The 72,089-nt window shown below is 41.5% G+C and overlaps 4 protein-coding genes across 5 annotated transcripts in view; 1 reads left to right on the forward strand and 3 right to left on the reverse strand.

Annotated features, from left to right (window-relative positions):
* Positions 1–2,405: 2,405 nt before the first annotated feature.
* rcc1l (RCC1 like) lies at positions 2,406–32,137 on the reverse strand. 2 transcript variants are annotated; one of them, XM_048612306.1, is made up of 9 exons: positions 31,509–32,137; positions 28,759–28,888; positions 27,492–27,620; positions 22,450–22,516; positions 21,053–21,104; positions 15,906–15,990; positions 7,270–7,451; positions 3,067–3,154; positions 2,406–2,547 (listed from the first exon to the last, which is right to left on the reverse strand). In XM_048612306.1, the coding sequence occupies exons 1-9, from the start codon at positions 31,743–31,745 to the stop codon at positions 2,519–2,521; spliced, it is 999 nt and encodes a 332-aa protein (XP_048468263.1). In that variant the 5' UTR covers positions 31,746–32,137; the 3' UTR covers positions 2,406–2,518. The 2 variants fall into 2 exon arrangements, with proteins under 2 accessions (XP_048468263.1, XP_048468264.1); XM_048612307.1 differs by having other exon boundaries at positions 2,428–2,658.
* Positions 32,138–43,674: 11,537 nt separating this feature from the next.
* On the reverse strand, positions 43,675–59,602 carry derl2 (derlin 2). Its single transcript, XM_020516618.2, has 7 exons — positions 59,497–59,602; positions 53,916–53,981; positions 52,932–53,005; positions 52,602–52,695; positions 51,310–51,505; positions 47,489–47,579; positions 43,675–45,756 (listed from the first exon to the last, which is right to left on the reverse strand). The coding sequence occupies exons 1-7, from the start codon at positions 59,587–59,589 to the stop codon at positions 45,651–45,653; spliced, it is 720 nt and encodes a 239-aa protein (XP_020372207.1). The 5' UTR covers positions 59,590–59,602; the 3' UTR covers positions 43,675–45,650.
* A 44-nt stretch (positions 59,603–59,646) lies between these two features.
* mis12 (MIS12 kinetochore complex component) lies at positions 59,647–63,351 on the forward strand. Its single transcript, XM_020516619.2, has 2 exons — positions 59,647–59,754; positions 62,218–63,351. The coding sequence occupies exon 2, from the start codon at positions 62,226–62,228 to the stop codon at positions 62,910–62,912; it is 687 nt and encodes a 228-aa protein (XP_020372208.1). The 5' UTR covers positions 59,647–59,754; positions 62,218–62,225; the 3' UTR covers positions 62,913–63,351.
* A 3,204-nt stretch (positions 63,352–66,555) lies between these two features.
* The window catches only part of ift22 (intraflagellar transport 22 homolog (Chlamydomonas)), a 34,539-nt gene continuing 29,005 nt past the window's right edge, over positions 66,556–72,089 (reverse strand). The window contains exon 5 of the mRNA XM_020516620.2: positions 66,556–67,540. Coding sequence (XP_020372209.1) covers positions 67,392–67,540 — 149 coding nt within the window. The 3' untranslated portion in view covers positions 66,556–67,391. The remainder of the gene's footprint in view (positions 67,541–72,089) is intronic.

The following is a 72,089-nucleotide window of genomic DNA, read 5'->3' on the forward strand; positions in this document are numbered from 1 at the left end:
TGCGCGGCCAGGGGTGCTGTTGGAGGAAGATATGATAGGGGTGTTTCAGGGGCTTTTAGATAACCACATGATTATACAAGGAATGCAAAGATATGGACAAAGGACAGGCAGAAGGCATCAGTTTAATCTGGCATCATATTCGGCAAAACACTGTGGGCTGAAGGGCCTGTTCTTGTGCTGTACTGTTCTATGTTCTTCTTCCTCCTCTCCTGTGTAGCAGATCCACCCATGGTGCAATGAAGTTGGCTGCCAGTGCTTTTCCCTTCAAAGTCATCTCCCCCAGCAGTGTCCAAAACAGTAATATCTGTAGAAAGGGAGATGACCACAGGGGCTCCTGCACTACCTGCCTTCCTCTACTCAGTGGTGGTCATCCATGCCCTGTCTGCTCTTCAATCTGCACGTGCAGTCTGGCCACCTAACTGAACTTGCTATCCACAACTTTCTCAGCATTCTGGATGCTCCACAGTGAATTAACCCACAGCTCCAACTCCAAAATACTGTTCACCAGTAACTGCAGCTGGACACACTTCCTCCACACATGTTCACCAGAGACAACTGATGATTCTATAATTTGCCACATAGCACAGAAGGAACATATCATGGGTGCGATTCTTTTGCAATGAATTATTTTAAGCCCGTTAGTAACCTTCTTTCCTAAAAACATTACACTCATGTAAGAACACTTATGTTCCTTACACTAACTGTATTTCCATTATCCTACTTTGCTTATTTATATTTCTTTATTATATTGGCCCTGACTTTCATTTACTCTTCTCATTCCTCAATTAATCTCTTTTGTCAAAAAAAACCACTTAAAGAAAAAACATAAACCAATCAACACACCATGTTCCTGTGATGTTCATGCTTTGATTTGTTTTCCCAATTAGCAGACCCCTGAACCTACAACTGTTAAACCAGGACTCCCTTTTCTCCACTCAGTTGAAGCCTTACAAACCATAAATCCTGAAAAAATGACCTTCCAACCTATGAATAAAACCAAAAAAAAAAACAAAAAGCACCTCTTACCGTGCAATGAACTTGCATGGTGGATTAAATTTCCAATAGCTCTCTCTCTGGGTGTGCCTTCTCTCAACTACACGTGTGAAATGTACTAACCGTGTGCATTTAACAGCCCCCTTCTTAAAATCACTCCTTAGCCTTCATTACTTTAGAAGAGATTGGGAGAGAGAAGGGCAGGAGATAGGGACCGTGGCAAGATTTTTGGGTGGGGGGGTGTGAGAGGGAAGCTCCTTCCATTGCAGTCCACACCCCCATTCAATCACCCCTTGTCTAGATTTCTCACAACCTTGCTCTGATCCCACCCATTATCCAAATGCCCCATGACCGATCCTGGATAAACACTGGCAACCACTACCTTCTAAAAATTTCCCATTCGTCCGACTGCCTCATCTTTGTAACATTTCTTTCAATTTTTTACCATATTTAATTAACTGAAGTGCGCTCCTCTCCACCATTTTTTTCAATGGAATATATCATTGAGAGTTATGACGGATCTCCTTAATGGCAGTGCTTCTCTCCCACTTTAGTTATTCACCTGTCTTCCAGCCCATTTTAATTGGCCCTGTTTCATATCTTTTTAACTTCCTTCATTCAAGTGTAAGGCATTAGATCTACAATGCTTACCCTCAAACTGAATGTAAAATTCTATCACATTATGCTCACACTTACCTAGAGGATCCTTTACTATGAGTCCATTAGTTAATTCCGTCTCATTACAAATCACACTGTCAAGATATTTTTCACAAGCAGGATAGGAACCTTGATTCTGAATACAAGGCTATCTAGGGGTTGTAACAGGAGGAACTGGGTTAGGGGCAGGTTCTGGCCAATGTGTATTTCGTTTCTCCTCACCACGTCCATGTATGTCTCTACCCCACTATATAATGAACGATCTGTAGCTCAGGCTGGAACCTCAAAATGGCCCACAGGGTTAATGGTCAAAAGTTTCCTGTAATGGTTACCAAATAGCACACATTATTAACTAGGTTTTCCCTTACCCTGTTGGCTGGACAGCTGGATTGCAATGCAGAGTGCCACCAAAAATGTGGGGTCAATTCCTGCACTGGCTGAGGTTACCGTGAAGGACTCTCCTTCTCATTCTCTCGTCCCGCCTGAGGTGTGCTGACCTTCAAACTAAACCACCACCAGTCAACCCTCTCTTATGAATGCAGCCCTGTGGTCCTTTGGGACTACAGCAACTTAACTGTTACCCAAAACTTAAACTATATCCCATTTAAATTCAAACACACACATTCATTGACAAATACAATACACAAGACAAATTTCTGTTGAAATATTATGGGTGGAAAAACACAGGCAAAAGGGAAGAATTCCTATGGGTCAAGAGTCCCAATAAAAAGGAATAGAATGAGGTGAGTTTCTCACATTTTTTTTGATCTTTGGTGATGATATCTCTGTGTTGTCAACCATGGTGATCCTCAATGCAGTAACTGGTTAGTTGGACCTAGATTTTTGGTTGAGTTAGAAATTCTTCTTTTCAGATGTTTTGGTGCTGGCATTCTTCCACTCACAGAGGGAGGGAGGGGAAAAGGGGAGAAAGAGAGAGAGAGACAGAGATTGGGCTTGCTTTCAGGTTTTTAGAAGTCTGAGTTCACTCAGGTCTGTGGAAAACTGTAACTTAAAGAAATTAAAGAGCTTTTGCTGAGCAGATTTCTTTCAACCCAAAAACACTTGGTACCAGTCAGTCTCTCAAAAAATACCAAATCCAACTGATCCAAAAAAGTTACGTACTGCCCAATATGTGATCACTACAGAGGTGTAATTTTGATTTCAGTTGTTAAAAAATACAATTGATCCAAACTACCATTTTGCATTTCTTATTTCCAAATTAAATTTATGTAGTCCTTACAATGTCTAATCATCTCCTAGGACAGTGAAATTAATAACCATCAGGATAAATGGTCACTATGTACTCAAAGATGGATAAACAATCATAATGATACCTAATACTGTCAGTTGGAATTAAGGAGGTCTGGAAAGTAAACATTCTGAACACAGCATTGTGTTAAAAGGATGAGGACTCACTGTTAAGGATTGCAGCATGGGTCCCACCACATGCTGCCTGCTTTATCTTTCCAACTCCTTTAAAAGGAAGGTGCTTTGGAACATTCACCTGCAAGAACATGCAATGAAAGAAAGTCACAATCACTTTGTTGGGAGATTTTGCACATTTCTCAGTTACCGCCTTATCAATTCCAATTCCTTCTACTGTCTGAATGTCCTCCTCTTTCACTGCGGCCAGGGTAGTAACAGATACAAAGTATTCTTTTAATACATCAGTTAAGTCCCCTGGCTGTGTGTGTAAATCCCTATTTTGATTCTTAACCTGCCCCACTCCTTTTACCACCTTTTAAAATATATATATATTGTTATACAAAAGTTTGAATTCCCTTCTATGTCAACTGTCTCATATTTTCTCTTTGTTTCTTGTATCTGCTATATCAATTCCCCCTTTGAACTTTCCATATTCAGCTTGGTTCTCCACTGTATTACATTCACCTCATAGCTGTAATATGATCATTTGTTCTTCTCTAACTCTACTAGCACCTAGGAAGCTCTGGATTTGTTTGTCTTTCTTTTCCCCTTCATGGGAATGTGACTTAACTGTACTTGAACTCTCTCTTCTTTAAAGGCATTCCATCAATCCCATTACACTTTTTGCCTGCTAATCTTTGATTTGGATTTACCTTGGTAAGATTCATTCTTACCCCATTGAAGATGGAATTGCCCCCCTGTTAATTATCCTTGCTCTGGATTGTTTCATCTCCTTTTCCATATTTAACCCACAAGCTTATGATACCATGATTACTGTTCCCTAAATATTCCTCTATTGACACTTCATCTGCTTGGCCCATCTCATTCCGTGAACCAGGTCCAGCCAGTGCCACCTTTCTCATTGTACTCCTGCAGAGATCCTACTCAGTACATTCTAGGATCTCTTGCCTCCCTCTGCCCTTTACTCTATTACTAAGTCTACTTTGCAATAATTCAAGTCGCCCATCATAACTTGTTGATAATTCTTGCACATTTCTGTTATTTCTATGTAAACATGTTCCTCTACAACTTTCCTAGTAGTTGGTGGCCTTTATAGACTGTAAATATAGTCTGCAATAATGGCATCTTCTTTGTTCCTTAGCTGTAGCCAAATAGATTCTGCCCTTGACCCCTTTGGAACATTCTCTTTCTAGCTCTGCAATTTCTACTTCGTCAATCTAGCCATTGTATCCCTTTCCCTTCCTTTCCTGTTTCTTGAACAGCTAATATCCAGAAAACCTTTTCTGATCCAGATTTTTGCATTCACAACATAATTTGCCATGTGGCTTTGTGAACCTGGAACTCATTATTCTATAATACCACAGACCATGCACTAACAAACGTATGCAGGGTAATCCTGATGCAGACTTCACTTTTTTCCTTCTTATATCGAATCCTCCCCAATAGTTTTCTATTTCTATTTAGGTAGTGGGGGGAAGTGAGCCGACAGGGTGAGGTGGTGAAAGGGGTGGTGAGAAAGGGGAGTGGAAAAAGCGAGTTGCTGCAAAGCTGAGAGGGAGGCTTGCTGCCAAGGATAGCCTGTCAACAAAGTAATAAGGGAGCCAGGAATTCCTGAATTCACAGGTAATGAGCTCTTTGAAAATTAAAGTGTTTCTCAAAGTGCACGTCAGATATTGAACAAAACATTTTGTTGCTAACTTATGGCAGTGACCTTAAGCCAATGTAAATACTGTGGTGTCCAATAAATATAAGCTTTCCTGTGTATTGTGGATTTAATGGAGGATTGACAATTATGGAGGATATTGATGAATTCTTCTAATGCTGCTCCTAGGTGTCCAAATACCCAATTTGATAACACAAATATAGAAGATAACATGTCTGCTTCTCACCTACCATTGTTCAGAATGAAAAGGTAGCCCTCCAGAAATCTAGAGAAAAGCTCTTAGAAAGAAAAATGATTTTGACCCCAACCCAATTTCCACATCCAGTTGAGTTAGTTTAAACCCTCCCCAACAGCACCAACAAATCACCCTACAAAGAACCAAGTGCCAGCTCTGTTTCAACTTCAACCAAAGGCATGTACAGGTCCAATAACCTCCAGAACTGATCCCCATTTCCCAATCTAAACCTCCCTCCTGCATCATGTTCCAGTCACGTGTTCACCTGTTTATCTATTACGGAGTGCCAATGAATTATTTCTCCTTTTGAAACCAGGTAGCCCAGAGTGTTCGAGCAAAGATTAAGAGAAGAGAGACCTCCACTCCCTGGTGGTATAGGGGGATACAGGAGTTTACTGAGCAATGAAATCAGCAGGGTTAAAAGGGGGTATGAGATAGCTTTGGCTGAGAAGATTAGGGTGAATCCAAAGATATTCTTTAAATACGTTAAAGGAAAAAGAATAACTAGAGAGAATAGGACCCCTCAAGGACCAAAGTGGACCAGAATGTGCGGAACTGCAGGAGATGGGCGAGGTCCTCAATGAATATTGCTCCTCTGTGTTTACCATGGAGAAAAACATGAAAACTTGGGGAAGTTAGTGGCGATATCTTGGGGACAGTCCATATCACAGTAGAGGCAGTGCTGGAAGAATTAGAATGCATGAAGGTGGATAAATCTCCTGGTCCTGATCAGATATATCCAAGAACCCTGCAAGAGGCTACAGAAGAAATTGCGGTGGCTCTGGCTGATATTTTTGTATCATCGATAGCCATGGGTGAGGTCCCAGAAGACAGGAGGGTAGCAAGTGCTGTGCCTTTATTCAACAAGGGCTGCAAAGAAAAACCTGGGAGTTATAGACCAGTATGCTTAACATCTCTGGTAGGTAAGTTACTTCAGAAGATTCTGAGAGATAAGATTTACATGCATTTAGAAAGACAGGGTTAGATTAGCTGTTGTTAGCATGGCTTCGTGCGTGGGAGATCATGCATCACAAATTTGTTAGAGTTCTTTAATGAAGTGACCAGGAAGGTTGATGAGGTCAGGGCAGTAGATGTGGTCTACATGGATCTCAGTAAGGCCTTTGTTAAAGTTCCACATGGTAGGCTGCTCTGGAAGGTTAGATTGTATGGAATCCAGGGAGAGCTGGCAAATTGGATACACAATTGGCTTGAACGTAGAAAGCTGAGAGTAACTGTGGAAGGATGCTTGTTGGACTGGAGGCCTGTGACTAGTGGTGTGCCTCATGGGTCGGTACTGGGCCATTGCTGTTTGTTATCTATATCAATAATTTGGATGAGAATGTACAAGGCATACTTAGTAAGTTTGTGGATGACACTAAAATAGGTGATTTCATGGATAGTGAGGAAGGTTATCAGAAATTGCAGCAGGATCTTAATCATCTGGGGGAGTGAGCTGAGAAAATGCAAATGGAGTTTAATATAGCTAAGTGTTGCATTTTGGAAAGTCAAATCAATGTAGGAGTTTCATGGTGAATGGTAGGGCCTTAAGGAGTGTAGTGGAACAGAGGGACCTTGGAGTTCAGGTGCACGGTTCTCTGAAAGTGGAGTCACAGGTAGACAGGGAAATGAAGGCTTTTGGCACACTGGCCTTCATCAGTTAAAGCACTGAGTACAGAAGTTGGGAAGTTATGTAGCAGTTGTACAGGATATTGGTGAGGCCGAACTTAGAGTATGGTGTTCAATTTTGGTCACCTTGCTATAGGAAGGATGTTATTAAACTGGAAAGCGTGCAGAAGGAATTTACAAGGATATTGCGAGGACTCAAGGGACTGATTTACAGGGAGAGGTTGGACAAGCTAGGACTTTTTCTTTACAGCGTAGGAGACTGAGGGGGGATCTTATAGAAGTGTACAAGATCATGACAAGCATGAATAGGGTGAATGCACTCAGTCTTTTTCCCAGGGTTGGGGAATCAAAGACTAGAGTGCATCAGGTTAAAGTAAGAGGGGAAAGAATACATGGCAACCTGAGGGGCAACATTTTTTTTTTAAACACAGAGGGTGGTACGCGAAGCGGTTGAGGCAGGTACATTAACAACATTTAAAAGGCATCTGGACCAATACATGGATAGGAAAGGTTTAGAAGGACATGGACCAAGTGCAGGGAAAAGGGGTTAGCATGGAAGGACGTTTTGGTCAGCATGGACCCGTTTGGACTGAAGGGCCTGTTTCTGTGCTGTAGGACTCTATGACTCTGTGCTGCTGTTAGGATGCTAAGTCATCACTGTATATGCTTTCGCAAAGTTTTTCTCTGGATAGCGGACTCCCGTACTTACCTGTGTGGCTTCAGTAACGGCAGAGAGCTGAAGATACTCAGAGTTGCCCCAGCCAAACAGATCCCCATCTTTGGATACGGCTAAACAGAAGTCTCCATATGTTGCTGTCTGTACAATATTGACTCCAGCAATATCGCCTGCAAGCCTGGTCAATTTACAGGTGACACCATAATCCCCAAGACCTGAGTAAAGAAGTAACAGAGTAGGTCTTTGTAGGTTATGTGGAACAATCCCTCTTCCGTATCTACACCGGCCCTAAACCCCACCTCTTCCTCCGTTACATTGATGACTGTATCGGCGCCGCCTCGAACAGTTCATCCACTTCACCAACACCTTCCACCCCAACCTTAAGTTTACCTGGACCATCTCTAATACCTCTCTCCCCTTCCTGGACCTCTCTGTCTCCATATCGGGCAACCACCTAGAAACCGATATTCATTTCAAGCCCACCGACTCCCACAGCTACCTAGAATACTCCTCCTCCCACCCACCTTCCTGCAAAAATGCTATCCCCTATTCCCAATTCCTTCGCCTCCGCCGCATCTGCTCCCAGGATGAGGCATTCCACTCCCGTACATCTCAGTTGTCCTTGTTTTTCAAGGACCGTAACTTCCCCCCCCTCAGAGGTCGAGAACGCCCTCAACCGTGTCTCCCACATCTCCCGCAACTCATCCCTCACACCCCGTCCACGCAATAAGAACCAAAAAAGAATCCCCCTCGTCCTCACGTACCACCCCACCAACCTCCGGATCCAACGCATCATCCTCCGACACTTCCGCCATCTGCAATACGACCCCACCACCAAAGACATCTTTCCCTCCCCACCCCTATCTGCTTTCCGGAGGGACAACTCCCCTCCAGCCCCACCACACCCGGCACTTTTCCCTGCAACTGCAGGAAGTGCTACACCTGCCCCCATACCTCCTCCCTCACCCCCATCCCAGGCCCCAAGAAGACTTTCCACATCAAGCAGATGTTCACCTGCACATCTGCCAATGTGGTATACTGCATCCGCTGTGGCTTCCTCTACATCGGGGAAACCAAGCGGAGGCTCGGGGACCGCTTTGCAGAACACCTATGCTCGGTTTGCAATAAACAACTGCACCTCCCAGTCGCGAACCATTTCAACTCCCCCTCCCATTCCTCAGACGACATGTCCATCCTGGGCCTCCTGCAGTGCCACAACGATGCCACCCGAAGGTTGCAGGAACAGCAACTCATATTCCGCTTGGGAACCCTGCAGCCCAATGGTATCAATGTGGATTTCACAAGCTTCAAAATCTCCCCTCCCCCTACCGCATCCCAAATCCAGTCCAGCTCGTCCCCGCCTCCCTAACCTGTTCTTCCTCCCACCTATCCCCTCCTCCCACCTCAAGCCGCACCCCCATCTCCTACTGACTAACCTCATCCCGCCCCCTTGACCTGTCCGTCCTCCCTGGACTGACCTATCCCCTCCCTAACTCCCCACCTACACTCACCTTTACTGACTCCATCCCCACCTCTTCGACCTGTTTGTTTCCTCCCCATCTATTCTCTCCTCTATCCATCTTCTATCCACCTCCCACTCTCTCCCTATTTATTTCAGAACCCCCTTCCCTGATGAAAGGTCTAGGCCCGAAACGTCAGCCTTTCTGCTCCTATGATGCTGCTTGGCCTGCTGTGTTCATCCAGCCCTGCACCTTGTTGTCTCGGATTCTCCAGCATCTGCAGTTCCTACTATCACAGAGTAGGTGTTGTTTGTTTTCAAATACAAACAATTAACTCTTTATGCAGAGGCAATAACAAGCTTTCTACAGAAATACTGGTCATCAAGGCAGAATGTTGAAGAGGAACTTGCGTATGCTCAGAAATAGTAACAATATTCGAAAGCTTTTGGAGCAGAGGTGTCAAAATTTGCAAACGGAGAACATGTTGTAAAAGTTATCACTTAGAGGAATTCGGCTGAAGGAATTACTGAACATTTCTCCAGAACTGTCAGATTACCACCCAAGAAGCTGGAGAGATGATCTTTCAGATAGGAGTTGGTCAGTTTGTGATTCTGTTCTTCAGTAAAGCAAATAGTGATGAGGTCAGAAGTTACAGGCCAATCAGTCTACTGCTACAGACTGTAATATGGAATGGGCTAACCAGGTTGTGTGTGACCAACAAGTAGAACACATTGAAGAAAAAGGGGGAAGAAGGTGAAGGAGGCAGAGTCAATGTGCTGCCAAACCCAATGTTTTTGGGAAGTCTATCATTTATAAAACATTTATACAAAGACTAAGTTAAAGAATGAGATAGTTACTATGAAGGATTCTTATCAGATTAAGAAACCGACTCATGTGGAGGAACTGGCTGGGGAAACTACCTTTTCCATCGTGGATCATTCATTGATTCTCTCAAAGTCCAAATCTCCCTTACCCTTTTAGTTAGGAATATTTCCCTTCATGTGATTCATAGGGTGAACCATGTGACAGTAAAACACCTTTTTTGTCAAAAGCCGTTCAAAAGTTAGTATCTAAAAGTGATCACCCCATCCTTTTAACCTCACTATCAATCATTCCAAAGTAAGATGTAGGTCAGTGGTCACAAACATCACCACAAACACACAGAAATAGATTTTGATGTGGATCCCAATAATTAAAAGTCAGACCCCTATAACTCAAGTTAATACAAGTCATAAGTTGAAGACAGATGACTGGTTTATTGTTTGAATCCAGGCAGAAACTGGCAAATGGACTTGTACAAAACTGGAAAACATTTGTGAAGAGTAGGTAGCTACTAAAATCAGAGTTGATACAATTTCAGTGGCCAACTTTTGAGCCCAACGAGCTGCTGGTTTGCATCCATCCAATTAACTTGTTGGACAGACATCACAGCACTGGAAACGATTCAGCCAATAGCTGGCATCTGAGAGCGCAACTGGTGGGTTGTGCGTGTACGCGCGTGCGTGTGCATACTTTGACATGCTCCCGCATGACAAACTGATAAAGAAGGGATTGAGGGAAAATTGGCAACTTGGATCTAAAACAGGCTTAGTGGAAGGAGACAAGGGTGGAGGAATGTATTACATTACAGGAGGCTTTAAACAGCATGTGCAAGTGGGCAGATCAGTGGCAAATGAAACGTAACCCTGATAAACGTGAGGTGATGCACTTCGGAAGAGATAACAAGTAAAGGGAGTATCAATTAAATGGCAGGACACCAGGAAGCTCAGCAGAACAGAGGGTTTTTGGGGTGCTTGTCCACAGGTCTCTGACAATGGCAGTACAGGTTAATAGGGTAGTTAAGGTGGCATAGGGGACACTTACCTTTATCAGTCATGACATATTTTAAGAGCAGGAACATTATGTTGGAGCTGTATGGAACTTTGGTTGGGCCACAGCTGGAGTACTGTGTGCAGTTCCGGTCACACACTAAAAGAAGAATGCGATTGCACTGGAGGGGGTGCAGACGAGATTCACCAGATGTTGCCAAAGATGGAGCATTTCAGCTATGAAGAAGTGGAATAAGCTTGAGTTGTTTTATAGAGTCATACAGCACAGAAACAGACCCTTCAGTCCAACTCGCCCATGCTGACCAGACATCCCAAACTGAACTAGTCCCATTTGCCAGCATTTGGCCATATCCCTCTAAACCCTTATACCCAGATGCCTTTAAATTTTGTAATTGTATCCACCTTCACCACTTCCTCTGGCAGCTTGTTACTTACAGCCACCACCCTCTCTGTGAAAATGTTGCCCCTTATGTCCTTTTCAAATATTTCCCTTCCCACATTAAACTTCCTATTTTTGGACTTCCCCAGCTATTTACCCTATCCATGCCCCTCATGATTTTATAAACCTGTATAAGATGACCCCTCAGTCTCCGATGCTCCAGGGAAAACAGCCCCAGACTATTCAGCCTCTCCCTATTGCTCAAACCCTCCAGGCCCAACATCCTTCCTGAAGAAGTTTTCTTTAGAGTAAGTTGAGGTAGTACCTGATGGAGGCGTATAAGATAATGAAGGACATGAACAGGGTGGATAGAAAGCAGCTGTTTCCCTTCGTCAAAGGGTCAATAACAAGGGAGCATAATTCTAAAGTGAAATGCAGGAGCTTTAACGGGGTTGTGTGGAAAACATTTTTCACCTAGAAGGGGGTCTGGAATTGTTTTTGTTTAGAACAGTACAGCACAGGAACAGGACCTTCGGACTACTATGTTGTGCCAAACATGACGCCAAATTAAACCAATCCCTTCTGCCTGCCCTTGGTCCATATCCCTCCATTCCTTGCATATTCATGTGCTTATCTAAATGCCCCTTAAATTCCCCTATCGTATCTGCTTCCAACACCACACTTGGCAACGTGTTCCAACACTCTGTTTAAAAAAAACCCACCCCTTACATTTCCTTTGAACTTTACCCCTCTCAGCTTAAATGCATGCCCTCTAGTATTAGACATTTCCACCCTGCAACTTCTATCAGGGAGGGTAGTTGAGGTGGGAAACCTCATAACCTTTAAAAGGTAATTGGAATCTCATAACATTCAAAGCCTAGAATAGGAAAGTAGGTCTAGTGTAGGTGGCAGCGTATTTTTTGGCTGTACAGCCAAAGGACATCTTCTGTACTGTATGATTCTATGTGGGCAGATGATGAGATGACCCGAAGATTGCCTGGGTGGTTGGCAGTGAGGAGGAAGGTCCTTAGGTTACAGGAGGGCATAAACTGATTAGTCAGACGGAAATTAACCTGGACCAGTGTGAATTGATGCACTTTGGAAGAAAGAACAAGAAAAGGGAGTACTTGATGAATTGCAGAACATTAGCATGCTCAGAAGAACAGAGGGATTTAGGGGTGCTAGTCCACACATCCATGAAGGTGGCAGGATACTTTTTTAAAAATTATTATTCATTCACAGGACATGGGCACCTGGAGAAACTCAGCAGGTCTGGCAATGTGGAGAGAAATCAGTGCTAACATTTCAAGTCCAGTGACGCTTCTAGAAGCAGTTCGAGTTTTTCCAACTGTATCTTTTTTTTCCTGTTTCTGCCCTTAACTTTCTTGGTTAACCATAATTGATTTATCCGTTCCTAAAATCCTACATTCTTGCTCAGTTGGTTTATCCATTTCCTAGAAACCCCCTTCCTCACTGAGATGGACCTTTGCTGTGAGTCATGAACTTTTATTTGAAACATCTACCATTGTTCATCAATTGTGTCTTCTGCTAAACTCCTTTCCCAGTCCACTCCAGCAAACTCTGCCCTCATTTAAGCTTGGCAAGTTATTTCCAAACAAAGTCTCTCAAACACAATGTGAAATTCTACCATGTTATGGTCATTGGTTCCTAGTGGATCTTCTATTCTGTAATCATTTATTAAACCTGCTCTTACACATTACCCGATCCAAAACAGCCTAATCACTTGTTGGATCCACAGCATACGGTTCTAGGAAACAATCCAGAAGGCATTCTATGAATTCTTCCTCATGACTACCTGTGCCAAACTGATTTCCCAATCTACATGAAAACTGAGGTTACCCGTGATTAATGTACTGCTTTTTTCGCATGACTTCATTATCTCCTAATAATTTATCCTACAGATCCTATATGGATTCAATTATCATCTGATCCTAGATAATTTCTTGCTAATTGACTAATTCAATCTCCTACTAACAGCACGTTACCATCCCTCTTTTCTGCCCATCCTTTCAAAAGGTCAAATACCCCTGAATATTTAGTTCACAGGTTCAATCTCTGCCATGGCTAAAAAACCATACCTGTTAATCTCTGTTTGAGTCATTCACTTATTTTGTTCTAAATATTACATACATGTAGGAGGACAGCCATTAATTTTGCCTTTTTAACCCTTTCTTCCCCTTTGGCCTTATTTGTTGCTGTTTCTTAAAGCTCTCTGTACAGCCGAATTGATAAGCATTTGATAAGATGTCACATAGAAGGTTACCAATAGAAGAGAAGAGCTCATGAGGTTGGAGGTAACAACATTAGCATGGATAGAGGATTGGCTAACTAACAGTAAACAGAGATGGGATAAATAGATCATATTCACGTTTGCAAATTGTAACTGGTACAATGTTGCAGTGATCCATACTGGGGCAACACTCATTTCTTTTGGAATCAATGACTATAGAGAGTGTTTGCAAGACCACAACTAGAGATCTGAGTACAGTCTTTTCAAGCCTCTCATTTAAGGAGGGATTTACTCGCATTGGAGGCACATCGTAGGGGTTTCAGTTATGTCATTTCCTGGGATGAAAGGGTTTTGTTGTGAGGAAACGGTTTGAGCAGTTTGGACAGTAAGGAAGTAGATCATTTGGCACAATGAGTCCACATCAATCCTCTGAGCAGCATCCCACCCAATACCACCCCCTACCCTATCCCTGTAAACCTGCATCTCCAAGGCTAATCCACCCAGACTGCACATGCCGGACACTATGGGTAAATTAGCATGGCCAATCTACCTAACCTGCACTTCTTTGGACTGTGGGAGGAAACCAGAGCATCGAGAGGAAACCCATGCAAACAGAGGGAGAATGTGCAAACTTTACACATTGCCCAAGGGTGGAATCGAACCCAGGTCCCTAGCACTGTGAGGCAGCAATGCTAACCAGTGAATGACTGTACCACTCCTAAGGTTAGATTAATACTGATATTTAGAAGAATGAGAGGTGATCCTGGCGTATGATTCTGAAATTTGAAAGGGCTCTGAAAAGATTTACAAGGGTTTGCCAGGGTTGGAAGGTTTGAGCTATAGGGAGAGGCTGAATGGGCTGGGGCTATTTTCCCTGGAGAGTCAGAGGCTGAGAGGTGACTTTATAGAAATTTATAAATATCATGATGAGCATGGATAGGTTGAATAGTCAAGGTGTTTTCCCTAGGGTGTGGGAGTCCAAAACTAGAGGGCATGGGTTTAAGGTGAGAGGGAAAAGATTGAAAAGAGACCTAAGGGGCAACTTTTCACACAGAGGTTGGTGCGTGTATGGAATGAGCTGTCAGAGGAGGAGGAGGCAGCTGGTGCAATTACAACATTTAAAAGGCATCTTGGTGACTATATGAATAGGAAGGTTTTAGAGGGATATGGGCCAAATGCTAGCTAATGGGACTAGATTAATTTAGAATATCTGGTTGGCATGGATGAGTTGGACCGAAGGTCTGTTTCCGTAGAGTACATCTCTATGACTCTCTGAGTGGGATTGGTAGGATTTGTGTTGAGGGATAGTTCTCCTCATGGGAGAATCTAGAACCAGGGTCACAGTTTCAGAAGAAAGAGTTTGCTCATTGAAGCAGCAATAAGAAGGAATTTCATCTTTCAGAGGATCTTGAATTTGTGGAACTCTGGGTCATTGCATTTATTAAAAAGGTAGAGGTGGATAGATATTTGAACTGTACAGGAATGGAGGATTATTGAGAACAGTCAAAAACATGGAGTTGATTCCAAGGTCAGAAAAGCCATAATCATATTAAATGGTGGAGCAGGCTTCAAAGTCTCACTTCTACAAACTCGAAGTGCTGCAGACAGATGGGAAGATTGCCCCAGAGCTGACTGCTGCTGAAAATATCTGGAATTCTAAACAGTAATCCCTCTGATGATCTGTGAAGGTGGTGAACTGCATATTGTTTGGGGTGTGGAGCTAACTCACTGGTCTGAAATGGCTTTTTCTCATCCTGCCCAATTTGTGTTAATCAGGTCACAGGATATTCTGCTGTATCAAGTAGCCAGTCAATCTTCCTTTCACATCCTTTCAGACGGTACATTCCAGATCTCAACTCATTGTGTGAAAGCAATCTTCCTCACTTCATCTCTTCCTCTCTTATCAATTGTCTTAATTCTGAGTTCTCTGCTACTAGGTGGAAATAGTTCCTCCTTACCTACTTTAACCAAACCATTTGTGATTTTGGATATCTCAATTAAACTACTCCAAAGAGATCAATCCCAGCTTCTCCAAATTTTTCACATAACTACATCCCTCTCTCCGATACAATATGTTTTAAATATACTACATATTACATTGTCTGCATAATAAAACCTACAAGTCACATAAGAAGATACTGGGACAGAGGATCAAAAGCATGAAGAAACAGATGGTTTGAAGGAGTGTGGTAAAGAGGCAAAGTGAGGTAGAGGTGAGAAACAAATATAGGGAGGGAATTTCAGAGCTTGGGACCTACTTGATGGCCCAATCGTCAATGGTGCAGCTCTTAAAATACTCAAAAGGTGAGAATCAGAGGAGCGTAGAGACCTCAGGGCTTGCGGGGTTAAGAGAGACTGCAGATATAGGGAGGGCTAAGGTCGTAGAAAGATTTAGAAACAAGGATAAACATCCTGAAATCAAGAATATTGTTCTAATAAAACTCTTCCACACTCTTGAGGATCCTGACATCCTTCCTAATGTATGCTGCCTAGATTTGGACAAAATTAGAGCCTAACCAATGTTTTATAAAGAATCACCGTAACGTCACTGTTTTTGCATTTTATTCCTCTGTTGTTAAAGCCTAGAATCCCTTCTGCTTTGAAGCAGCCTCATCAACTTGTTCTGCCACCAGAAATCTGTCCACAAGTTAATAAATAATTAATTCTACAAAACTATCACAAGCTTCTAAGCTGAATCCTAGAAGGAAAAGTTGCTGTAGAACTGAAGAAACCGTTATCAGACCCTTTACCTGTTTGTCCGTCGGCTCCCCAGCCACAGGAATAGATCTCGCCCTTCTCTGTTCTGAAGAGACTGTGATCCTGTCCGCATGTTACCTGAAAATCAATAACAGCACGCTGATGGTGTGAACAGCTTCCAAACTAGAAACAATGCTTATCCTACCACATCAGAACTTCTGTATTACACTATACATATTACTACATTATATTATACAAACAAACAATATCTAAAGAATAAAATTTTTAAACATTTAAAGTTTTTTTTTAAAAACTTTGCTACTTCTACCTGTAGTTCCATTTTAATTTTAAATTTTTTTGGCTTCTTACTCCAGATCTTGTAATTGGTCATATCAGAGGCGCTCAGTTCTCTAATTTTTAAAAATTAATTCACAAGATGAGTGCATCACCCTCAAGTCAACCATTTAGTGCCTAAGCCTATGTGCCCTTGAGAATGAGATACAGAGCCACCTAACAGAACCCTCCCGCCAATTTATTCCCAAGTTATAATGATGTGTGGCTCATAGGGGAATTTACAGGAACTGGTGTTTCCTTGTTCACTACCCTCATTTTCTCAAATGATAGAGAACATGGGTTTGAAGATTGTACCTTCAATGGGTGATGGGTTTCTTACAGAGAACCCAGGATTACAAACAAAAACATTTCTTTAGCTGTCACACTTCCATACGCTTTTTAATTTACTGCAGACATTCACAACTCAGCTTTAATTGTCAGATAAATTCATTGAAAACGGATGACAAAAGATACTTGCTGACTAAAATGTTTGCTCCTTATTTTCACAGTTCTTGAGTAACAATTACACTGTATAAACTTGCACTGTAAGCATTTAGAATGAGCATTCGTATGTAAAAGTTGTCTATCAAAGTGCCACTTCAGGTTTCCCACTGCTCCCAATGTGTGTTATTTTTCTTTAAATTACCTTTGATAAATGAGCAGGAGATCAAATCCGAGTGTCTGCCAGTTTTAATCATTTTCTAAATAAATTACGAGGTGGTAAAGACAACCATGCAAAACCAACCTCTAATGGTTGTCAGTAGAATTTAACCCTGCATCAGGAATCCCTATTGAATACCTATCATCCATCACGTATCCTTAAAGCACTGCCCTTTTTGTGATTGAATGTTGCATGGGATTTATTCCAACTCCAACAAATTTGTTCATTTGTTAACAAAACGAATACACAGCCTGATGTTTATGCATAGATAAAGTGAGATTTTAATGTTAATATTTTGAGTTAAATACTACAGCTTCCTTTAGCCTTCAGCTGCCCAGTGACATCCCACCTCACTGTTACTGGTCTGAGCTGCCTCACCTCAATTTCTCTGACACACCAATCATTTAGGAATAACAGGATGCCATTCAGCCCTGAGCTTGTTTCATCTTTAAATTAGAAGGTGATTGATTTGTACAATTCAATGCTCCTTGTCGATCAAAAAAAATCAAACTTTCAATACTTTCAGTCGGCATCAAGTGTAACAGCTTCATAGCTCGCTCGTTTCACTAGCTTATGTGTGAATAAGTACTTTTTGGAATCATCTTTGAACAGCTAGGCTCTCTTTCTGAGGTTATACCATTGTTGTAAATCTCTTCTACCAGAGAAAGTAATTTCCTTCTGTCTGTAAATTCAATTCCTTTGGACATTCTGCACACTGTAAATATATTACCTCACTCGCTGTATTCAAGGGAATACAAACCTAGATGATACAACCTGTCATCATAATACAGGTAGCATTCTGGTGAACCTGTATCATTGACACACAGAAAAATGGAAAATGTCGCGCTCTCTAGAGAGAGCACTTTTCCTGTGGTTTAGTGTCCACAATCAACTCCACATGGGGTTACTGCTGGTACATAACTGTCAACTTTGTTGATTAACCATTTATCCCACTGCCATATCCCAATGTTTTAAGACTCCTCAAAGATCCCACCTTAAGTAATGGGGTAGCCTAGCACATAATTGCAAAAGATAAGGCAACAACTTTCAGTGGATCTCAGCATCCTTGAGAGGACCCCAAGATGATAATTGCCAGTTTTCAGCCAATTCAATTCACTCCAGCTCATATCAAGAAACAGCAGAAGGGTCTAGATACTTCAAATGCTACAGGACCAGACAACATTTCCGTAAGAGTACTGACAATTTGTGCTCCAGATCTTGCTATGCCACTGGTCAAGCTGTTCCAGTACAGCTACAACACTGGCATCTACGCAAACAATGTGGAAAAGTGCCCAGGTACATCCTGTACACTAAAAGCCGGACCAATCCAACCCGGCCAGTTACCACCCCATCAGTCTACTCTTGATCATCAGTAAAGTAATGGAAGGTGTCAGCAAGTAGCACCTACTCATAATACCACGCTCAGCGACGTTCATTTTGAGTTCTGCCAGGGCCATTCAGCTCCTCTCCTCATTACAGCTTTGGTTCAAACATGGAAACAAAAGGGCTGAATTCCAGAGGTGAGCTGACAGCCTTTGACGACAAGGTCACATTTGACTAAGTATGGTATTAAGGAGCCCTGGTAAAACTCAAGTCAACAGGATACGTGTGAAATCTCTCCACGGACATGAGTATACTTGGCACGTAGGAAGATGGTTGTTGTTGTTGGAGATCAGTCATCTCAGCTGCAGGACATCTCCGTAGAGTTCCTCAGGGCTATATCCTAGGCCCAACCATTTCCAGCTGCTTCATCAATGACCAGCACCATTTGCGATTCCTGAAGTTGTCCACACTGAAATACAGCAAGACCTGGTTTGGACTGACAATTGGCAAGCAAAGTTCATGCCACACAATGTCCTGCAATAACTACTTCCAACAAGAGAGAATATAACCATTGCCGTTTGACATTCAGTGGCATTACCATCACTGATTCCCCCACTATCAACGTTCTGACAGTTACAATTGATCAGAAACTGAACCTGACAAGCCATATAAATATTGTGGTTACAAGAACAGATTACAGGTTAGTATTCCTGCAGAAAGTAACTCCTGACTCAAGGCCTGACTACCATCTGCAGGTCACAAGTCAGGAGTGTGATAGAATACTCCTCGCTTGCCTGGGATGACTGCAGTTCCAACAACACTCAAGAACCTTGACACCATCTGGACAAAGTAACTTTCTTGACTGTTTCACGGCTGTGGCACCATACACTCCCTTCACCACCAACACTCTTAAGCAGCTGTGTGTACCACCTACAAGATGAACTGCAGAAATTCTTCAAGGCACCTCCGACAGCACTTTCCAACATCACTGCCATTGAGAAGGACAAGGGCAGCAGGTACATGGGAACACCACTAACTGCATGTCCCTCTCAAAGCCAGTCAGCATCCTAACATGGAAATATATCACTGTTCCTTTACTGTTGCAGGATGAAAATCCTGGAACCCCCTCTCTAATGGCACTGTGCTTCACCTACATCAAATGTATATGAGTGGTTCAAGACACAGTTCATAAGAGCAACTAGGAATGGGCAATAAATGCTGCCTCAGTCAGCAATACCTACATCCCATGAATCAATAAGAAAAAGACTTAAAAGGTGACGGGCAGCAAGACAAAGTCAGTACATGAGAGAGAGAGATGACTCCATGTTCAGCAAGGCTGCTTTTAGTTGTGCTAAAGGCAACTGAACTATAGTTGGGGCTCAGGGAAGTCCTACAGCAGTTCATTATCTCCATGTAATGAGGGCTCCAAGAAATCCAGAGAGCTGTGCTTGGTACAACTGAGTTAGGTTAGTGTTTGGCATAGTACTGGCTTGGTTAAGCTCAGTATTTGTGAAAAGCTGTTGTGGCTGTAAGTGCTGAATTGCAGTTTCCAGAAACCAGGCAGTGTAGTCTCCAGAAAGGACAGTACACAACCAGAGTGTGAGAGCACTCATTAAGACAATTCATGATGAAGTGGCTTTTGATCAAGTTTCAAGGTCAGTTCATGAAAAATGAAAAATCATAATCTCGTGAAACTTTCATGAGATTTGAAACAAAAACAGAAATTTCTGGAAAAACTCAGTTCTATAGAGTCACTGGATCCAAAATATTAACTCTGCTTTCTGCCAACAAATGCTGCCAGTCGTGCTCTGTTTCAGATTTCCAGCGTCTGCAATTCTTTGTTTTCTTTTCTTAAATGAGGTATAGTGACCCACAATCTGACGGGAGGTGAGTGGAAGGATGCTGAGAAATTTGGGAGATTTGTTTAATTACATTTACTATTTGATGTGGTCTGTTGACACTTGACCATCTGTTACCATATTTGCCTTATGTTAAGTTTGGATTGTTAGAATATAACTCTCCTATGAACAGTCTAAACCTGAATGTCAATAATCTTAGTATGTTTGTTAAGTCTGATTTGTAACAAACTAGTTACTCTTTGTTAAGCCAGGCTGAATTGTCTAATACGAAACCGGATACAGTCTAAAACCTATTTAATTGGCTTAGTTTTAATGTGTGTTCAATTCCCACCAAAACTGCGGTGATCCTCAAGTTAAACCACCACCAGTCGTCTCTCTATAATGAGAGCAACCCTAAAGTCCAGTTGGATTATGGCAACTTTAATATTATCCTTATTAAATTTAAAATTTGTTTTGGCCAGTGGAGAACTGGGAGTAGAAAGAAATGAGTGCACTCCTCCAATCTCAGTTGTAACAAGAAAAAGAAAGATAATAAGTGGCTCAAACTCCATTAAATTATAGCTTTATAAATATTTTATGAGCTGTCTGAAGAAGCTGTGCATGGGAATAAATTGCAGCAGGGATGGGGAGAAGATATAGAGATGCAACAAAGTCTCCAATTTAATTAGAGAAATGGACGAGACCCTTTACTCCAGACTGACTCATACGGTACTGAGAAGAGCGTGAACCAAGTCCTGGGAGTAATTATCAGAATTAACAAATTGCCACTGAAAAGGAGCTGCTAGTGCTGCACAACTGAACAAACTGCAGTGTATTTAATTTGAATGCGTATCCTGAATCCTCACTCCACTTGCCATTCAGAAGCGAAGTCTTGTAACAGTGCACCGAGTCAAGCAGGAGATGGAATTATGAACGCAATTGCACGAATTAGTCACTGAATAAAAAGAACCATTGACTGTTTCAAAGTATTCTTCTTGTGATCTTTCACAATCACTTGGGACTTTCTAACAAATTTAGACCTTACCTCAACAATTTTGTCATCTAAATCTTCAATTCGGTGAATAATTTGGCTGCCACTGGAAAAATAACAAATATCATGGTAAGTAAACTAGAGTCACAACACAAGTACAGTCAAAGACTGATCTGCACTTTAGACCAAGCTGTGCCGCCATAACACAGGGCAAAAGGTCCTGACTAAGAGATAGCAAGACCCCTTGGAATAGGTAAATGCAGGGGCAGAATGGGGCAACACGTTGCACACTCACTTGAGGTCTCTGCCAGTTGCATCATCAATCAATAAGTCACATCTTTATGCACTTTCACAGATTATTTTAATACAATTGTGCAGTACGCAGTATAGCTGAAGAATGTTTTCTGCAGAAAGGATGAGAGGGCCACTCTCATCGATCATCAACATCAAAATAAAGTATTAACAGTAGGGCTGCAGGCACAAATCATGCACATGTTTGTCTTATGTTTCGTGGCTGATGCAGGGAACTCCAGAATTTAGAAAAAGTAATTGGTTCCTTGAATGTTGGAGCTGTGGCCAGAGTTGGAACTACTGACTGGAAGATTACTGGTGGTAGAAAATAGAACATTCAGAACCAGACATGACAGATCATTTCTCCAATCTCCAAATTTATCTCCTAAAGACATTCTTCAACCAGCTCCCAGAAACACAACACATCCATTTTGTTCTCACGGATAACCCTCCATTTCCCTGTTCCAAAAGCACTCACATACTGGCCTACTCCCACCACTATTCCCTCAGCACTCACTGCTCCCATTCATACTGACGAACTCTACAACTTCCACAAGCAACCTCACTCCTCCATTATTGGTCAGGCTTTCCTGCCAAATTGAATCCCCAATCACTTTAATGTCCCAGCCAGTCAAATGCAACTCTGAATCTCTAATTCATTCCCTGTACACCTTAATATCTTACTCTCAGCCTCTTGTTCATTTTCCATGTCCTTTAGCAATCAATTTCATTTCCTTTAGGGACTTACAGACACAAACATATCACGCTGAAAAAAAAAAATCACAATTCTGACCATCCTCTACATAAAAAGTGTTTCTAACCTACCTATTAAATCCTAATTTACATTTCCTATCTTGCCAAGCTGTAGACACACTGTTCACCTTAACAAAATCCCAAGATATGCATGAGGTCCCCCCTTACTTTCCAAAAAGCCTAACTTTGGATTTGTCTTTTTAACTGTACCACTTAAATCCTAGCACTGCCCAGAGTATCTATGATGGACTGTTATCATTCAAAGGGACCTCTTCGCTTACACTCTCCTCTGAGAGATTTTCTGTTTATCACTATTTGTTGCTATTTAATTAAAGTTCAGCCGACTGCTGACCCTTACCCAGTCAAGTTTCATTTTAGATCTGATTAAGGACCAAAAGGTAGCTTACCTATAAATCTCATTGTCCACGATGCTTCTCCCACACTGTCCATAGGCATTGTTTCCCATACTGAAAACTGCGAAAAAACACAAACCAAATCCAAAACCGCTCCCAAAATTTCATCAGAAAGCACCAATGTCTGGCAGGGCTAGCAAATGCAATTTCTAAACAGGACAAAACAAGGAAAGGAGAGGGGTACTCTGTTTTACCAGAAAAAAAAAGCACAAGCGAAACAAATGGAGCTAAAAGCTGATAAGTCCCCTGGACCTGATGGGTTGTATCCTGGAATTTTAAAGGAAGTAGCTACAGAGATAGTAGGTGAGCAATCTCCAAAGAATTCTCAGATTCAGGAAAAGTCCTAGGGGACTGGTAAACTCCCACAGTATCATTTTTATTAAAAAGAGCGGGGATTTTAAAAATAAGGCTAGTTAGCTTGACATCAGTCATTGGCAAAATGCTAGAGTCTATTGTAAAGGATATAAGAGCAGAGCATTTAGAAATAAATATAAAATGAAGCAGAGTCAGCATGGCTTCATGAAAAGGAAATCATGCCTGACAAATTTATTAGGGTTCTTTGTGGCGGTGACAAGCAGGGTAGATACAGGAGACACCAGTGGATGTAATATATTTGGATTTCCAAAAGGTTTTAATAAGGTACCATACACAAGGCTATTTAAACTATAATAACCCATGATGTTCTGGTTGTATATCAGCATGGATAAAGGATTGGCTAACTAATAGAAAACAGAGAGTTGGGATAAAGAGGGCATTTTCACAATGGCAACTTGGAGGGACTGTCAAACAGGAGGGGGTTCAGTAGGTTAGTCTTGTATTCATTGAAGTTTAGGAGAATGAGAGAAAACCTAATTGAAACATATAAGATTCTTGGGGTCTTGACATGGAGGGATCGTTTCCCCTGTGGGAGAGTCTAGGACCAGAGGGTATAAGGTCAGAATAAGAGGTCGCCCATTTAAGACAGAGACAAGCAAGATATTTTTCCTCTCAGAAGGGAGCCTCTGTGGACTTCTTTACTGCAGAGGGATGGGGGTGGTGCTGGGTTGTTATGTATGTTCAAAGCTAGACAGACAGACTTTTAATCAGTAAGAAAATAAAGGTCACAAACAAAAACAAATTGCTGGAGAAACGCAGCAGATCTGCCAGAAGAAGGGTCACTGTTCTCAAAGCATTAATTCTGCTTCTCTATCCACTAATGCTGCCACATCTGTTGAGTTTCTCTAGCAATTTTTGATTCAGTTTTAGATTTCCAGCATCTGCAGTTCTTTGTTTTAGTTTAGGGAATCAAGGATTATCGGGGAAAAAGCTGGAGAGTGGAGTTGAGGATCATCAGAGCAGCTATGATCTCAGTGAATGGCAGAGCAGACTTGAAGGGCTGAATGGTCCACTTCTACTCCTACATCTTATGGCCTCTATCACATTATTAAATAATACAATGACTTTCAAACATTCTTACATTTAAATTCCTCATGACACCACACTTCGCTAGATATGTAATCACCTGCATTACTACAATGTTACAACATCCCTTCTCTGCACCACCTCCCACTACGCCTGCTCCCCCCATTGCCTCATCTCCTACATATTTTGCACTACTGACTTTGGCCTCCAACTCCCACTACCATCACCACCACTTGTGGCTGTACCTTCTGGACAGTAATGTCTGGAATTCCCTTCATAGTGTCTTTTCCTCACCTCTACTCCTTCACCCCACCTTCCTGAATGACCAAACATTTGAACGGTACCCAAGCCTGGTGCAAGTCTGGCTAGAGGAGTTGACTGAGTGTTGAACTATAATATCCATAACTGGGTCAGGGTCACTGCTTTAATTTGAAATAAATATATCCCTTACAGATTTAGTGCTTTGAAACAATTTTGTAGAAAAACCACAAACACTGGAACTTTCAGCAAAAGTACATCCCACTAAGGAGGAAAAATTATATGAAAAGGATAAACCAATCATGGGTAACTAAGCAAGTCAAGGAGAGTATGAAGTTGAAAAAAAAGCATATACGGAGGTAAAAGTCGGTGATAGCTCCCAACACTGGGATAAATGCAGAATCCCATAAAGGAGGACTAAAAGACAATTAAGATAAAAAAAATAATTGAGGTCAAACTAGACAGGAAAATAAAAATTGAACATAAAAGTTTATTTAAATATATAAAAAGGAAGAGAGAAATCAGGAGGAAGAAAGTGGGGGGAGGTGGGTGGAATTAAGTACCATTACCAGAGAAGTAGTATTAGACAAACTAATGGGCTAAAGGCAGATAAGTCCCCTCACCTTGTGAGTTGCATCCTAGGATCTTAAAAGAGGTAGCTACAGAGATAATTAATGCATTGGCTGTAATTTTCCAAAAATCTTTGGATTCTGGTGAAGTACCAGAGGTTTGGAAAACTGCCATTGTGACACCCATTCAGAAAGGGCACAAAGCAGGTAACTGCAGGCAGATTAGCCTAACATCTATTGGTGAAAAAGCATTTCAATCAATTCTTAAGGAGCTAATGGTAACACATTTGGAAAATCATAATCTACTCAAGCTGACAATGGCTTCATGAAAGGGAAATTATGTCTGACTAATTTATTAGAGTTTTTTGAGGAAGTCTCAACCAGGGTGGATATAAGGTAAACAGTAGATGCATTATATTTGGACTTCCAAGAAGGCATTCGACAAGGTATCTCACAAAATGTTAAGTAATAAAATGAGGTATTGGAGGTAATATATTGGTATGGACAGAGAATTGGCTCATAGCAGGAAACAGCGAGCGGGGATATGGGGCTCTTTTTCAGGTTGGCAACTTATAACTAGTAGGGTTCCACAAGGATCAGTGCTGGGACCACAACTGCTTACAATATATATTAATAGCTTGCAGAAAGGAAGTGAATGTATTGTAGTCAAATTTACAGCCAACCCAAAAATATGTGGAAAGGCAGATTGTGAGAGGGATATAAATAGTTTAGAGACATATTGATAGGTTAACTAAGTGGACAAAATGTTGGCAAATGGAATATGTCGGAAAACATGAAATTGTTCATTTTGGAAAGGAGAACAAAAGAATAGTATGATTTAAATGGAGACAAACTGCAGAAAGCAACAACACTTAGAAGGACTTGTGCATGAAACACAGAAACCTAGCACACAGGTGCAGCAGGTATTTAGGAAGGATAATAAAATATTGGCTCATTTCAAAGGGATTGGCGTATAAAAGGAGGGAAGTCTTACAGTAATTGAACAAGGTGCTGATGAAACCACATCTGCACAACTGTGAGCAATTTTTGTTCCCTTATTTATGAAAAGTTATGATTTCACTGGAGACAGTTCAAAGAAGATTCACTCGGTCCATCCCTGGTATGGATGTACTGTCTTATGAGCAAAGGCTAAACAGGTTGGGACTCTATTCATGAAATTAAGAATAAGAAGAGATCTCATTGAAACATAAAGGATTCTTAAGGGACTCGACTAGGTAAATATGGAAGCATCTAGGACCAGAGTGCATATTCTCAGAATTGAGGGGTACTATATTAAGACTGAGAGCAGGATGAATTTCTCCTTTCAGAGGGTTGAGCTTCTTTGGAACTCCCTGCCACAGACAGCTGTAGGAGCAAAGTCCTTGTGTATATTTAAGGCTGAAATCGATAGATTCTTGATCAGTAGGGGAATTGAGGGTAATGGACAAAAAGCAGGAAAAGGGATGCAAAGAATGTTGGATCAGACACAATCGGATTGGAATGGAGGAGCAAACTCGAGGGGCCAAACCACTTCCTCCTGTTCCTATTTCTTATGGTCTTACACAGAAGTGGCTGACAAAATCTTTGTGAAACTTACAAAAAAGCAGCATGGATTGGAAACAGCTAATGCAACACAAAATTAACCCATAGATAGGAGCAAACAACAGGCTTGCGAGCCTGACTCCAGACACTTGGAACATAGGAACAATGAAGACATAAGAGATTTCAGGTGGATGGGAACAGACTGGTGAAATGTGCAAACACACAGGAAATTATATTTAATGTAGAGAATATCAAGTGATGCATTTTGGGCAGAGTAACGATGAGAGACAACATGAATGAATTTTAAAGGGAGTGCCGGAACAGACAAAGGTCCAACTATACATACACAATTCAACATAACAAGTTGAGAAGGCTGTGGAGGAATATATGAGCATTTGATTTTACAAACAAACTAAACAGAACAAAAGCAAAGAAACTATGTTCAATATTTATAAATTACTGGCTGGTGACACAATACAGGGCACCACACTTTAGGAAGAATGTCAAGACCTTTGACAAAACACGGAAGAAACTTGCTAACATTAATACTGCTAACTAATGTGCTGCCTGACAGGGTAGGGACAGCAAATTCAATTGGAACTTGCACAGGGAAATTGTTCAGTATATGAACAGAAGATAAACTACAAGGCTCTGGAAAAAATAACAGCAAAGTGGGCCGAATCGGACAACACTTTCAAAGAATTGTTATGGGCACAATGGGCTGAATGGCCTCCTGTTATGTGTAATCCTACAACTGGTCTAGGTAAAGTTTTTGACTACTTCTTGAAAGGGTAAATGAGGATGGACAGAAGTTTAAATGTAATTGGTTGGTAGTACAGAAATCAAACAATGCAAAAAAGGAGACAAGCAGTTGATGCTTTTCATCTCATACATCAGGACTAGGACTCAAGACTTGAAAAAAGAGACACAGTTTTAATACAGCACGAAAACAGAGTGCTGATTGGTTAGGTCATCACTGGAATTATAATCTCAGACGTGCTCAATGGGCTGCAGTCTTTCCCTGTGCTTCCTCTCATGTTTGCAGTGGCAACAAACAGAAACTAAACTGACCTCTACTGCCCCTTAAACAGGTAGTTGAACAGGCTCAGGTTGTGACACCTTCAGTTTATTTACACAAGGATTATTCTTCCACCAACTGGCAAAATTGCAACCATCTAAATAAAAACAACCTACCACAGGTTAAGGGTGAATGATGGAGAGCAGGAAACCTGTTATACACAATTGAAGAAGACAGAAGATACAGACCTCCTTCGTTGTCAGTCAGCAGTAGCGAATGTGCTCTCCCACATGACACCTGGATCACACGGGTTTCCTGAGGCCTCTCCAGAGGTAACGGCACTGGTGATGGTTCCAGGACAAATTCATAGCCCTTCGCTGAAATAGGATTCAGAACAGTAGAGTAACAATATGTGCTTCTGGAGCAAAAGAAATGCATTCTCGCATTTGAAGGTCTTAGTTTTGATTTAATCAAAATGCTATTACCCCACAACACAGTCTCCCACGGCTCAAACATTCACACAGGTTAGACTCCACTGGTCTTACCTACTGTCATAGAATTCCTGATAAGAACTCAGGCCCTAGAGTTTAAGGATTAGTTTTCTCATTGGTTACTCTTTATAAAGGGAATTACTGGAGGTACTGTAATAGGGACTGGTATTCTAATGAAATGATTATCCATAATCTGGAACAATTGGTGGAATTATTGAACCATTATTCCCTGCCCAATGCGTTGGGATGTTAAAAGGAGTTTGGTACACATCAGTTAGTTGCCAAGGAGGTCACATCCATACTTCTGTTAAAAGTACATCTGTACAGATCTGTTACAGGTCAGGGTGTGTTCAGTCCTTGAGACCCCTTACTCAATGCACACATAAGGAACAAAAAGGGATACGAGTGAACCCACTATGGTCAGTTTGACTGAGGGATAGTGAGCAACAGTTACAGATTTTGATGCACATGATGTAGCCCATCAATATTGCATTAAAACTCTGACTCGGCCACAAAGGAAATGGTCAATTGCTCAGTCGGCTGGCCACATGACTGCATTGTGCTTCATACATCACAGGGAATGTTCTAGAAGGCTGCATGGACTGCTACTTTGCTCAGTCCCAGGTACGTTGTTTGCTGATTTTTACACTGACCGTGACTTGCTGGAGAGTATTCATCAGTTCACTGACTGATCATAGGAGGGCAGCCACTTTTGTGAGAGACCAAAACAAGAGCCGGCAATATGGATTTCAAGGAAATCTTCTATCTCAGAATGGTTGGAATGTGAACTTTATTCTGTTGAAGCAAATAAATGCATTTAAGGGGGAACCTTAACAAGCACATGAGAGAAAGGAATCTAAGGATAAGCTGACAGGAGGTAAAGTCAGGCTGAGGAGGTTCACATCGCTCTTGTGCTGCACATTCGAGGTAATCAACACTCCAAACCCAAAACATAAATCTCCAATGGAATAAAAGCGAACACTAAACACAGAACATTTGCCATTTCAAGGTCACCGCAACTCACTCCTATCTGCCCGACTCCGGTGAAATCCAATCTGGGAATCTTTGTTCAAGCCCATTCCCCAGACCTTGGTGATGTCACGGGTTTGTGAAGCCAATAAAGTGAACCCATAGCCACAGGCCGCAGATGAGATCTGTTAAAATAACACACAAAGGTTGCATCGTGAATGTTTGCATCTTGGAATGGTTTGATAAACTTACTTTTCAACAACTAATGGCACAAATTCATCATCAGATTTAAACACAATCTCCTGGCCCCACAGCCAGTCCAACAACAGACAATACTGACCAGTTACTTAGCAGCGTTGTTGGCTGCTGAAACCAACCCCTTGCTTACGTTCCTGCCCCTCTTCCCAGTTTAGCATTGAAAGAAGCCTCTCCCTAAACCTTCTCCACACTCTCATCTCATTCTCAACTTCTCCACTTGCCTTCCATTTCTCCCCTCCATCTTCCCCCACTCTCCCCTAACCCACAAATGATCATGTTGTCTTGTGACGTTTGCATGAATTCATGTGTTTAAGAGAAAAAGAGATTATAATCAGTTCTCTTACCAATGCCATGTTTTTAACAAATGAAGCTGTCACGAAAGATTTGACAGTGTGGAGACGAGGACAGGACTGTCAATTAATAATTTCGGGTTGGAGGAGTTTCCAGTTGACCAACTGAGAACATGATCTTCATTTGAGAAAAAGGTTTAAAATCTGATCTAAAATCAATTGGTTTGTATATGTGGATGGAGTGACCTTCTAAGGTGCCTGCACCTAGGAGAATTAATATATGACATGGAGTATGGTCACAACTGAGAGTCTTCAATATATGGAGAGGCTAAGAATGTTTTTCAATACAATATCTGGCTGTGGATGCCCAGAGAGGTACGAGAGACTAAAGAGATTGCTTGCCTCACAAAGCCAAAGAACACACCACTGAAGGTCATTTTGATTCAGCTTGAGCAGCTCATCCATCCCCAGCCTTCAGAGATTACAGAACAATGTCTTGGTAGGAGGAATAAACTGCCCAATGAGATAACTGAAGGAGCTAATTGCGGTTGATTGAGGTTTACATGTCAAAAACGAAATTTGTTCAGAGGAAGGCAAGGCCAGATCATCACAGGTCATGTCCATTATCCTACACTCAAAGAAAAGAGAGCGCAAAAACTAAAAGAAAGTTGTCTCTGTTCTACTTTAGAGTAGGTAGCTAGTATGTGGAAGGTGCTGCACATTTATTTTCTCAGAACTAAAAACCTTCATCATGATAAATAACCAATCGAAGCAGAATTCTGATTACTTGTACAACTAGCAAAATTATGTAATTTGTTTGGTGTTTACGGTTTCCCAGCAGAAGTAATGTCTCACAATGGACCTCAATTTTGCTTGGAAGAATTTTTGCAATTCAGGAGTCTGAACAGGATAAAATACAACAAAGTTCCATTTGTATCATCCTGCTTCCAACAAAGCAGTAGAGTGCACAGTGCAAGTTGTTATCAGTAATCCTTACTTGTTCTTACCAAGCAAATGCTAAATGCAATCTGAAGTAAGACACAAAGTGCTGGAGAAACTCAGCAGGTCTGGCATAATGTGAAGACAGAAACAGTACTCTGAACTCTCTCCAGCACTTTCTGCTTTTATTTCAGCCCTCCAGTTTCTGCAGTATTTTGCGTTTATCTAAAATGTGGTCTTTCAATTGATCCCAGACTGGCAAACATGAACTTTTGCTTTAACTATCCAATCACATTTCACATCACTGACAACATAACACCAGCTGAATTGCTTCTTAAAAGACAGCCCAGTTCCCAGTGCTGTTGTGATGCAATGGTAATTTCCCTAATTCTGTACCACAAGGACCTATTACAACTCCCAACTGCTCCACAGTTGTGTACTAACATCCAGAAACAGACTGATCAGAAAAAAAACTAGCATGATTGCAGAAAGTACATTTAGCAGAATCACCATCTTCTAATAGCATCACCCCTCTACCATCCCAATCCCTCCAATCTCCTGCCTTGCCCTCACCCCCCACATGCCCATACTCCCTCTCCGCCACTCTTTCCCCCATTCCACCCCTCCCATTGCCCCCAACTCTCCTGTCCATGGCCCAATCCCAATCCTTGATTCACTCCTCCACCATCTCCACCCCACTTGACCAACACCCACCCCATTTCTACATTCCCTTCTCCACACCGTCCACTTCACCAACCTTCTCTCATGTCCAGCACCTTCCCATCCACTTTCCCGTCGTCCCCAAGCCACGCTTCCACCACCCCAACTTCCATAACCCTCCACCACCAACCCCACTCAGATTCCAACTCCCCCTTGCATCCATCCACCTCCATCTGCACCCTCCTCACCTCATCCCCACTTCCCCCCCACCGCCCCCTCCCCCTCACCTTCCCTCTATCCCACTCCTGCAACCCTTTCAGCCACACCAACCTACCCCCCACTCCCCTCCGCCACCATCTTACCCTCCAACCTACCCTCACTCCCAGCCACACCAACCTACCCCACTCCCCTCCGCCACCATCTTACCCTCCAACCTACGCCCACTCCCCTCCGCCACCATCTTACCCTCCAACCTACCCCCACTCCCCTCCGCCACCATCTTACCCTCCATCCTACCCTCACTCCCAGCCACACCAACCTACTTCCCTGCCTCCCCTCGGCCCCACTCCATCCTACCCTCACTCCCAGGCCCCCCACGACTCCTGACTCCACTCTCGGTCACCCCCATCCTACAAGACCTCCTTTCCCCGCCCCTCACCCTCTGTTCCAGCTCCACTCCGCACGGCCTCAGTTGGATTTGCCGGGGTTTCTGGCCTCCGCTGCGGCCCAGCACCAGGTGCGGGAGGCCCAGGGCCCCGGTGTGGGCGAATCCCCAGACGAACACGCGGCTCTTCCTGCGGCCTTTGCCCATGTAGCGGAGGACGGGGTCCGGGGCCTGTGCCCCCCGCAGGCCTCGGGCCTGGAGCCAGCGCCAACCACAGCTCCTCAGCGCCATTCCCCGTCTCCGGGCCCCGGCCGCCAACTGTAGAAGGTCCAAGGCTGCAGTTCGTTGGGGGCCGCCATGTTGGGAAGGGCGACGGCCGCCCTTTCCCCTTAAAGTGGCAATGTACTGCTCTACATGGTGGGGTCCACACTGATTAACAGCAGCAACGGAAACTCTTGAGAGTGTTTCCTAATCAATAAATGTAGAGCGCCCTGACAAGAACAAAAACAAAGTTGCTGGAAATGTCCAGCAGGTCTGTGAAGGAAAAAAAAGTTAACGTTTCGGGTCTGGTGACCTCTCCTCAGAGGGCCAGAAGGTGCAGCACTGGACCTCCTCTTAGGAACCAAGTTCGGGCAAGTGACTGAAGTGTCAGTCAGAAAGCACTTTGGGTCCAGTGACCATAACTCTCTTAGTTTTAACATAGTTATGGAAAAAGATAGGACAGGTCCACAGGTTAAGGTGCTGAACTGGAGCAGGGCCAATTTTGGAGCCATGAGGCAGGATCTAGCAGAGGTCGATTGGATGAATCCTTTTGAAGGAAAAGGAAGGACTGGCAAATGGGAGGCTTTTAAAACAGTGGAATTAAGAGTCCTGAGACAGCATGTCCCTGTGTGGGTGAAGTGAAAATTTGGCAGGTTTAGGGATCACTGGCTGACGAGGGATATTGAGGCTCTAGTCAGGAAAAAGAAGAAGGCATACGTTGGGTTTAAGCTATCGGGCTCAAGTCAATCCCTAGATGACTACAAAAAGTGTAGGAGCACACTCAAAAGGGAAATCAGAAGAGCAAAATGACGCTATGGGATGGATCTGGCAGATAAGGTTAAAGATAATACCAAGAGATTGTATAGCTATGTTCAGAGTAAGAAGGTGGCTAGGGAGAGAATAGGGCCTCATAAAGATCGGTATGGCCATCTATGTGTGGAGCCACAGGAGATGAGGGAGATTTTTAATGAATATTTCTCCTCCGTGTTTACGGAGGAGAAAATCAAGGATGCTAAGAAAATAAGGTAAACAAGTGGGGATGTTTTGGACCGCATACACATTACCAGAGAGGAGGTGTTTGAAGCCTTAAAGCACATTAAGGTGGATAAATCCCCTGAGCCTGATCAACTCCATCCTCAGACATTGTGGGAGGCTAGGGAAGAAATTGCAGAGGCACTTGCAGAGATTTTTCCTTCATCTTTAGCCACTGGTGAAGTTCCAGAAGACTGGAGGGTGGCTAATGTTGTTCCATTGTTTAAGAAAGGTAGCAAAGACAACCAGGGACCTACAGGCCAGTGAGCCTGACATCAGTGGTAGGCAAGCTATTGGACAGGATCAACCAACATTTGGATAGTCAAGGTCTGATTAGGGATAGTCAGCATGGATTTGTGCACGGGAAGTTATGTCTGACAAATCTTTTAGAGTTTTTTGAAGAGGTAACCAAGAGGATAGATGAGGGTGGTGTTGTCTATATGGACTTTAATAAGGCCTTTGACAAGATCCCGCACGGCAGGCTAGTCATGACGGTTAGGTCACATGGGATCCAGGGAGAGTTAGCTAATTGGATTCAAAATTGGCTCAATGGTAGGAAGTAGAGGGTGATGGTTGAAGGTTGTTTCTCAGACTGGAGGCCTGTGGCTAGTCGTGTGCCACAGGGGTTGGTGCTGGGACCTTTGTTATTTACATAAATGATCTGGATGTGAATGTACGAGACACGATTAGTAAGGTTGCAGATGATACAAAATTAGGAGGTATCATTGATAGCGAAGAAGGTTATCAAAAATTATAGAGGGATCTTGACCAGATGGGGAAGTTGGCTGAGGACTGGCAAATGTAATTCAATATAGATAAGTGTGAGGTGTTGCACTTTGGAAAGTCCAACCAAGGTTGGACTTATACACTAAATGGTAAGGTCCTGAGGAGTGTTGTGGAACAGAGGGACATAGGAGTACAAGCACATAGTTTGTTGAAAGCGGCATCACACGTGGACAGGATGGTGAAGAAGGCATTCAGCATGTTGGCCTTCAACCAAGACATGGTTAAACTGGAAAGTGTGCAAAGAAGATGTTGCAATGATGTTGCCAGGACTAGTAGGCCTGAGTTATAGAGAGAGGTTGGCCAGGATAGGACTTTATTCCTTGGAATGTGGGAGAATGAGGGGTGCCCTTATTGAGGTGTGTAAAATCATGAGGGGCATAGATGGAATAAATGCACACAGTTTTTTTTCCAGGGATGGGGAGTTGAAAACTGGAAGCCATAGTTTTAAGGTAAGAGGGGATAGATTTAAAAAGGACTTGAGGGGCAACTTCTTCACACACAGAGTGCTGCATATATGGTACGGGCTGGCAGAGAAAGTGGTTGAGGCAGGTCAATAGTAATATTTAAAAAACATTTGGACAGGTACATGGATTGGAAAGGTTAAGAGGGATAGGGACCAAATGCGGACAATTGGAACTAGCTGAGGGGGCACCATGGTCAGCATGGACCAGTTTGGGCCAAAGGGCCTGTTTTCATTCTGTATTACTGTATGACTCTATGAGAGAGAGTGGCTCAGGGTTAGGGAATTTGGTCTTTGGTCTCTCTGCACATTATAAACTTGGTGTCAAGATTAGTTTCAGTAATGGTGACTATGACAACTACTAATCCATTGTGGTAAAAACCCTTCTGGTTCGTAAATGAAGAAAATCTGCCGCCCTTACTTGGTCTAGTCTACGTGCAACTCCAGACCCACATCAATGTGGCTAATTCTTAACTGCCCTGTGAAATGAAAGCAAGTCTTCTAGTTCAAAGACATTAGGATGGGCAACAAATGTCCACATCCCACAAAAGAATAAAAAACAAAATACTCACTTGGTGTCAGCCTTCACAGCAGAGCATGAGGATAAAGTGTCCAGGTTACATGCAAAGCAAGACAGGAAACTTCCCAGATTTAATACAAATGAACGAGTGATCATGGTGAAAATAATGAAGATAGACAAATTTCCAAAATTCAACAGCGATCACCTCAACAATAACTTAGAATTGTTCAGCACCTTGAACATAAAACATCCTCAAGTGCTTCACAGAAGCATTGTAAAATGAAATATGACTGTCACATAAGGATTTTATATTATAAGCCCAGGTATTTAAGCATAGAAGAACCAGGATATTGTCAGGCTAATTTTTTTGTACTATCTACTGTGGTGAACTTACTAGAATTAGTTACTCAGGAACATAGTGACTTAACATTTGGATAAATATTAGTTAATCAGAATCAGCACAGATATGTAAAAAGAAAGTCATGTTTAATAAACCCAGTTACATATACCCATTTTCATGGTACATACAAGAGCTATTGATGTTCTGAACTTCCAGAAGAGATTTGAAAGATTCTGCAAACACAGTGTCAACTAAAATAAGAGTGAATGGAGAAGTTAATCTATTGACACTGGTAGGAATTGGTTAGAAAGTAAGATACAGACTGGGCATAATACAAACACGCACCAATGGGCAGGGCGTGAGCAGTGGTAGCATCTTGGCTTTACAAAAAACTTGGATCCAGGAATAGAGAGCTTAAGTATGTCAAATGACATGAAGTGGCACAATAGTATAGATGAAAACTAGAAATTTGCAAATGGCCATTGATAAAATGATTCCGTTGGTAAAATTGTGGCAGATGGAGTTTACTGTGAGCAGAGTGCTTTAGTAGAAGCTGCTGGGCAGATAGAGAAAATAATATTGGTAAGAACGAGAAGAATGCTGAACTTGATCTCACAGAGAACCGGAAGTGAGATTCCAGTTGTAGCTACGGACTCTGGTTGGATCCCAACCCCATTTAGGTTTCATCAAAGTGTTTAAGTCGATGAAAGACTTTGAAAGGATGCGTAGAGATAAACTACCCCTGTACTTCCTCTGGTGGGGGATTTCAAAGCAAAAGGGCACAATCTTAAAATTAGAGCCAGTGCATTCAGCGGTGATTTCAGGAAACACTTCACACAACAACTGTCAAAATCTGGAACTCTGTCCTCATAAATCTGTTGAGACTGAACGATTAAATATATTGAGATTGAGAGTATTAAAGATCTGGAATCAAGGAAGGTAAAAGTTAAGATGCAGGTGAGCTATGATCTAAATGAATGACGGGACGGGGACTGACAGGGTTTGAGGCTTGCTATTTCCGTCACTGTTTTGTACAAAGATGGTCAGTAATGTACTTGTGCAGCACATTTATCTATACAGGCCAGAGATACTTTCAGGAATCCATTTTATCTGACTATTCATGGAATATAAAGCGATTCATACCTCTCACAAATAATTTAAATAAATTAAGACATGACATTGAAAACAAAACTTGATGTCTTTCTATATCTGAGAAAACATAACAATTTTTAGTAAAAATCATTTAGTTGGCTACAACTCACTTCCAGTTCTCTGTAAGATCAAGTTCAACATTCAACTTACCAATATTATTTTCTCTACCTGCACAAAAAGATTTGCTTTGTCAGACTAGGAAAGTATGAATAATCCACAGTAGAACTCATCTATCCACCAGGGCAACTGCAGCTTACTGTAACCAGTATTTGAATGACATCAGATTGCTAACACATGCATGTGTATTGTAAAGACAGTGATCTCAGAAATGATTTAATATTTCTGCAGAACTCAAGATTTAGAATATCTCAGAGTTACCAACACTCCTACAATCCATGCAAATATCTTTTCCATGGAATCTGAATCCTGTTCCTGATTCAACCAAAAAGTACAGCCAGAACAGTTTTTAAAATATCTTTCCAATAGTAACAAAAAACTGAAAGTTACTCGGAAACATAAGGGTTGGCCAGTGCTGAACTAAAAGGAAGGGCATTTAGATTCCTAATGTTACAGATAACAAAGAGAAATCATATTTATAGAGCACATTTTAGACTCTCAGGACACTGAGCATTTTAAAACCCATTTGATACCGAACAAGGAAATTAGTATTGAATCAGAAGCAAGGATCTATCAAATTTAAAATTAAGCAAAATAACAGGGATACAGAAAATAACGGCCCTGAACACAGACAAATTCCTAGGAGCAGATGGTCTCCATCCCTGGCTTTGAAAGATTATGAAGACTTTTACAGATGCCCTGACTAAAATATTCCAAATTTCCCTCAAGTTGGGATCAATTCCTTAAAATTGGAAAATTGCAGATGTTACTCCAACACTTAGGTAAGGTGAGAAAGAAAAAGCGGATTGAAAGACCAGTTAGTCTAACATTTGCTGTCAGGATACTGCTACAGTACAAAAATGAGGGATAGAATGTCTGACCACCGAGACATTTCAGTCAGAGAGGATTGTGTATTTGTAAAGGGTGGACCACACCTGACTAACTCGATAACATTTTTTGAAGAGATGAATCAAGTAATAAACAGGCACATTTCTTTGTAATTTATATGAATGTCAGGTAGTCATTTGATACAATTCCCTCCTAAGAGACTGTTAACCACAGGTGAAGCTCATGGAATCAAAGGAAAATTATGAACCCGTTTAAAAAATTGACTGAGTGACAGGAGACAGAAAGTTGGAAGAGTGAGATATTACTGATTGGCAGGATATGATTAGTGGTATCAATTATCCCATTTTCATTAATGACTTTGCTGATGGGATTTGTTTTATTAATTTATGAAGTGTGACATCACTGACCAAATCAACATTTATTGCCCATCTCTAATTGCCCAGGGAGCACTTAAGAGTAGATCTGAAGTCATATGAAGGCCAGACCAGGTGAGGATATGAACATGGAGCAAGAGTATGCCATTCATCTCCTGAAGCTTGCTCTGCTATTCAATAAGATCCTGTTTGAATTGATTGTAATCTCATATCCACCCTCACAGTCCTGATAACCTTTCATCATTGATAACCTCTCACCCCCTTGAGTCATGCAGTTTTACAGCACAGAAAAAAACCTTTAGGTATATTGTGTTCATGCTGGTCATCAGGCATCTATCTATGCAGTTTTCTCTGCTCTAAGGAAAACAACACCAAACAAATCTAGTGTCATAATTGAAATTCTTTGGCATAGTGGTAATGTCACTTGAAATTCTCCAGCATAGTGTTAATGTCACTTGACTAGGGATCTACCAGCCCAGACTAAAGGCCTGCAAGACATTAATTTGGATCCCACCGTAATAGATGGTGAAATCTAAATTTGATAAAATCGGAATGACAAGCTCGTCTGGTGGTGACCATTCAACCAATCTTGATTATCGTACAAGCCCATCTGAATCATTATTATCCATTAGAGAAAGAAATCTAATGGATTTCTTTCTCTAAGAACATCCTGGTAAATCTCCTCTGCACTCTCTTATGCTATCACATCCCTCCTATACCTAACCAATGTTTTATACAGTTAACATAACCTCCCTGCTCTTATATTCAATGCCTTGACAAATACAGGCAAGATTCTTAATGCCTTGTTAATCATTTCATCTGCCTGTCCTGCAACCTTCAAGCCTTAGCATCTTACCATTTAACAATGTACTCCTTTGGCTTGTTAATTGTCTTCCAATCTAATAGAACAATTCCCTGAACTGAGGGAATCTTGGAAAATTAAAACTAATGCATTACTTATCTCATCAGGGACTTTTTTTAAGACTCTAGGATGAAGTCCAACAGGATCCGAGTATTTGTCAGCCCACAGTTCCTACAATTTATTCCGTATCATTGCACTGGTAATTGTGATTGTCCAGAGTTCCTCTCACCTCTCCATTTCCTAATTTATTGTTGCTTCAGGGTTGTAACTTGTATCCTGTATAGTGAAGACTGATACAAAATACCTGTTCAACTAATCTGCCATTACTTTTCCATTATTAACTTTCCATTCCGACTTTGACAATCACTCACCTTGTTAACTCTTTTCTTTAAATATCTATAGAAACACTTATTATCTGCTTTTTATATTTCTAGATAGTAATTTTTCCCCTCATTTATTGTTTGGTCATCCTTTGCTTTTTTTTATATTATGTCTAATCTTCTGAGCTGCCACTCATCTTTGCACACTTATATACATTTTTTTTTTGGTTTGGTACTATCTTTAACATCTCTAGTTAAACACAGTTGGTGGATCTGCAGAAATTTTCCTTGCTTGTTGGAATGTGTCTATTATGAAATATCCCACTGTATCTCTACTGACCTACTTAACTTGCCAATTCATTTTAGCCATCTCTGCTTGCATACCTTCATAACTGTCCTTATCTGAATTTAGAAAAGTCACAAACCCCCTCTTTTCCCCCTCACACCGAATGTAAAATTTAACCATTTTATGGTTGCTGACACCTAGGGGATGTCTTCACCAAAAGATTAATCCTACCCTGTTACAATACAAGGATGGCAGATTTCTTTCTCTAATGGATATTAACGTTTCAGATGGGCTTGTACGATAATCAACATTGGTTGAATGGTCACCACCGGACGAGCTTGTCATTCCGATTTTATCAAATTTAGATTTCACCATCTATTACGGTGGGATCCAAATTAATGTCTTGCAGGCCTTTAGTCTGGGCTGGTAGATCCGTAGTCAAGTGACATTACCACTATGCTATGCTTCCCACTTGATAGATAACCATATATCCAAATTTCCCAATGACACAAAAGATAAATTACATTATAAGCAATTTAGATGAAAGTATAAAATTTACAGAGATACTGATAGATTAATCGCCAAAACTGTGGGAAATGGTTTTCAGTGTAGGAAACTTTGGACCTAAAAAGAAGGGATTAAGATGATCTGTAAATGGTGCAAAACGTTGGTGCAAATCCCAAGACATAAATGAAAACAATGTTCAGAAAATAATCATTAGAGCTAATGGAATGCGGGCCTTTATAGGTAGAGGACTATAAACCAAGAGGTGAAATCAGATTGAAGCAATTCAAAACCCTGGTCAGACAGCACACAGAGTAATGACAGCAGTTCTGTAAAAAGGATATATTGGCTTTGATGGGAGTGCAGCATACGTTTACCAAAATGATACCTCTACTTCAAAGCTAAATTATAGGCAGAGATTCCACTAACTAGGATTGCATTGCTTTTGGGCCCTAACAGTGGTTGCAGTGTATGAATGAGTTTAAATCAGGAAAGTAAATGTACATTTAATAAAGATAATGGTGTTATAGATCTTCTTAAAGACTGGCCAAATAAATTTGCAGTTATAGTGTGGAAGATTAGTTCATGCAATAAATTCAAGTTAGTTTTCCAGAGCAGTACAATGGAGAACCAACTGGAGAATAAGCTAGTTGGTATTGACTACTGTGCAATGGTAAAGGAAAAATTCATAATCTTATGGAAAGGAATAACTAAGGAAGTGACCAGACCCTGATGGAATTTCATGATGAGTTTGAAAGTGATTTAGCTAGGGTCTCAAATCTAAACAATGCAAAATATATGAGGGCAATTTGGTTAAGATAAATTTGGAAACTACATTAGAAGATATGATGGTAAACAACCACAGTTAATAAGAGGAATTAAGGATGGTATCAGATCATAACAAAAACATTATAATGTTGCCAAACGGTTTAGTAAGCCTGAAGATTGGGAGGATTTTAGAATTCGGCAAAGGACAACCAAGAAATTGATAAGCAAGAGAATGTAAAAGTAGACTAGAAAGAGATACGAAAACAAATTGTGGAAATGTTAATAGCTCTGTAAATAGAAATGCACTGGTGGAAGTAAACATGAACTCATTAGAGGCCAAGATAGGTTAAATTAGATGGCAGAGACTTTAACCAAATAATTTATCTGTCCTACAAGACACAAAAATAACCCTGGAATCATTAGGAACCAAAGGTTTAGCAGGAATGAGGAACTTAAAAGACCAGCATAACTAGTAATCCTGGCAAAATCAATAGAACTTAGTAGTAACACATCCCCTGTACATCATTATCTGCATCCTTGTGCAAAAGAGGTAACCACAGAAATTGTGATGCATTGGTTATAATCTTCCAGAATGCTGTAGTTTCTACAAGAATTATAGAATGATTACAGCTAAGAAGACCATTTCACCTGTTGAAGCTCTGCAAGAGGTACTCAACTTGCCCCACTCCCCTGTCCTTTTCCCGCAGACCCACAAATATATTCACTTCAGGTACTTACCCAGTTTCTTCTTGAAAACCCTGTTTGAATTTGACTTCACCACATTCTCAGGCAGCACACTGCACATCTGAACCACTCATTTAAGTTTTTTCCTCATTTAGACATTGGTTCTTTTGTCAATCACTCTAAATCTGTGCCCTGTGGTTCGCGAACCTCGAATTAGGAACAATTTGTCTCGATGAACTCTGTCTGGATCCCTCATGGTTTTGAATGTTGCATCAAATTTCCCATCAACCTTCTCGAGAGAAAAACAATCCTAGTTTCTCTAATCTTTCCTTACATTTCAGCACCTCGTCCCTGGATCCATTCTCATAAATGAGTCACAGAATGGTTACATCCCAGAGTGAGGCCATTCAGACTACTGTATAATTGCTCTCTGAAGGAGCAATTCACCTAGAGCCACTGCCCTGCCTTCATCCCATTGCCGCATTTTCTCCTATTTCAAATAATTCCCTTTAAAAAGTCGTAATTGAACTTTCACCACATACTCAAAACAATGCATTCCAGGTTCAAAATACTTGCTGTGTGAAGTCCCTACATTTATTGTTACTTCTGCTATTCCCTTCTCCCCCAGTTCCACCTCACCTGAGCCATCTTGCTCTAGATCCTTTCACCAATGGGAATGGTTTCTTCCTATTCTTTTCTTCTCAACCTTCTCATCTCCAAGGAGAACAGTCCCAATTTCTCCAAACACAGAGAATGCTGGAGAAAGTCAGCAGGTCTGTCAGCATCCGTGAAGAGAGAAGAGTCTTCTGTGACTTTTCTTCAGTTCTGAATAGTCACTGGACTTGAAATGTTACATTTTTCCTGTCCACAGGTGCTGCCAAACCTGTTGAGTTTCTTCACTGTTCTCTGAATCTGTTTCAGATTTATAGCATCCATGGTATTTTGTCTTCAGTCAACTTGTCCAATCTATCCACTGTTGCAAAGTTGTGTAGAGTACTTGTGAATTGGAAAGCCGGAAGTTAGAATTTGTTTGCAAAAATGATAGAGGGGAAGAGTGCATAGTCCTTTTAAGAGGTGATGTGCTTTCTTAACCTTGGAGATTTAGACAAAAATGTACATACTGCAGATGTACATACAGTTCTGAAATTGAAACATATGTATCAATTGGCTGTATGGTTGGAAACTTAGGCTTGTTTTGATGTTAAGGCAGCCAGCTTGAATATCAGCCAATTAATTTAAACCAGATACTTAGAGACTGAAAGCCAACTGAATTTAAATCTGATGGTGTTGACAAGCTAGGACCAATCCTATCATAAGAAAATTGACATGTCATCAAGGGTATATAAGAAGAGGGTTTTTGAAAATCAGAGTGACAGCGAACTGCCATCAGAAGAGTAAAACTCTGGCTTTCACAGAAATCTTTAAGCTCTCTGATTAAGCACCATCTAAAAGGTACCACGGCACTCTTAGCTAATATTCCTGACACCAGAGTTCAATGGAGAGAGGTGTTTCAGACACTAGAATTCAACGGAGAAAAGCATTCGTAGCTGGGGATCAGTAGAAAGGGTGCAGAGCATTCCGGAAGACACACCCTGATTGTAGTTTTGAGAGTCTAAGTTTTAATGTATTTTTTTCTTATTACTTTGGTTTATAAGTGGGACTTGTATTTATTGAAACAGCATACCATTAGAATTTTGTTTTATTAGGGAATAGTTACTAGTTAAGGGGGAATTGTTCAGTTTGTTAGTAGTTTGTTAACTTATTCACTGTTAAGAGTTAGATGAATAAATTGTTACTTGTTGAGTATAGAGTGAGTGAAGAGGATTTCATTTCGTTTAACCTCTCCTTTGTAACAGTTTGGGAGGTGAAAGGCATGTTACACCATTTTTCCCATTTCCTTTATCAGATTATGAGGCCAGGCAAGCTTCTCTGGGTGTTTAGTTTTTAATTATCAGAGGGGTTCAACCTCCTCTCCATAACACCACATATCTATGAATGTTTTCTGCATTCTCTCCAAAACCTTCCCATCCTTAAGTGCAATGCCCAGATCTAAACAATATTTCATTTGAGGCTAACCAGTATTTTAGAAAGGTTCACCATAATGTCCTTGTTTTTATATCTTTCACCTCTACTTTTACAACTCAGCCCCTCAACTCTTTTCACAAACCTGTCAAGATTCCTGCACATATACCCTAGCTCTTTATTCCTGCACTTCCCTTAGAATATTATCTCTTTGTTCTTCCCACCAAAATTAATTACTTCATAGTTCTCTGCATTAAATTTCACCTGCCACTTGCCACTCATCTGTCCATTCCATGTATCTGGTGTTCAGGTCAATATTCATCTCCTAATCAGCATAATTTAAAAACAAATGATATGGTCACTACCACACTGCCAAGTGTGGGATCTTGCTGTGTCATAGTAGTGACAGCATTTCAAAAGTCTTTCCTTAGCTAGAGAATAGTTGATACATTTTAAGGTGATGAAAAAGCGCTATTTAAGTGCAAGATTCTTGAGCATTGTGACAACTGCCATTTCTTCATCAATCTGGTCCCTGCAGTTTCTTTCTTTCAAGGAGGTATCTGTTTAGAGACTGCAGTTTCTCACTTCCTCTCCCTCAGTGATATCTGTACACTGAGTAGGATCCCTCAGTCTCCAGACTCTCAGGTAGATTTCTGCAGACTGTTTCTTGTATCCTGATCATCTCCCTTGGAAACATATCTGGACGCCAACTGGCATTTTACAGTCCCGCCTCATGGAGATATCTGTCGCATGACTGCTGTATCTCAGTATCTATCCATCAGCAATATTTCTGGACATTGAACAGTTATCTCAATACCTCCACTCCCCCTCTCTGCAGAATGAGGGGTGAAACATGTACAAAAAGGAACCTCAAGGAGATAAATAATTTAACTGAAATAATTTAATTCCTGTCAAAAGATTTTGATTAAAATGACTAGAGAGGATAAAAACAAGACTTCTGTCCACTCTATCAAATGCACTGAAAGAGTTAAGAAACTAGCTGAATGTAGCTCTGTGTAGAAACAAAACTCGACAAGCTGCTGTAAACACAAATTATACTTAACAGCTTCACAATCAGCAAATCATCACAGATCATGGGAGTCAAATTTTATGATTAGAATCATCTAAAGTACTTCAGATTTGGCACAAATGTGAATTGATTAAAAGGTTTCAAACTTTGCAGTACAAGCCCATTAGTACCCAGGCACAGGCCTGTGATTTACTGGTGTACAGGTTTTCAAAACAACATAAAATATCGACATACCATTAGTTCTCCCCAGTGTCCAGACTATCCCATGAAACATCATCAACCTGAAATATTAGCCTTCTCTCTTCAGAAATTTTGCCTGACCTGCTCATTATTTTCAGCATCTTCACATTTCAGATTTCCAGCATCTGCAATGTTTTTGCTTTTGTATGAGGAAAGCAGTTTGGTAGCCTGTCAATCTCCCTGCATGATCACAGTATTGCCCTTGGTTCACAGCCCTTTGGTTTATTTGCTGTTAGTCCCACTATGCTCACAGCATTTCCTAGGTGGTGATCTTGGACCTTGGAATTAAAACTCTGCTTTGTAATCAAATGTTAGTAACTCCAGCCTGCGATCAGCTTCTCTCAGTGGGTCACCCGCTCAAGTAAGACCAATGTGGCACATTGTGAACACAAGCATTGTGTTCTACATGTTTATTTGATGGAATTAATCCAACTGGCTGTTGTAATATAGACCAGACATTCTTAGTATTTGGATTTGTAGGCAATTTGATTGAGATACCCCTCTACAATTGGGTGCTGCTAATTAATTTGTAAGAATTTAATAGAGAATTAATTTTCAGAAAACACCATCTCACCCTCCCATTACATGCAATGGATCTGAAATACTCACGATACGCCTGCCTCCTGCTACCAAATCATTTCTGACAGCAAGCAAGTTTACCTGCCCACTTCATTATTCGGGGCTGCTTACATTGGGTTGTGTTGTGTGGGACTATGAATCTCAGAGTTAACACATCACAAGCAAACACATTTTTACCTTGATCTAGCCACAGGTTTATGGTATCTAGTTGCCAGGCACCGTAACACTGAAAAAGTTCTGAAGATATTGTCAGATTATTGGTGGTTAATTATCTAAAGGTTTCTTTGTGTTTGACCAGGTTACAGTCATCTGACACCAGCCTGTAACATGGAAAGAATGTGCAATAGCAAAGGGTTGGTCTGTTTAACCAATACTGATTAGCTAGAGGCTCGACTGACATTTACTGGGCTTAGCTGTCTACATGTGTGACTGACAAAATAGATCAATGGAAAGACTGTGCAAGTTGACTGTGCTTAGGTAACATATTCTTGCATTAATCCTGCTGAGAATAGATCGGACTCCATCTGCTGGCTTTTTGCTCAGAAATTTGATCTCCGTGTTCAGTGAGGTTTGATGGGTTGAGTTCTGTTTTCATCGTAAAAAGAATTCCTACAGCGGTCAGCAATTGCTCATAAAAACGATCAGTTATATAAAAATTATGGCTACACATTCTACTAAGATGAATGTGACTTCAAAGATTGATCTTCCAAGAGACAATTAACGTGAACACTCAGATGTCCAGTTTGATGGAACAGATCTCATTGAAACGTCAGCGATTCCAGTATAACAGACAAAGCTGCAGGCACTGTCGGCCAATTGTAATTCATCCTCGAGATTTGACAGGTATCCATCGTACAGAAAGTGCTTGCTGGTTGGTGGGTCGTTGGCAGTCTGCAAGGTGGCATTTATTGAACTGAACCAGGGTGACAGGTAACAGTAGGGAGGCAAAAGAGAACAAATATATCCTTTGAAGCCCTGCAGTGTGAGTGCTGCTTACAGTTGATTTGAGTCTAGCCCCCAAGTCGCTGTCCTTCACCCCAGTTGAAACCCCCAGGCCGGTCCTCGGGCAACGGGTTGTAGTTGGGGTCTTCTTCCGGAATATCGAAAACAACTTTCCTGCCAGGGAAAACAGAGCCCATTCCTGAGATAAGTTATGGAAACAACGTGCAATAGAGTCAATAGCAATACTCGCACATCAGACTGGGTGTGAATTATCAGATCAAGATCACATTCTACACAGTAGTACACAACAGGAACAAAGCACAAAATCAGTCTTTACTCCTGGAATAAACACAGCAGTATGATACACTGTACAATAGGGCAGCACGGTGGCTCAGTGGTTAGCACTGCTGTCTCACAGCGCCAGGGACCCAGGTTCGATTCCACCCTCGGGCAACTGTCTGTGTGGAGTTTGCACATTCTCCCCGTGTCTGCGTGGGTTTCCTTTGGGTGCTCAGGTTTCCTCCCACAGTCCAAAGATGTGCAAGCTACGTGGATTGGCCATGCTAAATTGCCTGTAGTGTTCAGGAATGTGTAGCTTAGGTTGGTTATAGGGGGATGGGTCAGGGTGGGATGCTCCTAGGGTTGGTGTGGACTTGTTGGGCTGAAGGGCCTGTTTCCACACGGTAGGGATTCTATGAAAATTCAAGATGAATAAAGGTGGCCACACCAAGTGGATCAGCTCAAGATGCCAACAAGGCAACAATGGACTCTTGTCTCCGAGCTGGCAAAGCAGGTGATGGATGGCCAACGGATTTGTCATAATTTGTCATGTCGTAATCTCCAGATCTATCTCTGCATCAATGGATACGCAAAAATTGTGAAGCAGGTCAGGAGTAATAAGAAGTATCTGCTGTTAAACAGTTAGCAAGCAACACCTGCAAAACCAAACTGCAACTCTGAAAATCTAAACACCTCCCAAAACATACATCAGTCCCTCCCCACTTAAACTTTAACCTCCAGGCCCTGTTTCCCCATGCCACCTGTATGTATTTAAAAGAGGGGAGAGCTGGAGGAGGACAGAGTGATTGACTGTAAGGAGGAACAAGGAGAAACATACTGCAGTCACATACAGCCTCTTGGTTAACTCAGCTCAGGACAGCCTTCATTCTAACAGAAGATTGCAAACTAGAGCATAATTGAAAAGAAGGGCGGTGGTCAGTGACAATACTTCTCAAAGGGAGATTACAGATAGGTTAGTAACTCTAGAGGACAATGGAGAGTTTTTTTTGTGTATAAAAGGACCATTTGGACCATTTTATAATCCAACAAAATCAAGCAGTGAGTTGCAGCTTCACACAGGGAGCTGCAGTTAGTGAGGTACTCATGGAGATTCAAGGCATATCAAATCAATCAACATCACACAGATTATGGACAATTTCCCACTCAATAAGAATATGGGAGAGCAGGTTCAATTAAACAATTCACTGATATTTGATCCTTAATACCACAATTCAAGCACCATTCCATATACTTTAGGAACCCTCCAATATTTGTGGGCAGCACAGTGGCTCAGTGGTTAGCACTGCTGCTTCACAGCACTAGGGACCTGGATTCGATTCCAGCCTTGGGTGACGGTCTGTGTGGAGTTTGCACATTCTCCTCATGTCTGCATGGGTTCCCACTGTGTGTTCTGGTTTTCTCCCACAGTCCAAAGGTGGGCAGGTTAGCTGGAATGGCCAGAGAAAATGCACTGTTACAGGGACAGGGTGGGGGTGTGTGTCTAAGTAGCATGCTCTGCAGAGATGCTCAAGAGAACTTGATGGGCTGAATGGCCTGCTTACACACTGTACGGATTCTATGATTTGTCCCAAACAATGAATGATCACTTCAGTAAAAATGAACTTACAAAATGTTTGGTGTCCTGAGCAGCCGACCCCCACCAGGTTGGTTTGGAAATACGTCTTCCAAAAAATAATAGATATGGCCAACAGCGATTCCTAAAATGAAACAACAACTAGGTAAAGCTAGAAAGACAAAATAGCCACAGCATTACCTTAAATTACTATCCCATACATAATGAAGTATATTGTCACCAGGGCTTGTTTCATCCAGATTACCATCAACCTGCAATGGATTTTTCAGACTTCCTTGGATTGTAGAGTCTTACAGCCCATGAGCCTGCCCTATGAAAGCTACCCAATCAGGTGCACTCCCCTGTTCTTTATCCAGAAAGTATTTATCCAATGCACTGAATCTTCTTCTGCCTTCCCTTCAGGTTTGCAATCCAGATGAAGCAACTTGCTGCACAAAAGAATTTCTCCACATTTCCCCACTGCAATTATTTCAACTTTGTCAATGGAAATGATTTTGCCTTATTTGCTCCATCAAAACCCCTTGTTTACTCTTGGTCCATGAGGGTTTTATAAGTACTGGATGCCTTGAGAATAAGGATTCTTTGGGTACAAAGGGGTACTTGGGGCATTAGAAAGAAGGCTCAAGATTTGGCAGGACTGAGATATGGTGCCAGACTCTAGAAACAGGAGTAGGGCCATTTAGCCCCTCAAGTGTGTTCAGTTATTATCTGGGCTAATCGATGACTTAACTTCAAATTACTACCTTTACCCCATATTTCCCAAATACCATTCATTAATAAAACTAATATCAGATTTAATCATACACACAAAGTGTTTCCTAGATTAATTCCTAATAGACCTGGTTCTAGTGATTAGGCTACGAATACCTGTCCTAGACTTCCCACAAAAAGAAATAGCTTCTGTCTATCCTATTTAGCTATCAAATCATCCCTCCTGCCTTCAAAGTTCCAGGGAATACCACCCTATCTTTTATCTCATTGTAAATTAAACCTTGGAGTCCAGGTATCACTATGGTGAATCTACATCACATTTTCTTCAAGATCAATATTCCCTTCCTAAAATGTGCTGCCCAAATCAGCTCCCTCAATCCCCGAAGTGTGGTCTGACTCCTTTTGTGGACCTCAAAAGGAACTGTTCACTTAAATGAAATATAGCTTTGAGAATGCAATTTCCTTTTGGTGTTAAAAGTCTTTACGAAAAAGTAAAAATTCTCTCAAATCCTCAGGCTAATAGCACCATCAACCCTGTACAAAAGGTGTTAGAGAAGGAAAAAGCTGTATGATTAAAAAAAATGGTTTACATCCATATTAATATCATTTTTGGAATTTTTATTTCAAAATAGAAGGTGATAGGTGTTGGTTACTTTTGTGAAGAGTTTTCCTTTAAATGAAAAAGGCCAGAGAGTTATTGTGTAACAGGGCACTAAATTCAGCATTTGTCAAAAAGCAGCTGACTGCACACCTTGGTGGAGTTAATTGAAATATGTTTATGCTGTTGAGTTTATGACAGGTAGGGTAAACATTTAAGATCATTGCTTTCAGTTCAGAAGAATCTAAAATTGAGCAAGTTTTATTTTAAATTTAGTTCAAAAAACACCAAACTTGAATGCAGGTGCAAGTATAGTTTCCCTCCTAGAAGGCGTTTCCTAGAAGGGTTTAGTTCATGAAACTTCCAAATCATGAGAATTTGGTTAGAAGTCCACAGGTTATTAGAACTAAGATAAGTTAGGTTCTCTGATGTGCAAAACATTTGCGACAACATACTTGGAGAGGGCTCATCATCAATTTGTCTCCACAGCGCAAGGCAAAAATAAAATCAGTTAAGTAGAAATTTAGAGTTGAGATAGGGGTGCAATTTCTCTGGACTTGAATGTGTCTGTAATGGGCAGGAAAAAGGTTGAAATTTAGCTGTGCTGTGTTCTTAGTTAGATCTTGTTAATTGTCATTTATATTTAGACAGCTTGTATTTTTAATTATTCTTTTTTGTAATAACATTTTGTTGTACTGATAAGAAAATCTACAGCCTCCAGTGGATATGTCCTTGTGACTAACCACCAAGTTAACTAGCCAAACAGATAAAAACACATGATCCATCAATACACATACACAAAAATCTGCAAGTACTGCAGATGCCGGAAATCAGAAACAAAAACAGAAATTGCTGGAAAAAGCTCAGCAGGTCTAGCAGCATCTGTAAAGAGAAATCAAAGTTAGCATTTCAGGTCCAGTGACCCTTCTGCAGAACTGATGCTACCTAGGAAAAGGTTATTATTTATACAGAAGATGAGGTGGGGGGAGAGGCGAGAGTAAATGATAGGTGGAGATAGAGCCCAAACAGACAGAAAAACAGTTAGACAAAGGAATGATTGAAAGTTAGTCTGGGGAAATGAAAGCTGTTAATGGGTGCTATTGGTAGCTGACAATGGATTGGGTGTGGTAGCAGCCCACGTGATGACAAGACCTCATGTGTGGCGGTTGGGGTAAAGTTTTGGCCTCAAGTTTTAAAATTGTTGAAGTCAATATTAAGTCCAGGAGGCTGCAGAAAATAAGGTGCCACTCTTCCAGCTTGCGCTGAGATTTGCTGGAGCACTGCAGCAAGCCTGCAACAGAGATGTTAGCTGGGGAACACTGTCGTGTGTTGAAGTGGCAAAATATGATCTATCCAGCTAGGTTTACTTCTAGGATCTGACTTGTCCAGTATTACCATCATCTGGGATCATAACCAGCATTCCTTCTAACTACTATTTCTGCTGCATGAGGCTGTGAGATCTGTGTGTGCGGTGACTTCCAGTACAGGAAGTCAATTTTGCGGTTCATGTCGTCATACCGATTGTCGCGTGCAGAACGTCCAAGTGGCTGTACAAATTAAGTGAGAGATCAGAAGCATGATCTCAAGGGATTGCACGCCCAAGTCAGTACAAAACAGTTAAATACAAGCTAGAAAAATGCTGCTGGAGGGAAAGGTTTGCATCGTCTAATCCTGATTCCAATGTCTCAACAATCAGACTGGGCAGGGGTGACCTGTACTGGATGGATCTGCACAAGACAATAATCACTTTCCTAGCTGTGTGAATAACTAAAGAGATGATGGAAATGCAAATGAACTGATAAAACAGGAAGTAAAGTAACAGGATCTGTAATGTTTGAGACTTTTGCTTGTATGAGATTTTTATTCCTGTTATGATATTTCTATCTCATAGATCACAGAATCCCTACAGTGTGGAAACAGGCCCTTTAGCCCAACAAGTCCACATTGACCTAGCCTCCATATTCCACTCAAGCTACACATCCCTGAACACTATGGGCAATTTAGCATGGCCAATCCACCTAGCCTGCACATCTTTGGAGTGTGGGAGGAAGCCGGAGCACCTGGAGGAAACCCACGCAGACACGGGGAGAGTGTGCAAACTCCACACAGACAGTCGCCCGAGGGTGGAATCGAACCTGGGTCCCTGGCGCTGTGAGGCAGCAGTGCTAACCACTGAGCCATGGTGCTGCTAATCTGTTTCTATTCGGTCTACTAATGGTTAATGTCCAGGGATATATTATCTTCTAATAATATTAAAGGTAGCAGATGATGGTCAAAGGATTAATGGGCTACTTAAAAATCAGACATCTATTAAGCAGAGTTACAGGTTACTTTAATTTCTAAAAATGAGCAGTATACAATTCAGAATTGATTCGGATGCAGAATAGCACCGACAGTTAACCACACAAAATTTTCAGTTTCCTCCCCAAATAATACCGTGAAATGATCAAATCATATCATATTTACATTCAGACATACTGACATTCGAAAAATACCACTCTCATCCCATTCAATGTTTTTCCTTGACATGACATTGCTTCCTTACCTAGCAAATCCACTATGATTGAATTCCCAAGCAACAATGAGAAGCCCATTAGTACCCAGGGCAGGAATGGAGCCTGAAAATTAAGGAGCCCAAAGAAGTTCATCCTGACGTAAGGATTTCTCCTGCTCCATATGTAGACGAGCATAATGGTAAAGGCCTGACCCAGGAACACTAGATTGACAAACAAGCCAAAGATCTGACATAAAATTAAGGAGGAGAAAAGTCAAACATTTTCAACAGAATCATCAGATTTCTGGGCCTGTGTCAAAGAAGATAAAGATGGGGTGAATAAAAGGGATGGACTGAGAGGGACAAGAATAGGGGGGCAGGTGCACGGATGAAGATGAGGGGAAGGTCAGAGGAGGGAGAGGAGGACAGGGAGAGCTTGTCCCTCATTACTCATTTCAGTAAGGCATCACTATCTACCCGATGTACGTAACACTTACGAATAATAACGTGTTCTTTGATTGTTTGTGACTTTCCCCTGTGTTCAAGGTGCCCTATTTGGGTCAAAATGCTCAACGAAGCAACTCCATTTGAAAAGGTAACAACGGAATATTTTAAGCATTACAGCAAATGATGAAGACATATCCATTGGGCACTGCTAGGTGTGACAGTGCCGGGAGACAAGATGGAAGCTACGCAAGGAGAATCAGCTTCAGACACTGTCAACCTGATTTGCACTCTTTTATGAATGGGCGCTTCTATGATTTTAATGAGAACTATACAGACCATACAACACCCTAGAAACATATTATGGGATACACAATTTATGAACATCCAACTCACAAAAGTGATTAATGGAATCCCATATGGTGTGTATTAATAACAACTTTAAAGATCTGACATACATTTCAGAGTACTCATGAACGGCTATTTTACATTGTGTATTGTGTTTTGACTTCCATACAAGTCCACTTGCAAACGGACTCAGGGATGCAACCCATTCACAACCTGCAGATTGCCTGTACGATAGCCTAGCAATAGACTAAAAATAAAAGCACAGCAGACCAAAGACAATTACTAAGGTAAAAGAACTATGAGTTTATAGAGGTATGAAGGTCCTCAGTGTGATTCAAGTCTGTGCTGAGGTTACTGAACTTCACCAGTAGCCTGTGGGAAGCTATCGTTAGATGGGATGAGGCTATGAGTGACAGTGGAAGCCATTGAGCTCTGTGGCAAAGTATTAATGTTATTAAGTGACAGCTGTACGCTTGTTAAATATATTTAGTTAATTTACTGATCTCCTATAGTTTGATAACATATATTTTAAAGAAAAAGCTGAAGGATACAGTCATTAAAAATCCACCAAAGAGAAACATAAACACAAAGTCTGCAGTTCGACCCCTGAATGACCCTTCTTCAAGCATCCGGCAATATCGATATCTGCAGTAATGGTTAAGAAAATGCAAGATGTATCAAAGTAAAAATTTTTGCAAGCAGAAAATATTTTTGGAGGGAATAAACACTGTCTTTAAACCGGATTTCTTTATCTGTTGCAAATGCAATTTGTAAACAGACATCTTTTCTGTCATTAGCAATAATCAACCAGTTTAATTCTTATGCAAAAATCAGTTTTCTGAAATTTCTACATGTAATTTCAACAGCTGTCAAAAGGATACAGGAATATCATATTAAACAAAAAATTAAATCCCACTGTACCAAAAAACAGGAAATTTGTGATTAATCTCCAAATCTACAAGAAAAGAAAACATGGGTTAATGTTACAGTCTGGAAATCCATTTCATTTCCTTTATGTGTCATTTTAAAAAAAATCCTTGCTCCTCGACAGTACTCAGCTTAGTAACAGCACTGATACTAAAGACATCACTTAAAAGTGTATTGAGGAAGAAGGGAATTGGAATTGTGAAGGTTCCTCGGGAATGTCAACCAGCACGTTGCCAGCATCATCGTCATAATGCCAGTCAATGCCCTGGTAACATCACCCAATGAGGAATGAACACCAGAAACTGGGGAGGGGGCAGAGAAAGCCGTGACTAGCTGTCTCTAACAACTGTCAATGGAAAATGATGTGAGAAATCAAACAGACCGAGGAAATCTGAAGGGCACAATGCAGTCAGTGTGTGGGAAGTACGTTTTCAGGTTCTCAATAACTATCTCCAAGGACAGAGTTCCTGATGCTCACTCTGATATTGGGCAGTTTCTGAAAGGAGGTTGGGGAATCAGTCACCTGTGGCCAATGATGTATCTCAGCACTGCAGGCAGGCAATGATGTACACTACAGGAGGACAGGGTGAGAAATGAACAAATAACTTACTAAAGACATCATGGCAATTGATAAAAATCAACTCTCAGGTACATAGCTATTTTAAATTCCTGCTGTTCAACTTATAATTCACAAAGCCACCACAGCCTGTGCAATTCAGCATTTTCTGACATTATCAGAACAAGGGGAAACAACTGGTTGACTCAATCAACGAAATGCTGGCCTAAGAGATCTAATGTTCAGGTGACTGTTGAAGAACAGTACTGAACCTATTGTCACAGAAGGGGAAATAACTGCTGCTGTACTGGAAATATTAGGAATGGTGATTATATACTATCCATGCAGCATAATGCATTAAACTTACAAACACAACACTTACTTGATAGTGTTTAAATATAAGCTCGGGATTGAAGTACAACTGGAATGGTGTGATTATTTCTAATTGCTGAAAGAAAATAAACAGGGCATTTACTTTTCACAAAGAAATAAAAGAAGAAAATTGTACCTCATAGCACCTTTCTTACATTATCCTAAAGCAATTTACAGCAAATGACGTACTTTTGAAATGCAGTCTTAAAGTACACCCGCAATACAATGGGATAAATGATGGTACAGAGGTTACTGCAAGATACAATAGCTATAGGAGACTCCATAGTTATGATGATAGGTAATTGTTTCTGCAGCTGCTGACATGAGCGCTGCATTGTCTATTGCTCCCCTCGTACCACAATAAAGAACTGACCGGATGCAGAATATTTCGAGGGAGGATTATAGAAGCCCATCTGTGAACCAGGAATATAGGGAGAGAAAGGATCATGATCTGCCGAGGTTTGAGGAGTTCTGGAGGAAGTTAAAGAGCAGGATCTCACAGATAATCTTGGAATCAATCACAGTGCTTGATTATAGGAAAAGTAAAATAAAAGAGGTTAACACGTGGCTGGAGTAATGGTGCGGAAGGATGAACTTTAGATTCATTCATAGAATCCCTACAGTGTGGGGACAGGCCCTTCGGCCAAACAAATCCACACCGACCCACAGAACAACCCACCCAGACCCATCCCCCTATAACCCACACACCCCTCAATACTACGGGCAATTTAGCATGGCAAATCCACCTAACCTGCACATCTTTGGACTATAGGAGGAAACCGGAGCAAACCCACGCAGACACGGGGAGAATGTGCAAACTCCACACAGAATTGCCCAAGGGTGGAATCGAACTCAGGTCTCTGGTGCTGTGAGGCAACATTGCTAAGCACTGAGCCACCTTTTGCCACCCCAGCAGTATCAGTTGAGGCAGGAGTTATTTTCAAGGTAAATAAATTGTGCTTGAACAATATCCTTGATTAATTTAGTGGGGGGATGCACAAGTAGAAGATAAACAAAGTACACAGAAAATACATAATATGGTTCCAGGGATGAGGGAGCTTGGTTTTGTGGATAGATTGGAGAAACTGGGGATGTTTTCCTTGGAATTTGACAAAATGTTTGGGAGAGGTATTCAAAATCATGAAGCCAATGGAAAAGATGGAAAGAAACTGCTCTCATAGAAACATAGAAGATAGGAGCAGTTGGAAAGTAAGGAACCTATGGATTTAACATTACTGGCAACAAAAAAAATGGTGACATAACAAACAACTTTTTAAATAACTGGTTAGGATCTGGAATGTGCTGCCTTTCAATCAGGGCTTTCCAGATCTTCATCTGGAGGCAAAGGGCCTGGTGGAGGTACAAAGTGAGCACTTTCAGTCTGGCCTCATAAGAGGAAGTTGTTACCAGAACAACAGCAGAGGAGGAGGAGTGGAAAAAATTGGATAAGATTGAAACTGGTGAAGAAGAGGAACATAAAAGAAAGCCAGTTCTCAAAGCAGGAAAATCCTCAGGTTTTGATGTAATGCATCCTGGATTGCCAAAAGACACAAGGATGGAAATCGTAGAGTAGCTGGACCCAAGCACCCAAGCATCCTTCGAAATGGGACTGATGCCAGAGGACAGAAGGGTGATGGATAGAGCAGGAACAGTCCGTGAAGCACTTTGTGAGGAAGAGACACTTAAGAGGGATTTTTATGGCCAGATTGTGAAGAACAGAAAGAAGGTGAAAAATTGTGAATCTCTTGTAAAGTTGAGATTTGATGGCCCAATGTGCATTGATATCTGGGGACGGGCTGAGATGCTGAGAAATCTGTGGTATTTTTCATTATCACACTTTCTATTTGATGGACACCTTGGGTGTTTAATCACAGATTGTTATTCATATGTATAACTAATTCATTGTTTAACTGCTCACCATATTTAGTTCTGGATTACAAGTTGTACGTGCATTGTAGATTGCATTACTGCATTAACATTGTAAAATTTATTGTTCTTTGTTTAAATCGACAAAATGTTGTGTCTTCATTCTCCTAGTAAAACTCTTGCATCTTACCTTTTTTCTACTATAAAAATAAACGCTACTTGTTCCTAACAATATTATATCATAATTTAGTGATCTTGTCTGGGATCATACACAAAACTGATGGTCCATTCTGGGACCATGGCTTTTACATAATGAAAGGACTTAGTTGTAAATCTCTCCTGCCTTTCACACGGTCACAGAGTTTCCAGTTTCTTCTTCCTGCTTCCTTTCCCTTTCAATGGCTCAAAAGCTATTGCATTTCTATCCTTCTTCAGTTCTGATTAAAGGTCATCAACCTCAAATGTTAACGCTGTTTCTCTCTTCACTGACATTGCCTGGCCTGCTGTGAATTCAAGCATTGATTGATTTTATTTCACATTTCTACCATTCTACTTTTGTACAAAAAACAAGGATGTCTTGTTAAATCTTCAAAACACATTGGCTGGATCTCAGCTCAAGGAATGTGTTGAATTCTGGACATGGTTAAAGTAGGATATTGGATCCTTGGAGAAAGACGAGAGTTATGCTAGAGATGATGGTCTTCAGTTTCCTGGGAAGACTAGGGTAACTCAGGTAAGTTTACATCTGAGAGGAGCAAGAGAAGAGTTGATACTTGTATTCAAAATCATGAGTGGCTTTGAAATGTCAATGACAAAAACCATTAACCTGGTTTGGTGGTGTTGGTTGAGGGATGAACTGCAGTCAGGCGCTGTAAAACATTCTTTAAATGGAGGAATGGGATCTTTCACGTGCACTTGAGAAAGTACGTGGTCATTCAGTTTAAAGGTTCACGCTAAAGATGACACCTTGGAGAGTGAAGCACTACCTCAGTCATGGAGTAAGCCTATGGGTTTAAGCCTCTGAAGAATAGCTTGAATCCACGAGCACCTAATAACGGGGGTCATGGTGACTTAGTGGTTAGCACTGCTGCCTCACAACACAAGGGACCCATGTTCAATTCCAGCCTCAGGCAACTGTCTGTGTGGAGTTTGCACATTCTCCCTGTGTCTATGTGGGTTTCCTCCCACAGTCCAAAGATGTGCAGGTTAGGTGGACTGGCTGTGCTAAAATGTCCAAGGATGTGTAGGTTAGGTGGATTAGCCATGGGAAATGCAGGGTTACAGGGGAGGGGGTTAGGTCTGGGGGGGGATGCTCTTCAGAGAGTCAGTGTGAACTTGTTGGAGCAAATGGCCACACTGTAGGGACTCTATCAATAATGATATTATTAAACATGACCAGTAATGGCAAGCTAGCAAAAATACATTTAAAATTCAATGATAAACACAAGTATATGCAAATCTCTCTAAATTCAAATGTGCAGTTGTGTTCTGTAGATTTTTCAACACACCCAAGTTATATTGTGAAACAGCCTAGATTGAGTTCAGTAAAAGACATAATATGTGTGCATACTTAGAGTTTGCTCCAGATGGTTCATTTTAAGTGCTCCAGTGAATCATCTGAACATTTGTAAAACATGGGTCGTTACCAGGAATATTAAACAGGGGTGAGACTAGCTATACTGGGTGACACACGCAATCCTCAACAGTCATGAATGTCAGCTTAGCTCCCTAATTATAGTGTGACATTCACAATGACAGACTCATTTTCAATTACTGTACTACACTGCGTTTCAACTACACAGGTGCTGATACAATGTTGTAAGACAGTTATTCTGTTTCTTTCTCATCAACCATGAACCTGTATTAAACTATGCTGGAAAATTGGTAAGAAGGGAAGATCAGACGAGGAAAAAAAAGTGCAGAACAACGTGTATTCACAGAATCCCTACAGTGTGGAAACAGTCCACTCACCCCAAGTCCACACCCACTCTCTGAACAGCATCCCACCCAGACTCAGCCCCCTATGCTATCCCTGCAGCTCCCAAAGCTAATCCATCTAACCTACACATCCCCAGACACAATGGGCAATTTATCATGGCCAATCCACTTAACCTGCACATCTTTGGACAATGGGAAGAAACCAGATCACCCAGAGGAAACTCACACAGACATGGGGAGAATGTGCAAACTCCAGATAGAGAGTCACCCAAGGGCAGAATCGAACCTGGCGGTACGAGGCAGCAGTGCTAACCACTGAACCACCGTGCCGCCCAAGGGCATTAACATGGGGTTACTGTAATACTGACTGCTCTATGAGTAGTGGCTGCAGAATTTGAAAACAGAGAATCTAGAAAGATACAGGGAAGAGAAATTGGAATGAATAGCTCTTCTTGAGCTCCTATCTAAACTTACAATTCCAAAATGCTTTGGGCTCAAACATAATACGGAAATGCTGAATTTTTGTGAAAGCTGCCATAATCAAAGGTTACAACTATTACAACATGGTGTGTAATCCAATTTATTTTTAATGTGGAAGTATTTTCATTGGTCACATATTGGGACTGTCCTGTGAGTATCTTTTAAACTTTGATCAGATCACCCTTTAACCTTCTAAGTTGTAGGAAAAAAAAACAGGCCTAATTTGTATAATCTCTCCTCATAACTCAACCCTTGAAGTACAGTCATACTTGTAAACCATTGCTGTACTCCCTCCAAGGCCAATATATCTTTCCTAAGGTGTGGTGCTAAGGATTTGTCATTCTTTAGTTCCATTAATTTCCTCGATGTTTTACCAATGTAATTTTATCTGGTCAGAGAGTATTAAAGTCTACAGTGTGGAAACACACCCTTCGGTCCAAACAGTCCATGCTGACCATAATCACAAACTAAACTAGTCTCACCTGCCTGTGCTTGGCCAATATCCCTCCAAACATTTCTTATTCATGTACTTATCCAAATGTCTTTTAAATGTTCTAACTGTACCCACATTCACACTACCTCTAGAAGTTCATTACACAGACAAACCAGGCTGTGTGAAAAAAATTACAGTCCCTGTCTCCTGTCCACTATTAATTTCCTCGAGTTGAGGTAAGCTATCCCCCTTTTCTACAGTAAACTCCAGATTGGTGTACATGCAATTCCCTACCCTGTAACAATTTCAGAAAATCTGTTCTGAACCCTCTCTAAAATCTTCACTTCCTTCTTAAATAGTGTTGTCCAGCATTGGTGTCATACTCCAGAAGGAGCCAAACTGGGGTCTTAAATCATGTTCAACACAACTTTCTCAGTAGCTGAAAATTTAAAATGCAATATGTTTAATTACTTTTGTTTAAAAAAAAACTTATTCTGCCACCTTCAAACATTGGTGGCTAAGCACTCCCAGGGTCTCTCTATTCTTGCAGCCCATTTAAACCCATTTAACTGGTATTGTATCTTTACTACAAGGTGTCACATGGCTGATTTCTTTTGCATAATATTTCATCCCACAGTGCTGATCAGACACCTTCTCCTCAGGATGAGGAGAACGGACACCTTTACGCGGGGTGGGGGTCAGGTATCTTCTCCCGGTGTGGGAGATCAGACACCTTCTCCCCAGAAGGGGGAATTCCCACAGCACGTCCCGGGGATGGGGAAGAGACGGATACCTCCCCCCCAATGGTCCAATTCGCCACGGCTGCCCCTTCTTCTTTTGTCCGGTCGCCCCCAGGCCGAGGTGAAGCACCTACCACAGCAGCAGTGGTGAGCACACAGGCGGTGGTATAAGCCCGCGTTACCAGGGGGATCTGCAGGTACTCCTGCTGCAGACTCTGATACGCCATCTTCAGCGCGGCCACGGGGAAATTTCCGGTCCTTGCGTCACTTCCGGAGCTGACCCCACCCAGGGGTCAGTGCATGCGCAGTGAGGGAGGTGTTTGTTCGGCGGGTAAGCTCGAGACGGAGAAACAACAACAACCATTCAGAGAAAAAAAAATTCACTAGAACAGGTAAAATAAATAAAAACGGAGAGAGGGAGCGCTAAAGGGGTAAGGGTATGAGGGGAGGCAGAGTGAGCGAGGACAGGGAAGTTGGGGGAGAGAGAGGATGAGAAGAATGAGGGGAGGGTGGTGGGAATGAGATGAGAGGGGAAATGAGGGTAGTGAGACAGAAACAAAAGATAGCAGGAGTACGCCTATTGGCCGTTTGAGCTTGGCTATGCCTTTCAATATGATCCTGGCTGATTATCCAACTCAGTACCTTGTTTTATTCCCCCTACCCTTTGATCCCTTTTGCCCAAATTCCATGAAAACATTCAATGTTTTGACCTCAGCTTGTTTTGTGTGGAAGGGAACTCCACAGACTGTCCAGCTGCTGGGTAAAGTAATTTCTTATCATCTTTCCTCTACATCGGGGAAACCAAGCGGAGACTCGGGGACCGCTTTGCAGAACACCTACGCTCGGTTCGCAATAAACAACTGCACCTCCCAGTCGCGAACCATTTCAACTCCCCCTCCCATTCCTCAGACGACATGTCCATCCTGGGCCTCCTGCAGTGCCACAACGATGCCACCCGAAGGTTGCAGGAACAGCAACTCATATTCCGCTTGGGAACCCTGCAGCCCAATGGTATCAATGTGGATTTCACAAGTTTCAAAATCTCCCCTCCCCCTACCACATCCCAAAACCAGTCCAGCTCGTCCCTGCCTCCCTAACCTGTTCTTCCTCCCACCTATCCCCTCCTCCCACCTCAAGCCGCACCTCCATCTCCTACCGACCAACCTCATCCCGCCCCCTTGACCTGTCCGTCCTCCCTGGACTGACCTATCCCCTTCCTAACTCCCTACCTACACTCACCTTTCCTGGCCCCATCCCCGCCTCTTCGACCTGTTTGTTTCCTCTCCACCTATCCTCTCCTCTATCCCTCTTCTATCCGCCTCCCACTCTCTCCCTATTTATTTCAAAACCCCCTTCCCCTCCCCCTTTTCTGATGAAGGGTCTAGGCCCGAAACGTCAGCCTCTCTGCTCCTATGATGCTGCTTGGCCTGCTGTGTTCATCCAGCCCTGCATCATCTTATCATCTTAGTTCAGTCCTAAACAGCCTTCCCCGTATTCTTAAATTGTGACCCCTGAATCTGGACTCCCCAGTCATTGTGAACATCCTTCCTACATTTACCCTGTCAGAATTTTATCAGCTTCTATGAAATCCCCCTCATTCTCCTGTGGAATTCACAGGAAGTAGTTGATGCCAAAATATTGAATGTATTCAAGAGGCGACTAGATATAGCACTTGGGACGAATGGGAGCAACGGTTCATAGATCATAGAATCCCTACAGTGTGGAAACAGGCCTTTCAGCCCAACAAGCCCACACTGACCCTCGGAGCATACCACCCATACCGATCCCCTGATAACCCACCTAATCTACACATCCCTGAACACTATGAGCAATTTAGCATAGTCAATCCACTTAGCCTGCACATCTTTGGACTATGGGAGGAAACTGGAGCACCCGGAGGAAACCCACGCAGACACAGTTATGGGAAGAAAGCAGGATTAGGCTATTGAGACAGTAAGAACTGCTGATGCTGGAGTCAGAGATAACATGTTGTAGAGCTGGAGGAACACAGCAGGCCAGGCAGCATCAGAGGAGGAGGAAAGTTGACGTTTCGGGTCGGGACCCTGCTTCAGAAATGGTCCTGACCTGAAATGTCAACTTTCCTGCTCATTAGGCTATTGAGTTGGACAATCAGCCATGATTGTGAAGAAAGGCAGAGCAGGCTTAAAGGGTGACTGGCCTCCTCCTCCTATCTTCTGTGTTTCTATACGTCACTGAACATAGTCCTAACTGATCCAGTCTTTCTTCATATGTCAGTTCTGCCTATTCCCTCCATAGCCCTAAATTTCTTACTCAGTTAAGGATATCAAAATTAAACACAATACTCCAGGTGTGGTATCTCCAATACCCTTTACAATTGCCTTCTGTTGGATAACCTCACATTTATCCACATCATACATAATCTGCCATGCATTTGCCTGCTTGCTCAACTTGTCGAAATTACAGTGAAGCATCTCTGCATTCTCCTTACAGTTCATCTTCCCACCCAGCTTTGTGTTGCCTCCAAACTTTAAGATATTACATTTCACTTCCTTATCTAAGTCATTATTATTGTGTATAGTTAGGGTCCAAGCACCCAACCCTGCGGTACCTCATTAGTCACTGGCCGCCAGATTTTACACACCTCTAGAGCAGGTGGGACTTGAGTCAGGGCCTCCTGGTTGAGAGTTAGAGATACTAGCACTACACTACCGTTATCTTCAAAAATAAATACAGCAAAATATTTTCTACTACTTGGATTAATAGACACTTTGAGAAATACTGTGTGAGCTTTCCTTCTTTGGTCACATTTATTTAGTTATTCACTTTTCTTTATTTGTTTTAACATTGTTTTCCCCCATTCACTGTCTGTCTAGGTTTTAAAATGGCAGACAGGTTGATGACATATGAGACCCAATTTTTTGGGTTCTCTCCCCAAACCTGTGTTCTGAGAGTGTCCAGTGGAATCCAGGATTCTCTCCTTGATGTCATGCTGGTTGTAGAACGAGTCATTTTCAAGAAACTGAAGGAAATGTCAGATAGCAGTGTGACTCCATCTCAGATCCGTGCCTGTACGGAGAGCTTCCTTCAAATAATGAAAGAACGATTTGATGTGATCTTTGAGAGGGTTGAGCAAGGGATTCTGCAACACATTTTCTACATTCCTGAAAATATTCTGCTTCATGAAGATCACGTCCAGGAAAAGTACCCATACACTGAGGAACAGTTCAAGGACTTACAGTCAGAAATAGCTGAGCTCGAACACTGCTACAGATGTGAAATTATGGCCAAACATGCTCTTCTTACTGAATTGGAAGACCAAAAGCTGATTGAGCTGAAACTTGAGCAGAGAATTCACTGGTTCAGCAATCTGGATAGCAGTTGGAGGAGTAATGCAGTCAGCAATGTTCGTGAGAGCCTGGCCTTTGTTAGGGAATTGACTTGCAAGGTCCCAGCTATACTTCGGAAAATCCAACAGAAATACAAGGACGAGCAAAATCAATCAACAGCACCCAGTGAGAGTGAACAGGAAGAAGGAAAGGAAATGAGAAGGAAGCGGCTTAAACTATAAAGGTATTAGGACTGGTTGGTGCAATGAGTTTGCACAGTACTCCCTATACCCACCTCAATTTGAGGACACTAAGATTTCTGGCTGGAAAATTAAGTTGAGAACTCTTCACATTCCTATGTAAAGCAACCAATGGTCAAAAAATTATTAGAATTTGACATTTTATTGGTCCTGTAGGAAGACCAGAAGGACAGCCTTCCATTTCAAATTGGGCAGCCATATTTATGGGCGATTTATATTACAGGGAGGTGATGAGATACATTTGGATCAGTACTAGGAATAATATCCTGTATCTACTCTGTATGGTAAGCTGCTCTGGGCATGTGACAGACTCGGAGGGTATTAGCAAGTGTGTGAATGGCAGAAAATTTCCAAAACCTGTATGGACATCTTTCCCGTCAGCTGAACATTTACATAAATAAAGATAGATACAGTGACTTGGCCTATGTCTCATTCAGATTTCTTTGTATTTACAGTCTGTTTATTATGTTTATTTTTGTGCATCACTGTGCCAGGCTTTCTGGAGATTGCAATTCCATTGTTTTAAATCTTGTTTTTAAATATGATTTTGCTTTGATCTTTTATGAGACTGTAATTGTGATTTAAAACATTATTAATGCTGATTTTCTCTGCTACAATCCTTCAACTGATTCACTTCAGGTTGTCAGCTGCTTAGTGTCTGATTACTAAGTTTAAAATTGACCCGATTCAAGGCAGACATTGGCTGACACTAGCTGGGCAAACCTGAAAGCATGCCATGGCTGGGGAGGTGGGCCTTCTGGCCCAGAGATGGGACACTACCACTGCAGGTGAGACAGGCAGTTGTTGGGCTGGTCTACAAAGGAAGGCAGAAGCTGGAAGGATGTACATAATGACACTTAGTTCTCTGTTTCTCCATCACAATGATGCAGATCATTGTATTATAATATTTATGTTTACTGTGGGAAAAGGACAAGGAATATTCTGGAGTAAAAATAATTAACTAGGGTAAAGCCAACTCCAATGGGGTGAGAATGGATCTGACCCTGAGAAATTCAAATCGATTAGCAGTATAGCTATAGTTGAACAATGGGCTGCCTTTAAAGAAGGGAGAAATCAATTTTGGTAGACAAGGTGAGGAGGAACTGTTGGAGTTTCTTTCAACTGTTCACACTTTGTATTTTTGAGAAAAAGTTATGTGTGGATTTGAATTTGAATAATCAGTAGTGAGCTTCATGGGAAATGAAAGTTGATTGCTTATTAGGGCAGCACGGTGGCACAGTAGTTAGCACTGCTGCCTCACGGCGCAAGGGACCCAGGTTCAGTTCCAGCCTTGTGCGACTGTCTGTGTGGAGTTTGCACATTCTCCCCGCGTCTGTGTGGGTTTCCTCCCACAGTCCAAAGATGTGCAGGTTAGGTGGATTGGCTATGCTAAATTGCCCATAGTGTTCAGGGAGGTGTAGATTGGGTGGGTTAGGGGGGGACGGGTCTGGGTGGGATGCTGTGAGGTTCGGTGGGGATTTGTTGGGCCAAAGGGCCTGTTTCCACACTGTAGGGATTCTATGATTTAACCACTCACCCCAAAGTCCAATACTACACTATCCATTTACACAATCACACTGAGGACAGTTGAACAGAAATTGCACTTTTCCAAGTTGTAACCAAGTGGAGCAGTTCACCATTCTCATCTTGTTCAGGAAAATGCATTTGTAATTGTACCTAATTACTCCTAAAGTAAAGTTTGGGCGAATTAACAACTGAAGTCTTATGCTAGAATCATTCTCCTGATTCACACAAAAAACTGGACTTTCTACAGGTCACAAAGTTAACAGTTTGTCTAGTTATCTGGAATTCAGTTTACAGCTTTGAATGACCTGAAAAGGAACAGACTTGGAGACATTATGTTACAAATTCCAGTTCTTAAGGTATAGATGCTGTTGCACTTTTGTTTTGTCTCTTTCTACAGCAGGCTTTCTAAAAAGGCTGAGAAGTTATTAGAGATGATGCAGAAAAGATTCAAATAAGTGCTTTGTGATGAACTTCAGTTATATAGGAAGATTGAACAAGTTGGGACTGATCTTGTTGGAGCACACAAGAAAAGACTGGAGATTTTTCAAAAATTGAGGGGGGTGGACAGAGAAACTATTCCCAATAGAGGAAGGATTCAGAACAAGAAGGCACAGACTTAAGGTAATCAACAAAAGCAGCAATGGAGACAGGAACATTTTTCTGCACTGAGTGGTTAGCATTTAGAATGCATTGCCTAAGGCTGTGATAGAGGAAGGGTCAACCATGGTATTTAAAAAGTTTTTGGATAATTATTTGAAAGAGGAAATTTTGCAGTGCTACAGGGAATGGCTCCAGGTGAATTGTCCCTGAGATAGACTCGACAGACCGATTAGCCTCCTCCCCTTCTAGTAACCATTCTATGGTTTGAAGTGGAAGTCTTGTTGATGGTATGGGTAAATGTGATGATACTAATGGCTTTAAGAGGTGCATTGTGTCTTAGTTTTTCTTTTTGAAGAAATGTTTAAGACAGAGGTATGAGCTTCTATTTGAATCCAATAGATTAAACAGCTTGTGAGACTTTGGGTGATTTTTTTGTTGGAACTATAGAAGCAGCTTGAATGAGTGGGGTCAAGCTCCCACAGAACTAGAATTTTTTTTCAGTAGCAGTTGTTGCTGGGGTCTTGAAGCAGGGTTTGGGAGCTGCAGTATATTTCTCCCAGCTACACTGAGTTTTCTGTGGATGTTTTTGCTATAGGGCTGCTAGAATTGCATGAGAGACAATCTATTTTATTGAATTTTCCTTTGCCAAACGTTTGTTTATAAATATTACTACGTTACCACAAAGTTAGTATATTTTAAGCATTGCCAAACGTTTGTTTATAAATATTACTATGTTACCACAAAGTTAGTATATTTTAAGCATTTTTGTAGAGTCACAATTAAGCCAATCCTCTTATTTTGTATGAGTAAAGTGTTTCGATTCAAACCTGGTACTTTGACCAATCAAATTGCATCCAGAACACACTGCCTTACACTTGCCTATAAAATAAAAAGTTAGGGTCTAGACTCTTAACATATTTTGAGGGAGTTTGATCTGGTCCATAACATAAGTGGTTGAAAGCTCACTTTCAGCCAAATATCCTGAAATTGCAAACATTCTGACTCAGCCTCCGTCAGTAGCCAGGAAGGAGGTTGGGCTTGGGCAGAAGGGCTTCAAGTCATCCCAGTATTTAGTCGGAGAAAATGTCTGTTCATCCAAATTGGAAACAGAGATCAATTGGAAAAGGATGTCATCAGCGTATATATTCCACACAATGTGGTTTTGGATAAAGTATAAATGCTTCAAGGATTTCAGAGTGGGAGTTGGAAGCAATTACTTTGCAAGCTATGTATGACTGTGTAGATAAGAATGTAGCCAGGCAAGAATATTTTCACCCATTATCATAGAAACTAATCGTTCCATGAGAAAATCTAGCACCATCTTTCTGAACAACTGACTAAAATGTGATGCCAATAGGATTCAAAAAGGATCTACAGATCTGATCAGAACTCACCAGGTGCCCAGGGGAGTGAAAGTCAAATAATTCTACAAAGTTTAAAAGGCTGAATACTAGCCATCTTCTTCCTTGGTGTTGAACAAAACCAGAAATGCCACAAGTGTGAAAGTAGGCATTTATTTATAACAATCAAAAATTTAATTCATTCAACCTCCTTCAGTTGCCACTGCTAGGTATGAGATACCAGTGGCAAATACATGGAATAAATAAATAACATTTAACAGCCTGTTTTATTATTTCACTAACTAATTAAGAAACCAGACTCATGCTAAAATCTTCATGTTTATTACACAGGAGAAGTCAGACAACCTTTTCAAAACATATTTTTAAAACATCAATTAAGGTGTCGGGAAAATTGGACTTTTGATTGCTTATCCAGAGTTATACACAAAGATAATGTTTAATTTCAGTATCTGAATGTGCCTGACATTAATTGCTAATAAAATCACATTTCAAAGTAAATATTGCAAATACTTGAGAGCCAGACAGATATTGCTTTCATAGGAATCATCTGCAATATGACCACTAGAATCAAAGATGGCATGCTGCCACTGACCAGTTTATTCTGTAAAAAGTACGACACTGCTCACTCAATGTATTGTTTAACAACTAACCAACTTGTAGAAACACTAACCTGAGTAAATGCAATATCATTGTATAGAATCAATATTGTGGATAATGTGCAAATCTACACAAATTGCCAATTTGCTGCTAACTGGTTTCACCAAAAATATTTTCTAATTTGTGTATACTTTTTGAAGCACTTTTCTGTCTTTTAAGATTGGTGTGTATGCAGACAGGTTGGATACTGATCTGATGAAAAGTCCACCTATGTTGGGAAGCAGAATTCAAATTATTTTGAATGTGATTAAAGCAAACACAAAGAATTGGCAATCCTTTAAGCTTTACAGACAGTGAAAACGTCGCAATGGTGTTCTCAGGTGATGATTGACATCTCTTCTTTGTCTCTGCTCTCGGACAGAGAGCTCACGACTGCCCCCAAGAACTGCCGAAAAGCGGTGCGCACTTGTTCTGGATCATCCTCTAGGTTTGAATGGATCAAAGTCAATTTGTTCAGGTGCTGGGCTATCAAGAAATGCAATATCATTAGGAATGGAAACAAACTCCCTGTATTTGGTTACCTTTTCATGCTGCCCCGCTCACCACAGACCATTAATATTCTGAGGAACAGCCACCAATGGTGGAACAAATAAATCTAGGATGTTCAAGGTTGGAGTTAGAGGGGTGAAGATATCTCACAGGATTGTGGGGCAGGAGAAAATTGTAATGGTAGGGAGGCGGTGAAGACATGGAGAGATTTGAAAATCAGGATTGGCAGTTTTAAAATTGGGGAGATATTACAGAAGGACCAAGTGTGGAAACTACAGAGGCACTGGCAATTTTTCTCCTTAAATGGAGGTGTGGTGCAAGAGGAATGGAAAATTGCTACATCCTTGTTCAAAATAAAAAGGTATAAAACTAAGCCCAGCAACTGCAGGCTAGTCAGTTTAATCTGTGGCATGGACACTTTTAGTAAAAATAATTCAAAAATCAGTTAATGCAGAAAAGTTCAGCACAGATTTGTTACAGGCAAATTGCAACTAATTTAGAATATTTTAATAAGCTTACAGTTTTGATCAGAATGTTGCAGTTGCAGTACTATACAGTGACTTCCAAAAGATGTTTGATAAAATGTCACATCATAGGCTTGCCAACAAAGTTGAAGCTCATTGAATAAAGGGATAGTGGCAACATGAATACAAAATTAGCTGCATGAGAGGAGACAGATTTTTTCAGACTAAGGGAAAGTTTACAGTGGAGTTCATTCCCATGGGTCAGTACAAAGCCACTGCTTCTCTTGATCTGTATTGATTACTTAGATTTGGGTGTACAGGGCACAATTTCAGAATTTTCAGATAATATAAAACTTGGAAGTATTGTGAATTATGAGGATAGTGCAGAATTTTAAAAGACCCTAGATTGGGTCAAATGCGCAAATATATGGCAGATGGTAATGCAGAGATCTAGTTTGATAGAAAAAGTGAGAGTTGGTAGGAGATGAAGGAAAATAGAGACTGAGTGGGCATATGTGTACAAATTATCCAGGTTGGCTTGGCAGGTTGAGAAAGTTATTAATAAGATGAATAGGGGATGTATAAACAAAGGTCTAGAGTTAGAACATAGAACAGTACAGCATAGGACCAGGACCTTTGGACAATTGAGTCGGTATCGCCAAAAATAAGTACATCACTGGAGCAGGCCTACTATGTCGTTCTAAACTGATGCTATTTGTCTGCACATGTCCATTGCTGTCTATCCCCTGCGTCTGTATAAATGTCTCAAACTTAACTAACAAATCTGCTCCTACCCAGACACCCCACCCCACCTTGCAGCATGTTCCAGGCACCTATCACATTCCTCAGTGCTTTTTATGCTCGTTTTGAGCAGAATGCCAGTGGCACAGTGTCATCTAATCCAACAGCTCCTGATGCACCTGTTCCCTCTGTCACCGCTGCAGACGTCAGCTCGGTCTTGTTGAGAATAAACCCGAGGAAAGCGACTGGCCCAGATGGAGTCCCTAGCAGTGCACTCAGATCCTGTGTTGACCAGCTGGTGGTAGTATTCGCTGACATCTTTAACCTCTCCTTCCTACAATGTGAAGTCCACATCTGCTTCAAGAATACCACTATCATTCAAGTACCAAAGAAAACACATGCAACATGCCTCAAAGACTACCACCCAGTGGCTCTGACCTCCATAATCATAAGGTACTTTGAGAAGTTAGTCATGGCCCATATCAACACTAGCTTCTCAGCTGGCGTCAATCCCCTGCAATTTGCCACCCAGCAAAACAGATCCACAGCGGACGCCATGTCCCTAGCCTTACACTCGTCCCTGGAACACCTGGGAAACAAGGACACCTACGTCACATTCCTACTTGTCGACTACAGCTCTGCCTTCAACACCATAATCCCTACCTGACAAATCTCAAAGCTCTGAGATCAGGTCTCAACTGGATCCTCAGGTTCCTGACCCACAGACCACAATTAGTGAAGATAGACAACAGCACGTCCTCCACGATAATCCTCAACACTGGCACCCTGCAAGGATGCGTTCTCAGTATCCTACTGTACTACAGCAGCGGTGACAGAGGGAACAGGTGCATCAGGAGCATCACGACTGTCTAACCAAATTTTGTACGAAAGCCATCTACAAGTTTTCTGACAACACCAACATTGTAGGCTGGATATCAATCAATGATCAGTGAGAATATAGGAAGGAGATGGAATGCTTGGTGTTGTGGTGCAATGATCGCAATCTCTGACTCAATGTCAGCAAATCAAGAGAACTCATCATTGACTTCGGGAAGAAAGGAGGAGGAGAAGCCCCTATCTATATCAATGTAGCTGAGGTGGAGAGGGTTGAGATTGTCAATTTCCTAGTCATGACAATAACCAACAATTTGTCCTGGACTTCCCATTTAGATCCGACGGTCAAGAAGGCACAACACCTCTTCTTCCTTGGGAAAATAAGGAAATTCGGTATGTCCATAGGGATCCTCACCATCTTTTACAGATACACTCTAGAAAGCATTCTGTCTGGTTGCATAATGGCTTGGTACGGCAACTGCTCTGGCCAGGACCCTAAGAAACTACAGAAAATTGTGGGCAGAGTCCAGACCATCACGGAAGCCAACCTTCCATCCATGGATTCCATCTACACTTCTCGTTGCCGTGAAAAGGCTGCCAACATCAAAGACCCCTCCCACCTTCAGTAATACTCTCTTCCAATCTCTTGTCAGACAGAAGCTTGAACACATGCACTAACAGGTTCATGAACAGCTTCTTCCCTGCTGCTATTAACCTGCTGAATGGACCTCTCTAATTTCAAGTCTAATGTCGATCTTGCTTTTGTGCACCTCCTGTGCAGTCATAACCTTATATAGTTCATTCTGTCTAAGCGCTCTATGATCCGTATGTCCTTGTTTGCTATGATCTGCCCATACTGCTTGCAAAAACAAAACTTTTCACTGTACTTAGGTACATGTGACAACAATAAATCAAATCAAATCAAATCAAATCACCCTCTGTTTAAAAAAAAGTGCCTTGCATATCTCCTTTAAACATTTCCTCTCTCACCTTAAACCTATGCACCCTTGTATTTGACCCTGGGTAAAAGGCTTCAACAATCTACCCTATACATGTCTCTCATAATTTTATTTAATTTTATCAGGTCACCCCTCAGCCTTCAATGCTATAGCGAGAACAATCCAAATTTGTCCAACTGCTTATTATAGCTAATACACTCCAATCCAGGCAACTTCTTTTGCATCCTCTCCTAAGCCTCCACATCCTTCCTATAGTGTGGCGATCAGAACTGTACACAATATTCCAAATGTGACCAAACCAGAAGTCTTATACAGCTGCAACATACTTGCCAACTTTTATATTCAATGCTCGGACTGATGAAGGCTGGCATACCGTATGCCTTCTTTACTACCTTACCAGCTATGGACTTACACCCCAAGATCCCTCTGTATATCAATGCTCCCAAGGGTCCTGCCATTTACTGTATACTTTCCTCTTGCATTTGACTTCCCTAAATGGATCACCTGATTCTTTTCCAGACTAAACATCATCTGCCATTTCTCTGCCCAGCTTTCCCAAGTGATCAATATCATGCTGTGTCCTTTGATAACTTTCCTCACTATCCTACTCTGTCTACTTTCATGTTGCCTACAAACATATTGATCAGACCATTTACATTTTCATTCAAATCTATATATTTCTATTTCAAACAACAGAGGTCCCAGCACTGATCCTTATGAAGCACTACATGGTCATAGACCTCCAGTCAGAAAAACACCCCAGTACAACTACCTTCTGTTTTCTACAACCATGCTGATTTTGTATACAACTTGCCAACCCACCACCGATTCCATGCAGTTCAATCTTCTGGACCAGCCAACCATCAGGGACCTTGTCAAATGCTTTAGTAAAGTCAATGTAGACAACATCCACTGACCTACCCTCAATCATCTTTGTCATTTTTTAATTTAAAAACAGTCAATCTATTTGAGAGACTGATTCTCTCTAGTACATTCTTCTCTAAATGCAAGTAAATCCTGTCCCTAAGAATCTTCTCCAATAATTTCCCTACCACTGACCTATAATTTCCTGGATTAATTTTGTTGCTCTTAAATAAAAGAACAACTGGCTATTCTCTAGTCTTCTGTAACTTTGCCTGTGGCTAAACAGAATACAAAGATCTCTGTCAAGACCCCAGCGATCTTCTCCCTTGCCTCCTTCAGTATCCTGGGATGGATCCCATCAGGCTCAGGGGACTCATCCACCTTAATGTTTTTGAAAACACTCCACACCTCCTCTTAGTCCTCCTTAATATCAAAATGCCCCTCTCTAAACTTACCATCATTTAAGTCCTCCTTAATGAATACCAATACAAAGTACTCTCCAAACCATCTCCTCTGGCTCCAGGCACAAATTCCCTCTTATGTCCAGGAATGGACCTACCCTTTCCCTAGTTACTTTCTTGCTCCAAATATACATTTAAAATACCTGGTGCTTCTCCTTAATCCTACTTACCATTGACATTTCATGGCCCCTTCTAGCCCTCC

Source organism: Rhincodon typus, chromosome 26, assembly GCF_021869965.1.
Source record: "Rhincodon typus isolate 14 chromosome 26, sRhiTyp1.1, whole genome shotgun sequence".
Classification (NCBI taxonomy): domain Eukaryota; kingdom Metazoa; phylum Chordata; class Chondrichthyes; order Orectolobiformes; family Rhincodontidae; genus Rhincodon; species Rhincodon typus.

Excerpts from the sequence above, each read along its gene's own strand:
- rcc1l (XM_048612306.1), bottom strand. The coding sequence starts at position 31,745 with ATGGCGCTGAGGAGCTGTGGTTGGCGCTGGCTCCAGGCCCGAGGCCTG. Across the intron at positions 21,105-22,449 it reads GTGGACAATGAGATTTATAG|TGGCAGCCAAATTATTCACC; the intron begins GTAAGCTACCTT and ends TTATTTTTCCAG. Across the intron at positions 2,548-3,066 it reads CCATGCTGCAATCCTTAACA|TGGAAGAATGCCAGCACCAA; the intron begins GTGAGTCCTCAT and ends TCCCTCTGTGAG.
- derl2 (XM_020516618.2), bottom strand. The coding sequence starts at position 59,589 with ATGGCGTATCAGAGTCTGCAGCAGGAGTACCTGCAGATCCCCCTGGTA. Across the intron at positions 47,580-51,309 it reads AATCATAGTGGATTTGCTAG|GAATCGCTGTTGGCCATATC; the intron begins GTAAGGAAGCAA and ends GTTTCATTTTAG. Across the intron at positions 45,757-47,488 it reads CTCAGGACACCAAACATTTT|GAAAGTTGTTTTCGATATTC; the intron begins GTAAGTTCATTT and ends TTTCCCTGGCAG.
- mis12 (XM_020516619.2), top strand. The coding sequence starts at position 62,226 with ATGGCAGACAGGTTGATGACATATGAGACCCAATTTTTTGGGTTCTCT.